The sequence below is a fragment of the Cupressus sempervirens genome, chromosome 9 (assembly GCF_028749045.1).
Source record: "Cupressus sempervirens isolate cs-2001-9-10 chromosome 9, ASM2874904v1, whole genome shotgun sequence".
NCBI lineage: Eukaryota > Viridiplantae > Streptophyta > Pinopsida > Cupressales > Cupressaceae > Cupressus > Cupressus sempervirens.
The window spans coordinates 535,898,905-535,949,571 of NC_143126.1; the positions used below are offsets into that span (position 1 = coordinate 535,898,905).

The 50,667-nt window shown below is 36.1% G+C and overlaps 1 pseudogene; it reads right to left on the reverse strand.

The window, feature by feature from the left end:
- Positions 1 to 569: 569 nt before the first annotated feature.
- Positions 570 to 35,119, reverse strand: LOC149539710 (glutathione S-transferase L3-like; annotated as a pseudogene).
- Positions 35,120 to 50,667: the final 15,548 nt, after the last annotated feature.

A 50,667-nucleotide genomic window follows, 5' to 3' on the forward strand; every position in this document is an offset into this window, starting at 1 on the left:
TTGGAAGATAGTTCATGGTAGCCTTCAATGTGTGACAAGCAAAGGTCAAATGAGTCAAGATGCTTTGAAAATGTGAATTGGGGCTTTATGAACTCAGAAATAATAGAGCTTTCAAAATCAAATAATATTTTACAAATGCAATATAGAAAAGGCAATTGGCACATCGAAAGTCAATCAAATGAATGGTTTAATAGAAGATAAAGAAAAAAAAAGAAAGGATTATGAAGACAATGGTTTAACATCAATTATGCATTGACAAAACGTATTCCTTCTTGTATTTGCTAATGACCAAGTGGAGATTTAAAGTAATATCAGTAAACACTAAGAAGGACATATAAATAATTTTAAGAGTAGGTAGATAGAAGTAGATAATAAGGTTGAAGAATATAATTACACTATCCAAGCCAAAATTCCCATGGAGCAAGCAATACCTAAAAGGCCATCCAAACATCAACAAACAACACCTATTTGGAATCTTGACCTCCTAGTATAAATTTGGAAATCACCATAAATTATGATACTAATATCAATACTTGCACCATTGATGTATCATGCATACAAAATACATTTTAGTCATCACAGATGAGAATTTGCTTGTAATTTTCAACAACTTGCTTTGGATCAAGTCTTCTTTTTGCATATGCATCAATTTTTTGCACTTCCTACAGTCAAATTAGCATATTATGACATAAAACAATTGTTTGTGAGAAATATTGCATGCGTTGTGATTTGCATTTGATTATATAGTACACTATTTTTAGAATTCTAACACAATTCATCATAAAGCTAGAAATGGATAAAGTAGAATTTATACTTGCCTAAATCCATTGCAACAATTTTGGCATGCCAATTGTGAAGTCATAGTTCTTAAGTCTAGAAAATGCAAAATAAAGTTTTCCAACCAAAGGAGCATATGCAAGGTCACCCTGCAAAATATTTTAGGTAGCATTTCCCTATTATCAAGGCAATAAACACAAAAGGATAATGGATCAAAAGTCATGAACAAAAAACTGTGTAGGCTTAGATGGTTTACATTGCTGAATTCATCCGAGAAGAATGGCCCGTCATCAAACTTCTCCATTGCATTTTCCAGATAATCCAAACTATGGTTTGCCATGATTGAGAAGGCCAAAAAAAAAGTAAATTCATCATGATCTGTCCAAGGTTAGAAATTCTGAGGCTTTTTTCTTTTCAAGAAACCTTGGATATCTTGAGCGGATAGTTTAAACATCACACACCAAGGTTTGACTCCTAAGCTAAAAGTATAAATAGTCAAAATTGACTTATTTTTCCAAGTTTAATTTCTTCCTTACTGCATGATGTTTAAGGATGACCTTAATTGAAGTTATCTATGTTTCAATAACCATTTTGCATACCAAGTGCTTTTGACGCCTCAGATTCTAACTTAGCATAGGCAGTGCACCTTGCTTTTGCAAAAGAGTATGTATAATTCAGTAGCTCATTTGCAGCCTCCTTTGCCATATCCTGTGTAGTTCTAATAGATTTAGCTATTTAAACAATATAGACATTAAAAGAAAAACATACAATTTTATAAATTGCTTATCAAACTAGTTAAGTCCAAGGTCTACCCCTTCCTTTGCTTCTTGTGAGCATGAAATATGGCCTCTCGGTCCACACATACTTCAATATGATCTTTGTTTGTGCCCTATCACACCGAAGTGAACATGAGGTTGTTCATTCAATGTGCATACACAAGGCTATCTATTGCCTTCTAACTAGATGGGCCAACTTGATGCTCTCAAACTTGAGAGTCCAATAACCATAGACCGTGCTTAGAATGAAGGATTTGAATGGAGGATGAATCACAATGCATTTACTCTAGATGAATATGCACGTTCATTCCAAATGAAGGTAAGAAATTAAGTGAGCATGTATGCAAGTATTCTAGAATTGAAAGCATGTAAATGCAAACTTAGTATGAAATCTAATGATACTCCAACAACAATTCACTACTTCTCTCCACTTCTTCCCAAATGATTCTTGCATTTATAGATTTTGGCAAGGCCCTAGGGTAGAGTTTGATTCAACCATGGTGAGGTTGAGGGTTGATTATTTTATTCATGGTGGAGATCCCACTAGAATAAATAATTTGAAGTGGAGATCCCACTTAGAATAAACAATCTAAAGTGGGGATCCCACTCAGAATAAATAATCTAAAGTGGATATCCCACTCAGAATTGTTTAAGAATATCCTTGGACCCCATAAAGAATAAAATATTCATTTATGGATAGGGGGTCCCTTATCAATATTAAATTGATTTCCATAATAATGACTCATTAAGGCTTATTTTGAAATTAATATTCATGTGTCACAATTGAATGGGTTCAAATTGATTTGACTTGTTTGATTTATTTGAACCTAATCCATTCCAGGATGTAATCCTGCATTTAAGGATGTGACCAATTTTGCATTATTACATTTTGCCCCTCTTTGAATCGATGTGCAAGCAACGCATTGATTCAAAGATAATTGTGGATTTGAAGCGTCGGGTGAGAATTGAGATTGATTTTAGATCTGAAGATACTGAGACCGATTGATGAGATTCTAGGGTTATCTCCAGAACGAAGCTTAGCCCTCCGGAGTCCAGATAGAACATCTAGATATCGTTCTGGTAAATCAAAGATTTGATTTACAGAACTGTTCTTAGAACGAGACTCAATCCTTAGGAAGTAGGGTTAGTATGCCCCGATACTTGTTTGGTTCAAAGATTGCCATGATTTGCAGAATTGTCCCTAGAACAAGGCTCAATCTTCAGGAATTAGGGTTAGGATGCCTCGATACCTATTTGATTGGCAATACTTGAATGAGATTTGCAGAATCGTCTGCAGAATGGAGCTTAATTTTCCAGAATTCAGATAGAACACCTAAATACTGGTTCGAACATAGATAACAATGTCATGTCGTAAGTCATAGGACTATCCCCAGAACAAGGCTTAGTCCTCAAGAGTCTAAGTAGAAAACTCAGATACTTGTGACAACGAATGTTATAAAATTGATTGAATAGATAGTGTATGATGCCAGATAGGGGAACGAAGCTGCCCCAAGTGTTGAGATGCCTCGAGTGGTCAGGACATTATGTTTATATTTGAAATCATACTTGAGATATTTGATAAGGATTCAATGATGATTGATGATATCATGAGCGATGTTATAATCATACTGCCCCCTTTCGGGAGCACAGTTGAAAGATGACACCTCAACAAGAAGGCAATTTAGATTGATTTGGAGGTCGTGGTTGACCATAGTTGACTAGAGTTGACTTTTTTTAGAAAATTAGGAAAAAGTTGAAGCAATGTTGTTTCGATGATACACCAAGATACTCATGGTGTGAGGAAATCGGATTGCGCAAGCGTGCGATTGTGTCGGTCCCAAAATTTTAAAGTGTAATTTTGAGCAATTTACGTGCGTTAGGTTTCAATTTTGGTCCCGATAATGGATTCAGGGCTATCAAATTTCCCAGGGCCCAAAAGGGTCATTTTCAAATCATTTGTGCATTTGACTTTTGTGAAAAGAGGAGCTCTGAGGAAGAAATCATGGTGGTCCCAGTGCATTCGCATAGATTTGAGCGTTCGAGGAATCACAGTCGACCGACAAACTACGGGCCTCCAATAAGTACTCAATTAACCACTATTTAATTTCAATTTTGACATATTTTAGTTAGAAATTTGTGAATTTTTAGCCACTTTTGGGCAATCGTTGTCGGGTTTCCATGAAAGCTTGTGCGAGAAAGTGCCACAAAAGCACTTTCTCACGTGGATCCCTATGTTTTCTCGCGTGAGGGTCACCCTAATCTCGTGCAAGAAAACCCTAACAAGGCTTTTTGCCGCGCGCAGAAGCATTTCCTCATGCAAGGAAAGTAATTTCTTGCGCGAGATTGTGAAATCTCGCACAGAATTTGGCAACAACAAAGGGCATTTTTGATATTTAGAATGAAAATTTCGCGTTTAATTTTGTCATCGAGTGTCTTTTTAGCATACTTTGTGATGTTTTAGATCGTAGCAATAGCAGTATGCATTGCATGTATATCGAGTACTGATCAGTTTTATGTTGATTGTGTGTACACGGGTGGTCTTCTAGGATATTTCTTTCAGATCACACTACCTGGCCATCGGGGCCTTGATCAAACAGTCAAATGCGACAGAGCTTACACACATTGGCACTCTTGGTCTTGCACATCTCTATGATATCCCCTCACTTGTGGTGAATCACAGATTATTGACGACCTTTGTTGAGCGTTTCCATTCAAAAACAAATACTTTTCATCTACCACTAGGAGAGATGACGATCACTCCGGAGGATATATATAGGATACTCCAGATTCCCTTCCATGGACCGAGGGTCAAGTATGAAACACAACTGTGTACGGGTATAGAGGCACTACGGGCCATATTTCAGGAGGATTTCATCATGGGGCGGGCCATCCCATGGGATGAGCTATTGCAGATTTTTGGTCCTACTCATAGATTGGCCACAATTCTCGCATTCTTCTTGAGCTACTATCTGATGCCAAACTGAGGGCAGCATGGGCTTGAGTGCGAGTGGGGTCAGATGTTGCAGAGGATGTTAGAGCACCCAACACGCTTTGAATGGGGTCAATGTATGCTGGCCCATATGTATCATGAGATGCATGAGATTGCTCACAAGGAGGTGAAGTCCATGGCTGCAGGAGTATATGTACTACAGGTATGGGCATGGGAGCACCTTTGCATCACCAGGTCCATATGCGAGGATATGAGACAACCACATGAGCCATATATTTGTAGGTATAGAGGATAGATGACCCAGACTGCTCTAGGTAAGATCGATCAGTAGTGTGGGCAGCTAGATGATCTTGTGGCAGTAGTATGGTGGCCCTGGAGAGAGACAGAGGCTTGGGACGATGCGAGAGTAGAGCTTGGATATATGTTTGCCTCTTGGCCACTGTTTGGCCATTCATTCCAGGTGATCAAGAGATTTCTGTTGACACGCGTGTGGTGGCAGTATGGCCAGCCACAGGATATATCTTAGGAGTACTGCACTTATGCTCGCTTTGCCTCAGAGGAGGCGAGGGGATGGTTTGTCAAATTGGACACTGGCCAATCAATGATCAAGATGCGAGCTCTTACCATTTTTTGATGGGATTACATGGCCGTAGTTGCAGATGGGGGTATGACCCCCACATATAGAGAGCACTTTGTGAGCCACCCCTTTCCTAGGTTTATAGATCCTGTGGGGATGGTAGTACCAATATAGCCAATACAGGGTCCAGTGCCACAACAACCATAGCAGCATGAGCTACAACAACAGACTACATAGGTCTTGATCCCTCCTTGACAGATGAGAGTGGGTCCCGGTGCTGGTATCAGTGGGGCCACACATAGGAGATCTCGTGGTGAGATGGGGTACCCCTAGCGTGAGTGGCAGTGATACATAGAGACCACCGGTTGAGGAGAAGGTAGCCTAGCAGGATAGGGGCGAGGAGGAGATGCCAAACTAGCCTGCGATAGATCCACAGGATGGAGACTTGTTGGCGTACACCTAGGATGCCCTTAGGAGGGCTAGGGAGCGAACTAGGATAGCGCAGTGACAACTGGCCGAGATGCAGATCTAGCTTTTGGTGAGAGATACACACCTAGCAGAACGAGATCGAGAGATTTGCTTTCTACGAGAGCAGCTGGAGTACCAACAGGATGAGGCTCGTCTCCAGTCATCCAGGGCTTCGTATTATTATGCCGCTTATGTTGCAACAGTTCCTGACCCATCAATATAGGTACCAAGATTCTTTGAATATGCGAGAGAGTCTGGTGGTGAACGCCCATCGGCGAGACCAAATATGCCACCTCCTCCTCCTCCTCCCAGAGGTGAGGGAGCGGGGGAGAGTTAGTTTGATTCCTTCTGCTTTTGTGCTGGCTATGTATCAGTTGGTGTGCCAACACCATTTTGGACCATTTTTGATCGACAATGCTCGAGTTGCGCACTTTTTTTGTATTGATGTATTCTTTTGATACTGATATATGTATATATATTATATGAGATTTTGTGTCGAGTATCATGTGCATGTGTTATACCATTGTCTCTGATGATTGTCTGTTTATGATCTAGATAGATGTGATTGATATCGTTTGCTTTGATGTATGATTTCATAGTATAGATATGCCATTAAGATATCTGACTAACATATGACACAAGTTTTCATGTGTTCTCCTTATGCAGGTAATTTAAGTAGATTTACCGAGATCGATTAAAGAACAAAAATCTTGTAATGCGAAGATGGGTTGTGCCATATTGAGACTCACTTGAGTTGAGAGATAGAAGTGAAGTTTTATTCCATGCTATATCAAAATGCAAAGCTAAAATGAAATGAAACCTAAGAGAAATGCAAGCTTTAGGATTGGTTATTGGACCTGTCATATTTTTTATCATCACAGAGCTTTGAGTTAGACCCATGCACGTCCTTCAACTTGCGCTGACATTGCAATCATGCAAATATGTATATGACATGTTTCTAGTTTGTCAGGATTAAATGTAAGCATTCGAGGCATAAGAAGCCATAATGACCAGAACATTTGTCCCTTTTAATGTAGCAAGTCAACATAAGCATCAAAGCATAAACGCTAGGATGACCAAAATATTTCTTACATGATAAACACACCAGACCGCAGGAGATCCCTCTCTTGCTAACTAGACAGTAGTATTTTGTCTGTAATGACCCTTTCGTTCGTGACCTAAGCCAGAAGTATGGTAAGCATGCTTGCAGTGACCCGTACGTTCACTTAATAGGACGAGCATCATGATTTTACTGTAGCACACAAAATTCACTCAAACAAGCAAGGAGAAGACACAACCGAATCAAAAGCATTCATATAAAAGGAGTCGAGGTATACACGACCATCCAACACAAGATAGAGGCTCTTACAGTAGACACCCATTTCATATGTATCCTTCGAATCATTGGGACTAAACCAACAAGCAACAAGCAAAGAAAAGATCATGCCCCTAGTCCTTTATACTCTAGTCCAAAAGAGACATCGTCGAGTTGCTTAGGAGGGAATGACAAAGCGAAAACCCACACAGAAAGAAAAGCTCAGCATTGCTCAAACAGTGTTATCATTTTTAGCTCAAATTTTTAGCGGATTGATATGATATGATGAAATCTCTTCAAGAAAAGGACAATAGTAGGTAGACACAGTTGTAGGAAAATTGGTGATTGAAGTCAGAGAGAGTAGGTGACAGTAGACAGACATAGCTAGAACAACTGGTGATTGACATGAAGAGGATCTTCATGGAGAAGAATCTTGATAGTAAACTAAGCAAGACTAGGTAGACACAGTTAGGACAACTAGTGACTGAAGCTTGAGGGATTCTTAATGAATCCCATAGTATTGCCCCCAAGACAGGGATGAACTCGATTCAAAGAAACTACGCATAGAGTATCTACTATAATTGAGAGTGTTGCTGATTCGTTATGGTCTAAACAGTGTCTCGAGTGGTGATCCGTTGAAGGGACAATGTAAGTTGAGAAGATCATGACTATTTAGGAAATTTTAGAGTTTTACGAATGTTTTTGTTTTTTTGAGAATATGCGAATGTTTTTGAGATTTTTAAAGTTTTACGAATGTTTTTGGAGTTTTTTAGAGGACTAGCTTATGTACAAGAAAGAACAACACAACAAAGCAACAAAGGCACAGAACACAAAGCACTGAAGGCAAGAAAAGTGACAAAGGAAATATTTTTTGTGCTACCAAGGTATCTAAGGCTAAGCTTGTATCGGGGTAGCCAATTTTTTTGGACATTTTGCAATTTTTAGGCTTTTTTTAGGACTTGTAAGTATGTATAGAGAGCTTTGGGAATCAAATCAGCTGTAGAACTGCTTCAGGTGGAGAGTGTTGATGGGCTCCTTGAGCATCTCTCCTTTGGCTATAGATAGTTGGTAAGCACCAAACCCAAACACCGTAGTAATTATGTATGGACCAAGCCAGTTAGGTTTGAACTTCTCTTTTTGTACTTGTTGTTGTTGATTCTTAGGATTTTCTCTCAAAACGAGATCACCCATTTGGAAGTCACGTGGCTTAACTTTCTTACTGTAGCTTCTAGACATACGCTGTTGATAAGCCTGAAGATGATCACATGCCACTTGCCGACATTCATCTAACAATTCTAGCTCTTGAAGATGAGATATTCGATAGTCATCGTCAGTGATGAGGCCCCTCATGGATATTCTTAGAATGGGGATCTCAAGCTTAATGGGAAGCACAACATCCACTCCGTATACCAAAGCAAAGGGCGTTGTACCTGTTGGAGTTCTGATACTTGTTCTTTAGGCCCATAAAGATGGATTGATCTAAAGGTGCTAGTCCCTTCTAGATTTTCTAACTGTGTGATGCAAGATTTTAAGGATCGCCTTGTTGGATGCCTTCGCTTGGCCATTACCCTGGGGGTAATAAATAGAGGACCAATGTTGCGTGATTTTAAATTTTTTACAGAATGCCTTAAGATCCTAATTTTAAAAATGCCCTCCATTTTTAATGATGATGGAGGAAGGCACACCATACCTACATATAATGTAATTCATAATGAAGAGGGATACAATTTTTCCATTTGCTATAGAAAGAGGGACTGCCTCCACCCACTTAGTGAAGTAGTCTGTAGCTGTAATGATAAATTTATGTCTATTGGAAGACGACGGATGAATTTGACTTACAAGATCAAAAGCCCATTGTTGAAATGGCCACAGTGTGATAGATGGAATGAGCTCTTTGGCTGGAGCATGAATCAAATTCCCATGGAGTTGGCATTGTTTACAAGACTTGGCGTATTGGATTGCATCTTTCTCCATTTCTGGCCAATCGTAACTAGCTCTAACAAGTTTATGCGCTAGTGTTAGGCCACTTGGGTGGTTCCCACAAATACCTACGTGTACATCTATTAATGCATGTTTTGACTCATCGGATTCTAGACACCTAAGGAGTGTTCCATCGAGACCTCTCCTAGACAAGTCATTAGCAATGATGACATACCGTGAAGCTTTACGGATTAGGTGACATTTTTCATTCTAGGTTGGATTATTTAGAACTATTTGGTCATGAAGGTAGGAGAAGATATGAGAGTAGCGAGATGAATCATGTCCTATGATAGAAAAAATCATTTGGGAATTAGGTGAATCATAGGCTGGGTAGGATAACGTTTCCACCAAGTACTCGTGTCTAAAATCATTTTCAAGCATCTGGAGCATTGAAGCAAGGGTAGCCATTGCATCAACAGCCTTATTACCTGCCCGAGAAACTTGCTCAAAAGTGACATGCGCAAAATATATCTTCAAATCATCCACCATCCTTTTGTATGGTACTAACTTTTCATCTTTGGTCTGATAAACATGATTAACTTGATTGATTACCAACTGTGAGTTGCCAAAGATTTTGAGGTGATCTACCTGCCATTCAAAAATGATTTTCATTCCATTGATTAAGGCTTCATATTTAGCAATATTATTCATACAAGGGAATAAAATCTTTTATACCTTCGGTATAGAGTATCTTTGTGTTGTCAGAAACAAGATCCCTGCACCAGATCCTTGTTGTATGAAAGAATTTCAAAGAACATCACCCAAGTGTGATGTATTAATGATAAGATTGACTCGTCAGGAAAGTCAATGCCCAGTGGAAGAAGACTTTGCATTAGTGCTTCCGCTAGTTGATCAACAATTGCCTGCCCTTTAATAGCTTTTTGTTCAACATATTGAATGTCAAATTCGCTCAGGATCATGACCCATTTAGCTAAACTTCCTGTGAGAGTAGCCTTATTGAGTAAATACTTCAACAGATCAATTTTTGCTATTAGTCGTGTAGTATGGGAAAGTATATAGTGTCACAACTTCTGGGAAGAAAACACCATTGCTAGGCAAGCTTTCTCAATCGTGTTGTAGTTTATTTCATACAAGATCAACACTCGACTGAGATAGTAAATAGCTTGTTCCTTATTATTGTTATCTTCTTGAGCCAACAAAATACCCAGAGAAGAGTCCATCACATTTATATATAGGATAAAAGGCTTCCCATAAATAGGAGGCATCAACACCAATGGATTAGCAAAATACTATTTTATTTGTGTAAAGCTCTTATCATAATCGACATTCTAGTCATATTTTACACCTTTATGCAAAGTTTTATTAAAAGGTTGTGTTTTCACAGCTAGTTGTGAGATGAAGTGGTGAATAGACTGAAGTTTCCCTATAAGCCTCTTATTTGGCTGATGTTACAAGGTGGAGGCATATCTATAATAGCTTGAACTTTCTCTGGATCCAACTTAATTCCCTTTGTAGATATAATGTAGCCAAGCAACTTCCTTGATGTGACACCAAAAGCACATTTCTTCGGATTCAATCTGAGACTAAATTTCTCCATACGATCTAGGATAGGCCCCAAATCTTTGAGGTGAGTGGTTATTTGTGCACTTTTGACTAAGATGTCATCAACATAGTCCTCCATTGTTTTATGCATCATGTCGTGGAAGATTGTAGTTACTACTTGTTGATATGTTACGCCTACATTTTTAAGACCAGATGGCATCGCATTCCAGAAAAAGGTACCCTAAGCACAGGTGAAAGCAGTTTTCTCTAATCTTTTGGTGCTATTTTTATTTGATTATATCTAGAGAAACCATCCACGAGTGAGTACATTTGATATCCTGCTATCATATCCACTATCATGTCAATGTTGGGGAGTGGAAAATCATCTTTTGGGCATGCCAAGTTGAGATCTTTGAAATCCGTACAAACTCAAATGGATTTATCATGCTTGGGAATTGGTACTATGTTTGAGATCCATTCAACATAGTCAATGGCATGAATGAAACCATCTCTTAGAAGCTTTTCTAATTCAACTTTAACTAGTAATGCCACATGTGGATGCATTTTCCTGAGCTTTTGTTTGACCAATTTTACCCCTAGTGCAATGGACAAATGATGCATCACTACATTAGGATCTAAACCTGGCATATCAGAGTAAGACCATGCAAAGTTTATCTTCTCTTCTTGGAAAAAGGCTACAAATTCTTCTTTTTCTTTTGTATACAAGGACTGTGCAAGATGAATAATCTGAGGATGCTCTTCCGTTCCAAGATTGACAGGCTGTGTTGGTTCTATCAACACTGGTGATCTTTCCTGAAAGTGACTTGGAAGCACATCAAATATCTCATCCTTAGGTGCCTCAGAGAGGTTTTTACCCTTGGATACGTCTATTTTATTTACTATTTTTGGTTCCGATATTGCCACAATGTGGCTTTCACCATCAAAACGTCTTTTATTTTTTCTTTTAATTTTTTGACTAAGATATTTGATGTCAGCTTCAGTCACATTGACACTTTTTTCATTGGTGGAAGATGTTATTGATTTGACGATGTTTAGGTAGCAAGCAAGAGCATAGTCATTCTAGAATACGAGGACTTAATTAGGTGTAGATTGGGAGTTCCAATCGATTAGCTCGGGCTGTGTGAGTGAAATAGAAGTGACAGGTTCGATGGTGTTCATACTATAGTCATCAAATGTGTGGACAAGTAATTCGAGGCCTCGAGTGACTTCATCCAAAGGTGTGTTTGAAACCCTTTGAGTTCCAACCTCATTAATCGAAGACTCAACAATACTAGAAGGACATGACTCATCAGACTCAACCCTAGATTGTTCACTTGCTTTGAGTTGGTTTTCATATGTGTGTACTTGATCTATATCTTTGTTAGAAGTTGCTTCTGAGAGAGAATCAAACTCATACTCATGGGAGTCTGTGATACTTTGGTAAGTATCATTAGTATCAGCGGAGCTATCACCATTAACCTCAGTCGTACTAACATGATGGACAACATCATTTGGCTCTACGAATAGTGCAACAAGGTCTAGTGGAATAGGATGAAGGAAAGTATCCCCATCATCAGAGCTCTTAATTTCATCATTTGACTCAGACAAAGACTCATGTTCGGATGAAGGGTCAGTTGCTCTAAGAAACTTGTTGACCCCGAGATGAAAGGGGATTTTCTTGAATCAAAAACCTATTGTGTTAGTAGGTCTCCTAAACTTTTCTTCAATAGGATCAATAAGACCATTATTATTTCGACCTATAGGAACTTTTCCTTTGTAACCAAGGCGCTTGATCATCTTAAGATCTGGTCCATATCTTTTTGGTATTATGTCATGACCTTGATCTGTGAGATCAGCTGGGATTTTATCCTTGTATTGAAGCTTTGACGAAAGACCCATTGAACTTAGTTTTAGGTGCAAATACAAAGGGTTTCCTTGTCTCGGATGGTCTCCCATAATGATGAGGAGATTCTAGAAGAGAAGCTAAGGATAGGACCGGCTCTATGTTGTACTCTCCCATCCCTGCTTCAGTGAGTTTGAGAGTCTTCTCCATTTCTTAGAATTTAATGACCGGGTTATCTGTAGACTTTCCATTGGTAGGCACAAGACTGTCAATAGATTTTAACATGTTTTAGGTGTAACTAGGAGTAGCGGGTATAGTAACTTCAGACCCTTGGAATGGGAATTTTATGCACTGATGGTACGTTGAGGGTACTACTTGTATTTCGTGAATCCATAGTCATCCTAAAAAGATGTTATATGCTAAAGGGATGTTGAGGATCTGACATGTAACATTTCTTTCTACAGGACCTGCCTGTAAAGGCAACACCACAAGAGCTATGGATTTGTGTTCTACCTCATCATAAGCTTTAATCGTTATTTTGCGATGAGGGTCAATGGATTCTTCTGCATAACCTAATTGTTTATGCAAGGAAGTAGAACAAATATTGAGACTAGCTTTGTTGTCTATTAGCACCCTTCAAACACGCTTTTGATATATCATCACTTCAATGTATAATGGTTGATTATGAGGATGACTCAAAGAGTTATCGTCTTCTTCTGAAAAAGATATGTAGTGAGATGAAGTCAAATGATCCACCATGGACTGAAACCTGTCAAGATCAAGATCTTGAGGTACACTTGCCTCATTGAGGGCTTTGTCAAGAATCTGCCTATGAGCAGGCGAGATTTTCAGCAGTTCAAAGATCGATATTTGCACATTTGTTCGTTGCAATTGTTTGAGTATGCTATAACTGACAGTTGTGGAGGGTGTCGTAGTTTCTGTGTTTCTACCATATGGACTAGTAGTAGCATTTTCTTCATTTTTTTTTACTTTGAAAGTGGAAGGTGTAGGGCCTTTGAGAACCAACTTAGCTTGCGAGTATGTGATTGCATTGATACACAGTTGAAATGGTTCTTGAGTAAATGCCACACCTTTTAGGACAAATGGAGTCTTAGGTTTGGCACTATCTTGTTTTCCTTTAATTGTGATGATGTCACAATATTCGAATGCCAGAGGTTCAACCATGTGGACAACATCTTCATCAGTGTATGTGTAATTAACCTTGTTGTCACCTTTCTATTTAGAGCTTTCTCCTTTATCATAAGGTGGAAAAGGTTCTTTAAAAGCTTTGTGATCAGAATTCTTCTTGTGCCCATCCACAACTAGGTCACCATCGTCAATGAGATCTTGAATCTTATGACGTAGGTTAATACAGTTACTAGTTTTATGTCCTCTGTTCTGATGGTAGTCACAATAGGCATCCTCTTTCCACCATGTAGGCTGAAGTTGTGGATCATAAGGACGTGGAAACTCCAAAGAAGTAATAATTTTGTGTTTGAGTAATGTGTTATAAACCACGTCAAGTGGTTCACCTAGAGTTGTGAATTCTTGAGGGGCTCGAGAGACCCAAGAGTTGTTTTTCGCTTTGTATCCAACTATCTTATTACTCGTAGTCGCTTGTTCAGAAGCTTTAGAGGCTTTCAAGTTATCCATGAAGTTAAGTGCAATTTTAGATGGTTTGGGAGTGATATTGTCCACCACCCTATCATGTACTACCTCTCAATTTTTATGGACAAATTTAGACTTGTCCTTGTTTAGCATCCTTTTGGAGAGTGAGTTCTCCCTTTTTAATCATGAATTCCTCAATGCATATGGCTTGTGTGATCATGTTTTCAAAGGTTTGTGGGCCCTGAAGTTTTATCTTATACTAGAAATCCAGCAAGAGATTATCCATGAAGATGTTTTCAGTCTTAGGGATTTTGTGTGACTATTTAGTATATAGTTGCCGCCATCTTTGAAGGAATGATAGAAAAGATTCTCCATATCTTTGTTTGAGGTTGCACAAGTCTCTTATGTTAATGGGATGTTGTATGTTATGTGAGTATTGTTGAATGAACATGTTTACAATCTCATCAAAAGTTTTGATTCTCGTAGGCAATCTCGAAAACCATTCCATGGCTTGACCACCTAGACTCTATGGGAACAAACACATAAGGTATGTTTGGTCGTGCATGAACTCCATTGATAGAGTGCCAAACTCTCTCAAGTGATCTTGAGGATTAGATGTCCCTAAGTATTTTTCATGTTTAGGTAGCTCAAATCCTCTAGGAAAAGGAGACATATGTAAATCCTTGTCAAAAGGAAAAGGACAAATACTATTGAGCGTGGATTGTTTAGCCGGTTTGTTTTTATCTTGCAACACTTGAGCTAATTGTTCTTGCATGATTAGGAGTTGTTTTTGCAATATTGAGGTCTCAGTTTCTTCCTCTTGAGTGATAATCATTTCAACATTGTAATGTCGAGGGAGTTTTGCTCCTTCTTGAGTGATTTTGAGAAAGTATTTCTCTTTCTCTTCTTGGAGCAAGATATCCATCATTTTTTGGAAATTTTTGTCTTTACGACATCATTCTATCACTTCTGGGGGTATCTCTTCATTATCCCCATCATCATTTGTATATGTGTAAGGATGAAAAGTACTTTCATTTTGTTGAGAATCTTCTTGGTTCATTCTCGAACTATTTTTGCATGTTTCTCTATCTTGATCCAGCATTGTAGGGATGAGGATATGTTCAATATGTGTAGGTTGCATAAACGTTTCAAACAATTGTTCATATGGTATGTCTATAGGTATCTCATTAGCATTTAGATCTTCTTGGAATAGAGGATTCCTAATCTATTGCAAGTTTATGTTAAATGTTTTTTGAGCAATAGGTGAATTGTTAGGAGAACTAGATTGTGAGGATCTTTCCCTGCACTCATTCTGAATGTGACTTCTATCACGGGTCTGACCTCTACCTCTACCTTATCTCAGTCTATGAGGAGGAAACACGTCCACTTCTAGTCACAATATTTATAGACAAGGACTAATGACAAAGTTTGATCAATGATCACACTAGGATGTCGTCTCAAAGTAAGTGAAGTATAGTAATCATGTTGTGAGCCTACGTACAAGTAGTCAAAGAAACAACTAGAACAACCAATAGTTTTTGACTATCGTGACCCAAGGTACAAAAAATGCTAGAAAGAAAGATAGGATGATGAGTGACAAGACTAATTCGTGTGTAGATCATAAATGACAAGCTAAGAAAGAAGTCTAAGTTTCGAGAGCGTTGCAACTCAGAGAAATGGCATAATGCATCTAGCAAAAGATCAAACTTAGGTTGAATTCAAACAAGGAACTCAGAATAGCTCATTGTTTCAGGAAAAATCCAACAGTTTCATACAAGAAAAGGACATAGAGGTGAGAAAACGTAGAAAGCCAAGCGAGGAGACACCTCTAAGAGAGCAATTTGATAGCTTGAAGGCAAAAGTTCGTGCAAGGATTCATGTAGAGCCACGCGAGAAAGTGTAGAACAAGGCACAAGGATTTAGAACAACATTTTTCATGGAGTTTTCTTGCACGAGGATTTTGGTAGAGTCGTGTGAGGAAGTGCATAACTGATACACATGGCAATTTTTTGACAAATTTGACCATAGAGGTCACTTTTTCATGCGAGGATTCTCCACGAACCACGCGAGGAAGTGCTAGTAATGGTACAAGAAAGTGCTAGAAAGGCATTTTCTCATGTGAGATTTTGTAGAAAAGGAGGCAAAATTTTGACCAAAATGGCAGTTTTGGACTTCTTGAAGAGATTTTGATGATTCAGACAATTTTCTAGATAGATTTATGATAGTGTTTGACAGTTTTGAACTAGATTTGAACATTGTTTTCAAGCTTTTAGATAGTATGCAACGTTGTAAGCAGATAGGGAATGTTCATACAATGGACACATAGAGTAGTCGAAAATAGTCCAACTAAGGACAAAGCAACTTGGAAGGATGAGGGGAGTCTTGACCTTTTAGTCTGAATGTTTTGGACAAGTTTAAGACTTGATAACAAACACTCTCTATCCCTATAACCGAAAATGGCTTAGTGACCAAAACCCTTTCCCATGCTAAGTATCTTACAAAACTGACATGTTGAGGGATGAGTGAACCTCAAGTTCAAAGAAACCCCATTCATGTTTGTATAATTGTGGAGTACAAATGGTGAGTGTAATTTCTTCAGGCGATCCGGGTAATCCACTTAGATCGATTCGTGTACAAGGATTATGACACTTTCAGAGGTGAATCGAGTAGCAACTATTGAGAAAGTGTTTAATAGGCTTCCATTCACATTAATCCTCAGTGGCTTTGTGAACAAAGTTGAGGCAAGCATCCCACACCAGCATTTGTATGTGCACACACTTGAGTAGCAAGACTGGTAGTGGCGCCACTTAGTGCAACATATAGAACCTCTTCTTGATATGATATATCAGAATGAAGAAGAGGAAATTAACATGGATTTGGAGTCTTTTTCTCAACAAAGCTTCTTTATTATAGTGAGGTGAAATCATCGGCGAAAGGTGTTTGCTCACTTGGGTTGTTCCCAGAGGTTGGATCGCTCCGACAGGCCCTCTAAAGGATGACTCAGACTGGAGGTTAGATTCAAGGGTCAAAGTTTCTAATTTTCCCGAAAGGGAAAAGAGCATACTACTCGCATCTCTTCACTCAAAGCACATAGAACATGTTCATCACCGAGCTAGCTTATCAATCCCAACTTGTCCGTTAAGACTTGTTTAGGAGAACAACTACCTTTCTTGCCTCCCTCGGGTACTGTCTTTCAGAGGCTTCTAGGTTTTTGATTTACTGTTGGGCATCACTTCCAAGTAGTAGAGATGATACTCCCCTATTCCCCTATCTTTCACCCTACAAATTTCACAAGCCCTATTTAGACTATGTTTTGAAAGCATTAAAAAGACACAATGTTTTCTTGAATTTTCTTTGGCATGCGTCCTGCAATCAAATCGTTAGCATTTTCCACATCAATGTCTTCATCAAGCATCCTACAATCAAAGTGTTAGAATCATCATTTCAAGTTCATCATAAAAATGTCGTGTAAACCACTGTTACGTTGCATCACAAGTTAGGAATCATAAAATAAATGCTACAAAATAGAGATTAGATCACAAAAATCACGAAGTTAGAACAAGAAATACAAATTTTAGAAAATTGGTTCCAGAACTCGTGTGAGGATTCTCTGCATCTCGCACAAAGATTCTCTTTGTGCCACACAAGGAAGTGCTAATCCTATGTGAACATATAAGATCTTGTGTGAGAAAGTACACAGAAGCGCACGAGAAAGTGCATTGAAGGGTGCAAGGACCTAATTCTTTGCGTGGGTCACCCTATTTCTTCACGCAGGCCAGTGAGTTTCTTCACACGAGAATCCACTACTGTGCACGACATCAAGCTAGAAAAACATGAAAATTTTGATGAGAGAGGCTAGAAACATTGATGTTTCTTGAGCACCACAATGGGCGCCAGAAATGTGAGCGTGAAATACGGCCTCTCAATCCACACACACTTTAATATGATCTTTGTTTGTGCGCTATCACACTGAAGTGAACATGAGGTTGTTCATTCGATGTGCATAAACAAGGTGATATATTGCCTTCTAACTAGATGAGACAACTTGATGCTCTCAAACTCAAGAGTCCAATAACCATAGATTGTGCTTAGAACGAAGGATTTGAATGGAGGATGAATCACAATGCATTTACTCTAGATGAATATGCATGTTCATTCCAAATGAAGGTAAGCAAATAAGTGAGCATGTATGCAAGTATTCTAGAATTGAAAGCATGTAAATGCAAACTTAGTATGAAATCTAATGATACTCCAACAACATTTCACTACTTCTCTCCCCTTCTTCCCAAATGAGTCTTACATTTATAGATTTTGGCAAGGCACTGGGGTAGAGTTTGATTCAACCATGGTGAGGTTGGGGTTTGTAATAACCCTCCTCAAATCTGCCCTCAAAAGTGCTGATGAAAGCTCAAGGAATTTCATCAAACAATTCACATGCAAGGGACGTATGACTGATATAGTATTTCAGCTAGCTCCAAATGACCTTTTTACAATTTGCATCAATGAAAATCTTGTGCTAGAAGACTAAAATGGACTACAAAAATGACCTAACATGAGTGTGCTACTAATTTTGACAATATTCAGTGCATATATATGATCTAAGCATGAGAAATGAACACCTACAACCAACTGGTGTTTTTAGAAACAGTTGGTATGCAAACTAACTAGTCGATAAATAATCATATTAAATTGCTTAAATGACACCAGCAACTATTATCTTCTTAATTGCAATGAAAATTACAATGCTCATGAAATATGGCCAAGACTTTGGAATTTACATGGATTAAAAAATGATAATGCTGGTATAATGCACACTTATAGCTGAAAGCTTATAACACCCTAAAAACAATACTAACAAAAGAACCTGGTTGTAGATGGCTGAAACAATTTCCTTCTATGCTGCCCCTTCTGCTTTGCTCTTTTTGAACTACTTTTTTGGCCTGCTTTTTTGTACCCATTTTTTTAGCCTGCTTTTTCAGTTATGCTTTTTGAACTGCTTTTACGAATTCCTTTTTTCGCCTGCTTTTTCGGTTTCACTTTTTTCGGGCTGCTTTTTCGTATCTGCTTTTTTCAGACTGCTACCATGTTGAATCTCAAGACCATATCTTTCAATGGCGTCAAGATTTCCAGCTTGAAGGGATTTAGTCCTTCAAACTATTGAGATATAATCTCCAGAAAATTCTCCAATTTCTTTGATATTTCCAAGCATGAATAAATGAGAGCTATCCTCTTCCTTTTAATCCCTTCCTCACTTGCTCCACGCTTCCATCTTGCCAATGTGGGATAATACATGACTTTTAATATTACTTCTTTTTTTCTTTTTACAAAGTCCATGTATTTACTCAAAAGGGGGACTCTTGATTTTTATAAAGTGACTTTATGAAACATTATAATATTTAATTTAAATAGTCACTTTACCGTTGTAACTTCAAACATTAAAATAATATACCAAATAAACTCGAAATCCCACATATAATAGCTCATTAGAAAGAGCCTAACAAAACACATCTCATCCTGTCACTAAAAATTGAAGGCACTGCATCCCCCTATTGGCTTACTAAAAATAGTAAGTCTTCCTGTCAACCCAAAAAATGAACTCCGTTTGGCCTGTAATTAAATTTGACTAGAGGCCAAATAAGCTCAGGATCCCTTTTGAAGTCCTGGTTAGCCCTCAGGACCATACAAGAATGGGCTAACGACAACATACCTCCAAACTGGCTAAGTGGGGGACATTACAGTTTGCCCCTCTTGAAATTGCTTGTCCCCAAGCAATCTCAATTCAAGATGCTGAATAATCTCCTCTAGCTCCCATGTCGTATCCTCAACTGGTAGGTTCCTCCACTTTACTAGGTACTCCCTGATAGTCCGCCTGCGAAGCACCCTCTCCCTGGAGTCAAGTATAGCCTCAAGAATCAAGATAAGTTTTTCCTCATCATCGAGAGGTGGCAATACTACTGAAGGCACTAGATTATGCCCCGATGCCTTCTTAAGGCGTGACACATGGAACACGTTATGTACTTTACTATCTGCAGGCAACTCCAACTCATAAGCTACCTCACCCACTCTCCTGATTACTTTGAATGGTCCATAGTAGCGTGGTTTCAATTTTCTGCTCCACTCCTCTTGAGAGAGGACTGTCTATATGACTATAACATGAGGTACACCATGTCTCCTACCTCGAAAGATCTCTCAACCCTGTGCTAATTAGCATATTGCTTCTACTGATTTTGTGCCCTTTGCAAATTTTCCTTCAAGGATCGCATAATGTCCTGACACTCCTGCAATATATCCTTGGCCTTAGGCACCCTACTATCCCCACATAACAAATCCAAAAAATTAGGAGCATCATACCCGTACAGTGCCATGAAAGGGGACATTTGAATAGACATATGGAAAGAGGTATTATATCAGTACTCCCCTAGATGCATCCACTTCACCCAAGCCTTTTGCTCTCCTGCAATGTAGTTTCAAAGGTACCCCTCAACCCATTTATTCACTATCTCTGTCTGCCCATCAGTTTGGGGGTGGTAACTGGTACTCGAAGTTAGCTCTGTTCCACACAACCTGAACAACTCCTGCCAAAAGTGGCTCATAAACCTACTATCCCTGTCACTGACTATGTTCCGTGGCATCCCATGTAATCTAAATACCTCTCGAAAGAATAGCTCTGCTGTCTGTACTGCTGAATATGTGGACGAAATCGCAAAAAAATGTGCAAATTTTGTCAATCTTTCTACCACAACAAAAATACAATCCCGACCCTATACCTTGGGGAGGCCTGTAATAAAATCCATGGAAATGCTATCCCACTTCTTCTCTGGTATGGGTAAGGGCTATAGTAAACCACCTGGAAAGGAATGTTCCTGTTTGTTCTGCTGACATACTGGGCACTCCCTGACAAACTGAAGCACCTCTGTTTTGAGTCCTTTCCAAGTGAAGCGCTCTCTCACCTGCCGATATGTCTTAAAGAATCTAGGATGTCCTGCCAATGGTGAATCATGAAATGCCCTCAAAATCTTCTGCTTCATAGCAGACTCGAGTACTAAATAAATCCTTTCCTTGTAGATGATCAAATCATTTACAACAGTGTATCGACTATCCTGAATAGTTCTTTCAATAACACTAGATGCCCAACTATCCTTGGCATACTCTACCAAGATCAACTCTCTCCAATCGTCCATGACTATTCCAACAACAAGCAAATGAGGCCTTCTAGATAAAGCATCTGCGACGATATTTTTCTTCCCTTTGATATAAATTATGTCAAAATCATAAGCCTGTAACTTACTCACCCATTTCTATTGCCTTTCATTGAGGTCCTTCTGTCCAAGGAAATGTTTCAAGCTATTATGATATGTTTTTACTGTGAATCGGGTCCCTGCTAAGTATTGCCTGAACTTAGCTAGCGCGTGCATGATTGCTAGCATTTCTTTATCATAGATGCTGTAAGTTCTCTCAACACCTCATAATTTCTTGGTCTCATATGCGATGGGATGTTTGTCCTGCATGAGGATAGCTCCTACGCCCTCTCCTGAGGCATCACACTGCAGCTCAAAAGGCCTGGTGAAATTTGGAATGGCTAAAATAGGGCATGTACTCATCAGCTCCTTGAACCTGTCAAAACAATCTCGAGCCTTCTGTGACCACTTGAAACTGTCTCTCCATGTCAAATCTTAAGTGGTGCTGCTATCTGTGAAAATCCCTTCACAAATCTGTGGTAGAACCTGCAAAGCCCAAGAAATCCCTTAAGTTGCGAAATGTTCCTCGATGGTGGCCAATCCAGAATGGCCCTAATATTGTCTGGGTCAACTCGAACACTTCCTGCACTAATAATATGCCCTAGATAGAGCAACTCTGTCATCCCAAACTCGCATTTACTCATCTTGGCATATAATGACTCCCTCTCTAGAATGTTGAGCACTGCATCAATATGCTTCAAATGTTCCTCCCAAGTACGACTGCATATCAGTATATCATAAAAAAAAATCAACACAAACTTCCTCAACTGATCTCTGAATACTCTATTCATACAAGACTGGAAAGTGGCGTGGGCATTAGTCAACCCAAAGGGCATGACTAAAAACTCAAAATGTCCATAGTGGCATCTAAAAGCTGTCTTCTCCACATCCACCTCTCTAACCCATATTTGGTGGTAGCCGGATCTCAAATCAATCTTAGAGAAGTAGCAGGCACCGTGCAATTCATCAATAAGCTCATCAATGCGCGAAATAGGGTATCGGTTCTTGATTGTCTTCTTGTTTAGTTCCCTATAATCAATGCACATCCTCATTGTACCATCCTTCTTCTTCATCAATACTACTGAAGAAGCGAAAGGACTCTTGCTTGGTCGTATGTGCCCCATGTCAATCAACTCCTTGATTGCCTTTTCTGTTTCATCTTTATATCTCTTTGGATGGCGGTAGGGTGTGATGATGACTGGCTTAGCCCCTTCCTCTAACTCAATAACATGCTCAATTCCCCTATCCGGGGGTCTCTGTGGAGGTATCTCACCAAACACCTTAGTATGTTTGGTTATTATTTTTTGTACATCAAGGGGATACTCCTGTTTATGTTGCTCTGTCACCTTAGGCATTACTCTGAACTCTGCTGTCCACTGCACCTGGTTGTGTCTGAAGAAACTCTGCATCCGCTTGAGTGACAACATTTGTAGTCTCCCATCTGAGAAACCTCTAAGTACTATCTTCTTACCATTTTCCTCAAACCTCATTTCCATTTTCTAGAGGTTAAATGTAAACTCTTCCAGAGATTTCATCCAATTCATCCCAAGCACCATATCTTGATCACCAATGTTGACAACAAAGAAATCTCCCACCATGTCATAATCTCCGAAACGAAGCTGCAAGTTGGATATTTTTTTGGTACAGTCAATTTTGAAGCCGTCGGCAACCATCACCTTAAATCCCCTATGCTCTTCTGTATGTAGCCCTCTATGTCTCACAAACTTTTCATCAATGAAGTTATGTGTTGCCCCTGTATCAATGAGTGCCACAAATCTTTGTCCATCCAAAGTTTCCCTAACTCTGAAAGTGATGGCCTCCTGTATACTGAACAATTGAGCTATCGTGCTATCACTGTGTGCTTCCTCATGTGAAGAATTATCATCTCCATCTGATTCTGATGATTGCTTTGAATCTCCATCCACTGACTCTTCGACTGAAAAGTACTCCATCTGCTTGGCTTTTTCTTCCAATGGACACTTATGTGAAAAATCCCAAGGCTCCCTGCAATGAAACCAAATCTTCTTCTTCCTAAGATCATTAAGTGTCTCATTGTCCAACCTCTTACTTTCCTCCTTAGGTGGTTGACCCTCTCTACGAAAAGGTTTACTGTCCTTATCTTTCCTCGAAGGGAAACTCTTTGCCTGGAATTTATTTTTAGAAGATGAAGAGGAATCCATGTCATGAGCTTTCTTAATGGCTTCCTAAAAAGTGGGAGGGTTGAGAGCTTTAATCCACCCTCTTGTAACGCCCCGCCAAGGGATCCAAAAGAATTAACCTAGAGTTTCACTAAGTTTGCTAAACATTTTTTTTTTTAAAAGTAAGAATGTATAACATACACATCAAACACATAGTAGCGGAAGCAATAACATGTAATCATCAACAAACATACATCACAAGTTACATTCCTTAAGGATCCCAAGACGTTGAGTCACATTTAATTTTAATTAAATTCTAAGTCTAACAACTACCACATCCACATGAAAGAATACTAAGAAAGTCCAATGTCCATAATATACATTTGTTCCGAATGCCTCTTGGCAATTTAATTCGGAATGCTCAATCATCCACTATACATGTCACAGGGTATGAAAGGCTTTAAAGAATATACATATGTAAAGATAAAGATACATCATCCTCAAATCCATGATGCAAAGTACAGTAAAATAAATGAAACTAATAACATACCTGATACATCCATACATCCATAATGATAAAACATCTATCATAAAATCTAACCATCCATCATAATAATCCAAGAACATAGTGAAGGTAAATGCCAACCAAGAAAGCTCCAGCCACGGTGACCACGAACGGATCTCAATGGTAAGAGTAAAATGCACTACCACCCGACCGCGTGGAACCTAAATGGTCCACTCCCACCGCGCTGAGGAGATAGTCTCAAGTCCCAAACAAGGTATTAAACACAAAACACAAGTACTCTCTAAGTCTGGGAAATCCTAAAAGTATACTAACTCAAAGGTTCCAACATAGAAAGACATCTAGACCCAAAGGCACCACAAAGACACGTAGGAAACCTGCTATGCAAGTGGGAAAGTGTCATCACAAAAGTCACGTAGAAGTTACCCGAGCAATCCCTTAGGAATCCCGGGTCCCTTGTGATTCCTGCGGCCACTAGTATCCTCTCGTACTGATGAGGCATACTGCGGAATGCAAGGTCATAACCAAGCGTTCTCTCTACCCCATCCTAGCCTGTACTAGCACTCATGGCATGGGAGAGAACATACAATTATCTTATTAGGTTCATTTAAGTCAGTATTTAGGTGAGATGTTTTCACTTGTTAAAACAACTTACAATGGGTTACTCCAGGCAGCCTCTTAGGGCCCCGATCCCCATTGCAAGCCACTTCCCGACACTACACATAGATAACCTACCCTAGGCTGATGAAATCACAAATCAAAGAATCATAATAAAATCACCTCAGTCCTATACAAGCAACTGAAAAATATCATAAAAGATAAGCCACAAAAATTACATCAGTTCCTCATGAGCAACAGGTAAGCATCAAATAATAATCATATGATCACAACAGTTCTCTATCAGCAACTGAAGGCATCAATGATAAATCACAATACTGATCAAAGATTCCAAAATGGTCAAGTCAACACATGACATCATCAAGAACATAACAAACACTTCAATCCTCTCAAGCGACCGAAAAGCAATCCAAGTATAACTGATCGAGACTAAAAAATGGTTAAGTCAGGTATCTTATATACATACACTTCAGCTTCACACCAGGAAACTAGAAGCAATAACAAACAAGAAATACAATCATGTCATAGAGCACTCCATCACACTACCATGGTTGGGTTAAGAAAGATCGAGACCAAATCATCATAACATCACATTCACAACCCCGAGCCTCTGGTAACAACCTAAACTGGTCAATACTAGAACAAACCCCAAAACCTCAAAACATAGACAACAAAATAATCTTATAGAAAACAAGTCATCACATAGTTGGATCTGAACGATAATATACTGTTGAGTTAAGGTAAGATTTAAGTTCAGTTTAACATCTATTTCAAGTAACTAAGTTTTCGCAACTACCCCCTTACAATTAACCCATTTCTATAATAACCTCCATTAAATCAATAATCTAAATCTACAATTTAATCAAATAATATCTATTAATAATAACTTTAATTCAACTGATTCTAATTAAGTTAATAATTAAATTTTAAATGATATCAATAATATTTAATTAATTATTAATATATATTAATAAAATTTATTAACAATATGAATAATTAATTATTTTAATTCATTATAAACTAACTTTAATAGCATTACTAATTTATTTCTAGAAATTAAATACAATTTATTAATAATACTATTTTTAATAAATTGTATTAATTATAATCTATTTTTAATAAATAAATAAAAAAATTAAAAAATCATATTACAGCAAAAAAAACTAACCCCTAAAAGTCTTTTAAAAAAAAAAAGTATTATATAACAAAAAAAATGTTTTAGGCCCGCCGGCCAATGTTTTAGGCCCGTTGGCCGGCAGACTTCAGTCTGCCGCAGCAAGGTACTGCTGCGTCAGCAGTACCTGCTGCCACAACAGTACTGCTGTCGCAGCAGTACCTGCTGCCACAGCAGTACTGCTGTCGCAGCAGTACTGCTGTCGCAGCAGTACTTGCTGCGACGCGACATCAAAGGAAGGGGCGGTGGGGGGGTGATGGCCCCGCCTCCCTAAACAATTAATTAATTAATTTTTTTTTTTTTTTTTAAAATTTAGACTTTACAATATATATATATATATATTTGCTTAAACGATTTTGTTTTTATATATAAAAATTTTTGCTTAAAGATTAATATTAAATAAATTAAATAAAATTATATATAATAATAATAATAATAATAATAATAATAATAATAATAATAATAATAATAATAATAATTTTTTAAACATTAACAATTGCAATCTAATAGAGAAAATAATTCCAACCCTACGAATTTTCTTTTTAATCTCAAAACTCTCCCCAATTCAATTCTCTCTTTTCTCTATTTTAATACAATCCTAAATCCTGATTTAATTTTGTTGAAGGATGTTCTTGAACAATTTTTCAATCTAGATTTACAAATGAAATCGAATAGCAAAAGATCCAGAATGAAGAAATGATACATTCAAGAAGACAAGATTCTTACAATCACGAAGTAGACAGAACATATTAAATTTCTTAAATCATTTAGGGGTCAAAATACCAGACCCTACCTGAACCTGATGCTAATACGCAATCCCCAAAATCTGTAAGAGAACTCGCTCCTCTTCAATAACTTTCTTCTGAAAATCTTTCCTAGAATTCTCCTTTTGAAATTTGCTTCCAAAAACTCTCTCCAAAATTCCTGTCTCCAAAATTCACGGTCCAAATTCGTGTCCCCCAAAAATGAACCCCCAAAGTTGTGATAAGGAGTCTTCTCCTCAAATCGGGGCACTAATTGTGCGTTCACCCGAGAAGACTCTTTGCTCAACTGAGTTAACTCCAAAATTATCTTTTATTAATCTTTGCTTTATCTTTTTAATGCATATTAAATGAATCATTAAATAACTTTATTTAATATTCCACTTGACTTCTATTTTTAATCTTTATTACTTTTAATCCCATGCGCACTTTATGAGATTAAAATAATATTATAATTTCCTCTTATTTTATCTTTTTAATTAATTTCTTTATTTTCAACACATGCTCGCATCATGCAATCTTACAACTTTTAATAATTAATATATTTTCACTTTTTACTTTATTTTAGAACTTAATTGATAAAATATTTAATTAACTTAAATAACAATAATATTTAGCATTTATTTAAAAATGAACTCTAAATATATTATTATTAAATTAAATAAATATTATAATGTTCTAAATTATCCTTAAACTTTTATCTCCAAATTTAATTCTTTTTATTTAGTTAATTTTTCAATTAATTAAATATAATCAAATATTAAAATATCATAATAATCTTCTATTAAATTAAATCATTAATTAATCGTTTTAATTAATTTCTTTTATATTTAAACTCATGCTTAGATCATGCGATCTAGAAACCTTTAATAATTTAATATCTTTCCCACTTTTAATTTATTTAAGAAACTTTAATTGATAAAATATTTATTAATTCAATTAATAATAATATTTAGCATTTATTTAAAAATGAACTCTAAATATATATTATTATTAAATTAAATAAATATTATCACATTCTAAAATTATACTTAAAATTTTTATTTCCAAATTTAATTCTTTTTATTTAATTAATTTCTCAATTAATTAAATATAATTAAATATTAAAATATCATAATAATTTTATATTAAATTAAATCATTAATTAATCCTTTTAATTAAACTTAATTAATAGAAAATACATCAAGGACTCATAAAGAAACATACGAAAACCCATCATAGAAAAATACATACTAAATCAAACAAAAAGGGTTATAATCACGAAATAACATCATTTGATGCATTCAGAGGGTACTTAACTCAGATACTTGCCCTAATTATCAATTAGGACAATTGGCTAAAGGGTTTAGGAATTGGACTTAAGAGTTTATCTCCCCTCTCTTACCATTGAGATAATGCGATAGGGTACGCTCATCCTAGCAATTCAGGGAAGTCGATACCCGGTACCTGCAACCTGCATAAAATCCACGCATGTACAGACACAATATTTTAAGCTAAACAGACAATGGCAGGAAGTGGTGCATCGTGTAGATCCCGACTAGCAGGTGACTACGACTCCCTTCCTTAACCACATCAGAAACACCATACATAAAGAAAACAAACACGCACACCATACACATGCAGTATGGGGTAAGTATCCATAAGAAAGCACATGTGAGAATAAACCATCTAACTAATCATCATCGATTATTGAAAACATTGAATAATCATCATGCATGCATGAAATATAGAGTACCAAGTCATCTCATCATATAATAAATTGAGTGTAAAACAACATCTGATAATCTGAAAGTAATGCTACTAAACATCAAGTATAAAACTGGCCTAAAAGAGTTTGGCAATTAAAACAAAATGTGAACTAGGGGTAGGCACTACACCTCTCAACGGATCAGCTAACCCATCCATAAATAGAACCAGTATCCTCTGTTCAGATACATCTGTCACTAACACTGCAAGTTTCTAAAATTTTGAAATGTATGTTTCCAATGATCCCCATTGTTTAAGTTGAGCTAACTCCTTGAAATGTAGTTCTGGATGCTTCCTATCAAAATGTTCAATCAGTCTCTTCGTAAACTCCACATATGAGGTAATGTGTGCATGACCCATAGTGACCATACCATGATGCCACCACTCGTGTGCTAACCCATCCAGATGAATTGCTGCATTATTAATAGCTTCTTCCTCAGGCATAGGGTTCAATTGAAAGTATGTATCAAGCTTTTGAACCCAAGCTCTTGCTGTAGACTTCCCCGGGCCATCATAATATGGTAACTGGAGTTTCCCTACTTTCTTCCATAGCTCATATCTCTAGTTCTTGTCATGCCCACATGGCATATGTTTCATTCGCACATCCATTTACTCCCTAAAGGTAATTGCAGCAGTAAAATCTGGACCTCCGGCTTCCCAATCTCTTCTCAACTGGTCCTGTATATCAGTGATCTAGGGCTCTGGTACGGGTTGCTCTGGGGCTCTAGGAGGAAATGTGGGAATCATGGGCCTTGAACTCACGGTCCTAGCTTGCTGGGGTACATGATCAAAATTGTTCCCAACTTGTTCACCTCCATTATGTGTCCCATCCTGATTGTTCCCATTCTGATTGTTACCATTTTGATTATTACCATTTTGATTATTTCCTCCACCCATGTTAGCATTCAATCCCATTTGACGAGCCATCATCTAGATCATAAGCTCCATTCTCTGATTTTGTTCCTGTGCCCTCTGTTCTGCTAATCGCTATCCCTGTGCCAAGGTCTCTAATAACTGTAAGAATCTTTCCTCTCTAGGATCTCGAGCATTCCTGTCTCCCATATTGCCGCCTTGATCAAAGAATATCTCATCTGTGTCTGCATGACTGGATTCTATGTCCACCTGCACGGATGAACTAGATTGTTTGCTCTGCAGGTTTGAAATCCTATTTTGTCTTGCTCTAGTATTGCGGAAATTATAAGGCCTCTGTCACATGCTCAAACATAAATGCTCTGATTTTAGTGTTTTGACATTTCATCAAACACTTTCCCCTCTATCTGGTTGTTCCAAATTCCCTATAAGACGTCCACAGGATGGTAGGACTTATAGCTCTGATACCATTGTAATAACCCTCCTCAAATCTGCCCTCAAAAATGTTGATGAAAGCTCAAGGAATTTCATCAAACAATTCACATGCAAGGGACGTATGACTGATATAGTATCTCAGCTAGCTCCAAATGACCTTTTTACAATTTGCATCAATGAAAATGTTGTGCTAGAAGACTACAATGGACTACACAAATGACCTAACATGAGTGTGCTACTAATTTTGACAATATTCAATGCATATATATGATCTAAGCATGAGAAATGAACACCTACAGCCAACTGGCATTTTTACAAATAGTTGGTATGCAAACTAACTAGCCGATAAATAATGATATTAAATTGCTTAAATGACACCAACAACTATTATCTTTTTAATTGCAATGAAAATTACAATGCTCATGAAATATGGCCAAGACTTTGGCATTTACATGGATTACAAAATGATAATGCTGGTATAATGCACACTTACAGCTGAAAGCTTATAACACCCTAAAAACAATACTAACAAAAGAACCTGGTTGTAGATGGCTGAAATAATTTCCTTCTATGCTGCCCCTTCTGCTTTGCTTTTTTTGAACTACTTTTTCGGCCTACTTTTTCGTACCTATTTTTTCAGCCTGCTTTTTCAGTTTCACTTTTTGAACTACTTTTACAGATTTCTTTTTCGATTCCGCTTTTTTTCGGGCTGCTTTTTCGTATTTTCTTTTTTCAGACTGCTACCATGTTGAATCTCAAGACCATATCTTTCAATGGCATCAAGATTTCCAGCTTGAAGGGATTTCATCCTTCAAACTATTGAGATATAATCTCCAGAAAATTCTCCAATTTCTTTGATATTTCCAAGCATGAATAAATGAGAGCTATCCTCTTCCTTTTAATCCCTTCCTCACTTGCTCCACGCTTCCGTCTTGCCAATGTGAGATAATACATGACTTTTAATATTACTTCTTTTTTTCTTTTTACAAAGTCCATGTATGTACTCAAAAGGGGGACTCTTGATTTTTATAAAGTGACTTTATGAAACATTATAATATTTAATTTAAATAGTCACTTTACCGTTGTAACTTCAAACATTAAAATAATATACCAAATAAACTCGAAATCCCACATATAATAGCTCATTAGAAAGAGCCCAACAAAACGCATCTCATCCTGTCACTGAAAATTGAAGGCACTGCATCCCCCTATTGGCTTACTAAAAATAGTAAGTCTTCCTGACAACCCAACAAACAAACTCCGTTTGGCTTGTAATTAAATTTGACTAGGCCAAATAACCTCAGGATCCCTTTTGAAGTCCTGGTTAGCCCTTGGGACCATACAAGAATGGGCTAATGACAACATACCTCCAAACTGGCTAAGTGGGGGACATTACATGGTTTGATTATTTTATTCATGGTGGAGATCCCACTAGAATGAATAATTTAAAGTGGAGATCCCACTCAGAATAAACAATCTAAAGTGGAGATCCCACTCAGAATAAACTATCTGAAGTGGGTATCCCACTTAGAATAAAAAATTTGAAGTGAAGATCCCACTCAGAATTGTTTAAGAATATCCTTAGACCCCATAAAGAATAAATATTCATTTATGGATAGGGGTTCCCTTACCAATATTAAATTGATTTCCATAATAATGACTCATTAATGCTTATTCTGAAATTAATATTCATGTGTCACAATTGAATGGGTTCAAATTGATTTGACTTGTTTGATTTATTTGAACCTATTCCATCCTAAGATGTAATCTCGCATTTAAGGATGTGACCAATTTTTCATTATTACACTTCCCAACAAGTAAAACACTTTTAATGCTAGTATTGTCATTGATTAACTAGTATTAACAAGCTAGAAAAGCATAGACAGTTTGATATAGTGATGCAACTTATTAAATGTAATAATCATATAACAGTAATGATAAAGGAAGCTTAAGAAGTCCATATGAATGATCAGAAATAAAATGTCTCCACTAGTTTCAGTAATTTGACTATTGTTAGATCATTAAAAAAACACTGACCACATAGCCATTTTGAAATGCTTATATGGATTGTAACATGAAACATTAGTAAAGGAAAAAAATTATCAGTTTAAAGGCATTATATACCATGGGAATGATTTTAGGCCCTCCAAAATTGTTCTCTAGATATTCCAGCAGATCCAAACTCTCTTCTATGACTTTGCCATTGTGTTCAAGAGAAGGAACCTGAAAAAATAGGCATATATATACATCTTATAATTTTCTTTTTTTCTTTTTTGCATGTAGCATTCCTACACAAACTGACAACCAATATTTATGGATTGCTCCAAATATGTTTAAACCTCTTATTTAAAGAATTTCACATAAGTTGAATACCTTGTTAAGAGGGTAAACCTTTTCCTTGTACCATGTGGGTTTGTCTTTCAAATCTATTGGAACTATCTCAATATCACTTAGACCCTGCATTGTATTTTACTTATTGTTAATGACAAGGAAATCTTCATAGGGACTAAAAATCTCTACCTTATATAAAACCATGTGTAGAGAAACAAGACAAGCCAAATGAAAAGTAAACCACCTTGTAGTTTCTAGCAGCCCAAACACATTGAGAAAGGGGGTAGGTCAAGCTAATGTACAATTTGGAAAACCCAATTCATTTCACTAGCAACAAACTAAATTGTAAACAAAATTGCAATTCCAATAGAATTGATAAAATATATCAAGATTGATCATACCTTGTGGTTCCATCAAACAAAGGGGGAGGCTTAGATTTAGAATTCAAAACAGGGTGATTGAATATCTGCAATGCAATTCAGAGACCATATGTATTGAATGAACATCTACACATGTAAATTTTGGACATTATCAAAATGAATGTTTTTTTATAAGTGGGAAAGATCATTTATACTAATATTGCTACCATTTTTGTTGGAAAATTACTAGTAAACTAAATTTCCTACAAACACAAACCCCAAACTCTTACTTTGCCTCTGAGAAAATCAAAACACAATCTTCTAAATTTCCTCACAATTGAAACAACCTTGTAAATATAGTTTCTGGCACTTGTTGAATGCAATGGGTTCTTGTAGAGGTAGTTATATACGACAAATATGGTGGTGAAAGAGAGCAGATGAATGCACTTACGTAGCATAGTTAAAAAAAGGAGTAATATATATCTACTCCTCAAAATGCTGAGGTCACTCGTGACATTGCACATTATCAAGGTACATTGCTCAATTGAATCAAATTTGACATATTGAAGTTAGTTGGAAAAGAATTTGTTGATTTTTAGAGTTGCTTTGAATTATATAGCGAATATGTCTATTGAAATCTTATCTTCCGTAGAAAAGGGGGCTTACAAGTAGAAAGACAATACAATTTTTTTTAGCATCCTCTAAAATAAACTACCAAGACTATGGTCCACATTCAAGTTTGATGCACTCCAAACAATAGAAACCAAGGTCCCAAGCATGGAAGACCCAACCTTATGATAATGTAACAATTTTTAAATGGGGAATGTTATGAGATAGAGTTCACTTGAAAACAATGGAAACTCTGTATATGAGGGAATGGTATGAGAGGAGTGCGCTTGGAAATAATGGAAACTGTGTATATCAACCCAATGTAAAGGAAAAATAATACTTCTATGTATATATCTGACAAATGGTTATATATTACTAGTATCCATTATTTAAAGAAACATGTTGAACTTTCCATATCTATATTACTCTTTTTTGTGATTTTATTTACACACATATCAAAGAGAGCTTACCAGGCATGCCTGAAATTAAATGTGATGAGATAACTCTAAAACAATATTGTAAATATTTTTTATCATTACAAGAATTATCAATTTTACACAACAAGTGGCCTAATTGAGAAAAAATACACTAAAATTGAGTTCAGCATTTAAAGTTTAAACACTTAACAAAATAATCATTGATTACTGATACTTGTATTCATCCAACAAAAGCAAGGACTATAAAAAGAGATAGTTGCCTTCAACAATATTATCTAAAATGAGGAAAAAGAGGTAAATAATGTTCCAATTTCACTCTCTTCTCTCTCTTCTCTCGTAAAGGGAACAAGGAAGTCATTTTATTATAATGATCTGTAAAATGCCAAACCTTCAAAAGGAAAGTTTACCTTGTGTAAAAACCATACAAGTGATAAGTTAAAATAATTTAATAAAGGAAAGAATGGACAGAGTGAATTTGAAATCTTCAAAACTAAAAAAATAAAAATGAATCTTTTCAAAAATAGAGAAAAAATATATTAAATATAAAATATTCTATTCAATAATGTACACATTTGAATCTATAAGTAATATTTTGTTTAATGTTCTTCAAATGTTCCAGATAATAAAAAGAACATGGAAACAAATGGCGCAACACAAATCTTCATTTGAAAACAACCATATAGTAGTAGGGTTATTCAGGTTGTTAATATCCACATTGGGTTTTATTTACTTATAATAGTAGACTACTCAGCACGCTCATACCCTACAATATAAAGAAAGAATATTAAATTCCCAGACCATATCAAACTAAATTACAAAGAAGAATAGAAGTAAACTCGCTGAGGTGAGAAAGTACCACCCATAGCTAATGTGAATAATGAAAACATGAAAAATAGGGATATGGGCAAAGATTGATTAGTGATTTTGTTTTGAAGATTTGCAAAAAAAATTTCTATCTTTCTCAGCCCTTTCCAATGATAATCTTAAACATTGGACTAGACAAAAACCTGAATGTTTGACACTTTCTAAGGTGGGGATAAATAAAACTACTACTTGTTCTTGAAGTTGTTGCTAATGAGCACATTTTGAAATGCATCAATCCGTTCAAAATTCTTAGTTGTTAAAAACTCTACAAAATTCCTCAAAAATTCAATTATGATGAAATGGGGATACAATTATTCTACACTAAATCAGAAATCAAATATGGATACTCTATTCTTTTTTATGGATAACAGGACCCTAGATTGGTTATTATTTGTTAAAGTTAATTATTATTGTTATATGTTAAGCTCCATTCAAACTAGAGACCACATTTTCAAGTAATGGTTCACCATCCACTAGATCTTAGAACTAGGTCATTAAACTGATCATTTCCCAATACTACCAAAAAACACTAGTCCAACACATATTGAGTTTTAAGGCATTGTATCTTTACAAAATCTTATTTTTTAACAACTAAAGAGAAATATCTTAGAAGATCTTTCTAACAATTTGTCATTTCTTCAATAAACTTTTAACTCATACATAAAGATAAACTGTATCATATACACAATGAGATTTGCACTCAAATGTCAAGATTATGATTGCCTAGTATACTGGGTAATTTCTCAAAGTTATTATTTTGATATTTGTATCAAACAAATTAAGAGATTTGAAGAGAAATATTGTGCACAATAGACTAAAAAGGATTTTTCCTGTAAATCATTGCTTCAATAGTTGAGCATTGGCTATGAAATTTGAATGTTTTTGCTCACATTTTTAAAAATAGAGTAGGTGAAAAATGCCATGTAATTGAGTAGCAAATAGCCAATCTTAACTAAAAAGAAAGCAAGAAAATCCAAACCCTCCCAAGAACCAATTTCTTTTTAACTTAACAAAAGAATGACAAACACACAAGAAAGGTAAGACCAACCTTAGGATCATCCTCCTCCTCTTGCAATAGCTGATTCAAAACACCAATGTACTCGCTGTAATGCCTAGATTGAAACAAATTGGTAGCATTCCTTGGTAGGTTTGCACTGGCCAATAAATTACTATCATCTTCAGGTGAGCCTTCTCTATGCACGAGCTCCAAGCTTTCCATCACGAGATGAAACAAACACCGAGTAGGCAATATCAAAATTTGGGGGAAAAAACCAAAAACCATTCGAACCCTCCACCTCCACAAGAACCCTTCCAATACTTTCTTCTTTTCCCTTAATCTTTTGTTATCTTTTTTCCCCTTTCCTTAATGGTTGTGATTTCAGTAGCTAGAAAAAATTTAGCCACTTCAGATTATTTGGAGTAAATCATCTCCACAACTTATAGAGAAGTTGGCTCTAGGTATTTAGCAGGAGAGATTTGTGATTCCAATAGCCATAGGCTTCGCTCTATTGTGTAAGTTTTTAAAAAATGTTTCCATCTTATTGTAATCTAGAAACAACGTTGGTTTTTTTCTAGCAAGTATGGATAATGGAAATCTGAAAAACCTTACCACATAAGGTGTTGCCCAAGCATGAAAGAGAAAAGGGAGTAACAAGCAAGAAAGTGACCAAACCACTTTGTATTTGTCATGCCCAAAATACAGGGGCAAAAACAAATGTATTTTTTTTAAAATAATAATTAAATCCACTAAGTTGATAAGTTTAACTCATTTAAGACATAGGTACATTGCAAGGCAACAACAGGTTTTCCTATCAATACCTTGACATTTCGTTTAGGTTTAAAAATCAATGTGTAGGACTAGATTAAAATTTCATTATCAATTTGATTCGACATTTGTTTTGTTATTACATTAACAATATATTTAAAATTATTCAAATAACGATTTAAAAATAAAGATAAATCGAACTCCTTCAAAACACTGAAAACCCAAAGGACTAACTAAATAATATAGTCATCAAATGATCGAATGACTAAGCTTTATTTGACGTAACCATATTAATCAAGTTTAAAGCCTACTTAAAGTTTAATTTAATTAATCTCATTAATTCTACAAATCCAATAAATTAACTAACATTCATTTTAACAAAAAAAAAAGACTAATAACGAAATTAACTTATCTCAACATAATCTAACATTTCATTATTGTAACTAATATCAACTATAATAACTAATATACAAAAACATAATAATTTATTTAAAAAAAAAAAAAAAAAAAAAACTAAAACTAACTTAAACTATACTAACTTCATTTTACTAACAATGAAAATAAAATTCTAATATTAAACTTACTCATATTTAAAAACATTAAAACAACTAAAATTTAGTATTAAAATATGCTAATAACTATTATTATTACTAACATTAAAATAAAAACAATTAACAACATTACTAAATAACATAGATTTTTAAAAAATATATTAATTAACTTTACTACTTATTAAAAAAACCACATAATAAAAAAACAAACTAATAAAACAAAAGTAATAACTAATCATCATATTTTAAAAACTTAAAAAAAAAAAAACATACTAATTTTAAAATAAATCCTAACTTAAAACTAAATTAAACTAAACTACCCACCCCACGTACCCTAACTTCCTACCCATCCTACTCCCCACCATCCCACATCACACCCCCTTTAACTCCATGCGCTTTCGAGGGCCTGTGCTGACTCCAACCGCCCACATGGGCGCTGTACCTCACACTGCCCCCTCCTTCCATAGACTTAGCGCTTTAATGTGCCACCCCTCTTTTAAACACACATCCCCCACTTGGTTTAACCGCCCTTCCCTTTTTTAGAAAAAAATAAGACATTGACTTGACTCCTTCTAGTAGGTGCTCAGTCACAAAGTTTTGGGAACACGTGCAGGCCAGCGGCCAATGAAAATAAAGGTAGGTGAGGTCAGACCCATAAGTGTGCTGCAGTAATCTAGGGTAGTTATTTCAAAAGTTTAGTGGGTAGCATAAATCAAAATAGATTTACTTTAATTATAGATTTTAAAAAAAAAAATTTCTCTTATTTTGAATTAATTAATAAGTTTAAAGGATATCTATATAATGTATATAATATTTTATAGAGAATCTTTCAGAGCATATTCTCTGTTCAAAGGGGGATTTTCTTTTTTCCCTCATACAAAATCCATAGGGTATTTTTGTTCTTTGGGGGTATTTTTTTTGCCAAGCCTTTTTTTTTCTAAGTGTTTTTTTTTTTAATGCAAATTTTTCTTTTAGATTTTATTTTTGACAAGGGATATATCTTTTTTTTTTCTAAATGGGTTTGTAACCTAGAGTTCAATAGTTTGTTTTCACAATAATGTAAGATTAATTTTATCTCCTAATAAGCACAAAATTGAATTGAAGTTCCAACCATATCAAATTTTTTCTTAACATAATTGAACTTAAAATTGCATAAATTGCATAAATTGCATAAATTGCATGTCACCATTTTATCTATTTTTCAATACACACATGCATAAACTGAAATACTATAAGACTCAAATGTAAGAATATTACTCAATCTCTTTTTCTATTAAACCACCTGATTCAAAGGCTTTGCCGAGAAAGAACTAGTAAGAAAATTTGACATCATTGCCACTTCAACAATAAGTTTAAATGTAACACTTTTACATAGGATTTCAATTCCGAGGAGAAATCTCCCAACATAACTGAAATCTATTAACCATTTTGAATTTCCTTCTAGGCCCTTAACAAGGGATCCATTACGAATTCTGCAATACATCACGGTGATCGTGGAGAGAACGAAAACTGACCAGGAGACAACGAATCATAACATGAAAATAAAATCAAACATTCACTCCCATCCTGGTTTGCACAACAGGTTTGACATTGAACCAGACTAGGGAGAAGGTGGATTTTTCCAACAAGAGACATCAAACACAACACCATAATAGGTGCCCTTTCGGGGTTATAAACTCAAGAACTTCCATTCTTCCATTCTTACATTTCAAAACCCATACGTGGTTTGTGCTGAAGAGTAGGGGCCCATAACACCCTACCCTCTCTCCCTCTTCTCATCCTGAGAAGAGACTCTACACTGTTGGAGTCCAACTAAAGACCTTTCTCCGTACATGGCCACTTCTACCCTATCCAAGGGTGAGTAATGCCAATACAACCCATACAATCCCTTCAAAAATCAAAGCAAAAATTCAAAGAAAAACCATTCAAGAAAACCTATTTCAATCCCTCCCAAACATACTCAACACACACACGAATATACATATGCAATAAAAATAAAACATGAAGCACAAAATGAACAAAATGAGGGGAGTATTCCTACTTTCAAAATTGGGTTATGGCAATTGAACAAGTTTGAGATGAGCATTCCCTTCCTTCTCCATCTCCTTCAATTTTGATTTTCACTCTAAAACTAGAGGTTGGGTGAACACTCAAACCCTCTCAAAATTGCCTCTAAATAAGATCTTAAACTCAACCACTCTAAAAAGCAATAACTTCCCCACTTGCCAAAAATTTCTAGTCTTCTAACTCAACTAGACATACGCTAACCTCAAGGTGGAGTTAAAGTCATGATGAAATCATTCAATTTTCGCAATAAAACAAAAATGGAGTTTTTGAGTGACCATAAAAGTCAACAAAAGGGGCTATGGGGGTGGAAAATGCCTCCAACCCATACCCATACCCCTTGGGTACTTAGATTTTATGATTTTTGGCCTTTAGGATTAGTTAGGGACCTATCAAAAGTTAGAACATTTTAGGACTTACTAATAACCTTCAAAAAATAGATTACTCACTAATCTTGATTAAGGTAATTAACCTCGATTACTAATTGATTAGCAAAAGGTCACTAACCTAGTCTGACTTGGATCTTTAGGTTACTCAGTTAACCCTAACTATCATGCTGGAATGCATATACAATTCACGAGTGTCAAGCGACACTAAAAAATTATTGTTACAAAATATTAACATTTACTGATTACATAATGATACGTTCATTCAAATCATAATACAAATAAAATACGAACAATAGCGTTTGGATCTTTTGTTAGATTCAACCCTGGTTTCCACAATCGGTACATAGGGTTTAGTTCTATTTCTCCTTTAGATTTTTCGGCTTAAATATCCTGCACACTTATTGCACACATTAGTAGCTCAAGAAAATCACATGCATGTATGTATATAACATATCAAGGAAATCATATACATTAAAACATCCATCTTTCAAATAACCAATTGTTTATCTCATTCTATTCATATTCTCAATCATTAAAATTGCATAATCAAATTGTTAATTCTGCATTTACTTACTTCATTAGTATACATATTCATAAAGTATTAAATGACGTAATCAAATGTCTAAAAGTAAAACATCACACAACATGAAATAACATAATATGTTCAGTGTATTCGATAGTGTCTCGACATATCGAGTCATGAGTATCAAAATAATAAAGTATCAACTATGCTATGATGGGTTGAGGAGAGGCCTCACAGTATCCTAACATAAAATAATATTCTAGACACTTTCTTGTGGGGAACAATGTCATCTATTCACAACATGCAAACAACACGTCAGTGGAAGGAAAAAAACATATGTTTAAAACATAAATATCTTTTTCTTCATGCAAACCATCTATTAACATAATAATACAAAAACATAGCTGTCAACTCTAAGAAGTGACCATTGTTCTCGTTCAATTGAATGCCACTAGATCTCAAGAAAATGACAGTTTATTTTAGCTCAAATTTTGTGAAAAAATAAATAAAAAGACTACCAATAAAATGGATGGCAGGCAATAGAAAAATAGAAAATAAAATCAATTTACAAATATGACATCATATTTATTCTTAAATTCTTTCAAAACTATAGTTTTCTACATTTTTTTTTGAAGAGCACACTGTTTTTAAAAAGCCAACTAATACTCAAAAGTGCATTGAAAACTATTGTCTCCTACCTTACAGAAGGGACTAACAATGTATGTAATGTGAAGGTGCAAATAGCACATAAGGACAATGCTATTTAGTAAATTAAAATGAATTGAACTATAGATAGTTTTTAAAAGGGCAGTTACTTAAGACTTTGTAGTTGGTATTTGTACTTAGAAAAATAAATGGACATATGTTATGAAAATTTTATCTATTTTTCCAAGCAAGTATTAATTATTTAATTATATATTATATGCTTATAATTAGTATTACTTTAGTATCATCCCTCTAGGATTAATTCTATTGGCTAGCATATATATATATATCATTTATTTTGTTTTTCACCAAAATTCTCAAGGGTGACATGTGAAAGACTCATCACCATTCACGAGGCAGGTACACATGTGAAGTTAGTATAAAGTATAAATTCAAATTGATAATGTCTAAAGTATGTCGTTGTTTTCGGGAAAGACAAAATTTTATATATAAGAATATTAATGGGTAGCACAAGGTACAAATTTATATAGGCTTGTAATAAAATTTAAATATAATAATGCATGTAATGTGAAGGTGCAAATAACACATAAAGATAATGTTATTTAGTGAATTAAAATGAATTGAACTATAGATAGTTTTTAAAACGGTGGTTACTTACTTAGGAATTTTTCATTGGTATTTGTATTTGAAATATAAATGGAAATACTTTATGATTCTTTTTCCAAGATATCGTGATTGAAATTTACAGTGATTATATATTTTTTCAACTAATTGCATAATAAATAATTTAAAATTAAACTTTTAAATGCTGCAAGAATAAAAATATTATATTTTAAAAAATAATTTAGTTATGCTAAATTTTTGTTTAGTTTTTTTGAAATTCATAAGATTGCATATGGATTTTTGGTTCAGCTTGAGTAATCTATGAAGAAAACAACAATTTCAAGTGTACTTGGTAACTTAAACATACCTTTTGTGCCTCCTTTTCTAACGCTTGTGTATGAAATTGAAATCTCATGTTTTCAATTTTTTTTAGTCTAAATTCTCTATAACAATTTCTAGTCTAAATGTATTCCCTTCTCTACCCCTTGTTAACTAGTTTTCCATAGGTTCATAAAATAATCAAAAGTTGGTTCCAATTGCTACACCTTGTTTAAAATTATATTTGCAATGTATTTTTATTATTAAGAATCTTATGAAGTTTATTTTAATAGTTTTGTTAAATCATATTTTCTCTCTTTGGACTCTTCTCTTCTCTTCTGCCATGGGTCGGGTCTGTCGGCTGTGGCTCCCCATAAAACACGGGCTAGACTATGGTTACAGACTAGTCTCTGTGCATCAGTGTATGTTGTCAGGTCCGACAAAGATTGAGGGAAGAATTGTTTATTTATTTATTTGTCTTTATTCCTGTTACTAGAGAACCCATTGATAGTGTATGTTTGACTGGTGATTGTGAGAGGTGCCACCAATTACATTGTAGGATGCAGACCAAGTGTTTGACAAAATGCCTCCACAAGTAGTATATCCATAGTATCCTGGAACTACTGGTTAACCCTGTACATTATCCTCTACATCCTCTACGACCTCTATTCTCTGATCATTGTGCATCACACTCTATTTGAGAACACATTTGGCATATTGGAGAAGGACCACGACACATGTATCACTCAACTATTTGACATAATGACTCCTCCACCCGATCCAATTCCATGGTAGCAAATTGTAGACCGTCTTGAAATAATTGAGAAAGACAATGTAACATTGAAAGATACAATGTTCACTATATCTAACCTCTCTCACAAATTAATAGAATGGGTTCTTACATTGGAATCTTAGGTTAAATTAGACCTACAACTTAAAGACACGGTCGAGTCTCTCTCAGCATCAATCCTAGAACTTAAGCAATTGTTAGCCTCTAATACAATTGTCATTGATAATCTCTCAGCAACTTTCAACACTACAACCACAAACCTCATAACTATTAAGGAGAGAGAGACTAAAATTGTTGATAAACTTTCATCACTCATATTTGAAATTGAACACAAGGTAAAAACTTGGGCTTCCTTGTGTAACACTACTACTGCAACACCTGTCTCAGGTGTTGAGAAGCTGGTCCAAGGGAAGATAGACAAGGAGTGGACGAGACGTGCTCAGGAACTAAACTTGCGAGTATGTGGTCTCCCTTCTACTTTTGAACCTCTTGTTGCTAGACATTCTTTCCTTGTAGACTGGCTTGGCATTTTAGATATTTCACTAGACATATGTTGGCTAGGCCCAGATGGCACCCTCTTTCTCCGATTTCACTCCCTCTCACATAGGCTATGGGCCCTTAGAGAAGAGAAGATGCTATTCTCTCTTCCTACCAAAACTTATTTGGATGAAGATCTCACTAAATCACAAGTGGAAAAGCTGAAACACTCGAGGGGCTTAGTCACTGAGGCTAGGAATAATGGGAAGTGGGTTGTGATTTGGAATCTCAAGGTAGTTATCCGTGATTCCCCCCAGTGGTTGGGCGTTGAGAGAAATCGACAAGATCAAATGATGTGCATACCAACAGTCTGACAAGAGTGGGTCCTCCTATGACTCTATTCTTGTTAACTGTTAGAATGACAATGGCTCACTATGGTCCCTACCCAGCCTATTTCAGGACACAATTGGCTTAGCAAACATCCTTATCATCATGAAGACTATGAGAGTTTGAATTTTCCCCTTTTGAGGTTTGCAGGCTATCTATGGTTATTCGTATGCAAAGAGGAGGTTCATAGTTCTGGTGGGGTTTGGGGTTCTAGAGGCATGGATTTTCTAATCAGGGATGATCTTTTCGAGGCTACCTCGATCATCTATACTGATGTTCATACTAGGTTCCTTTAGATTTGGATCAGACATACTAGTCACACTAGACATTTTCAGAGAGATATCTTCATCGTTGCTTGCTACTTCCTGCCTTCCTCTTCTTAGTATGCTATTTATAGTGTAGAGGACGAAGACCCTTTCTCAAAATTAAAAGAGTGCATTTCCATGTTTTTGGATAGGAGTGACATTATTTTAGGAGACTTTAATGCACAGAGTAGAGACTTGTAGACACCTTTACATGACCGTGGTTCAGACTATTCTTGCACTTTGGAGGTTGATCTGGCTAGCCTTGGGCTCCGATGCACCTTCGAAGACAGTGATGGGCTTCTATCTAGTTATGGGTGCCACGTCCTCCAAATGTGTGAGTCCTCCAACATGGTGATTCTAAACAACTTCTCATGTTGCCCTATTTTTGAGCTCTTTACTCACTGGCCACACTCTAGTGGTGTGAGCGTTGTGGACTACACTCTTGGTTTAGCCTCGTACATTCAATTGGTTCACCACTTCTCCATGTCTCACCTTCCCTTGGCTAATCATTCTCTCCTCAGCCTTTCACTTAGCTTCTCCCCCTGCCCTCAGCTTCAGCTCCCCATCGCTTCCCCTTCCCCACCCCTTTACTACCCTTGCGTGCTCCCCTGCCCACTCTCACTTCCTCGAGAGTGACCCTACCCTCTTCACCTTCCATCTCACACAAATTCTTCCCCTTGATAACTTCTCTCAGATCGACCAAGTTATCGTTATGTTTGACTTGTTGATAATTACGATATGGGAGTCCTCTCTCCTTTCCATCCCCCATTGTCCTTTTCGTTGCTCCAATCGGTGTAATACATGCCTTATGAACCAATGGTTCAAGGATGACTATAATTCTTATCATCACCACTTGCATTTGACCTTTGAGACTTTCTTCACTACTTTCACCAACCTTGATCCTACTTACTGCTATTTTATTCACTCTAAGAAACAATTGTTCATTAACTCCCAATGCCGCTCCTTGTGTGCCACACTTTCTCAAGATCCCAAGCTATTTTGGCACATTTTATTCCCTCATCCCACCACCCCACTTTCCTCCCTCAATTTCATCTCCTTCACCAACCATGCCTCCACTTTGTATGACATCCCAAGTGAAACCCTCCTTCACCTCACCCACCTCCCCATTGCCACCATCTCTTTACCACCTCCAACATTCTTAAGGCCATCAGATACATGAGATGCAATAGACGACCGACAAGGAGGGTTTTTAGGCAGAGCTCCTCAAGCTCGGTGCCTCGATGTTGTGCTCCTTTCTTCTCACACTCTTTAATAGAGTAATTTGCACTGGCTTCTTGGACTCCTGGTCAAGACATGTTATCTACTCGATCGACAAGGCTTGGTTGACTTTAGACCCCAACAACTACATGACTATCATGATTGGACACACCTTTGCCAAGCTCTATGCCACAATACTGAGCACTACTCTTACTAGAGAGCTTAACAGGAGAAATTGTAGGGCTAGAGGCCAGGCAAGGTTCCGTGTAGGTTACCAAACCTTGCACCACATCATCACCTTGTGGGATATTATTGAGGAGGCCTGACATCACTTTGCGAAATTCTACTATTGTTTCATATACTTTTGTAAGGCCTTTGATACCATCCTGTGAGGGGCTCTTTTCCAACAGCTTAGAGACATTGGGATTTTAGAGATCTTATTGATTACTATTATGAGGTTATATGAGAAAATTGTGGGTAGATTCAAGATCCTTGAGGGTTTCTTAGCTCCTATCTAGAGAACTATTGGGGTGAAATAGGAATGCCCTCTTTCCCCCACACTATTTGGCATTTATATTGATGAGCTCAAGACCTTCCTTCGAGAATATTTGCTCCCAAGTGATGTTGATGATGTGGTTCTTTTAGCATCTTCTCCTGAGAGTCTTCAGAGGCTCCTTGACAACCTAGGATCCTTCTGTGACTTATGATAGTTGAATATGAACTTGAGTAAGACTTGGGCTATGGTATTCAACCGTCTAAAGAGCTCTGATCTGCACTTTTATTTTTAGGGATAGAGATTGAGATCACCTTTTCTTACACATATCTCGGTGTCAAGTTTTTGAGACATCGCTTTAGTATGAGACCACCCATCCAATCCATAGTTAACAAGGGGATGTGCTCCCTTGCTATGCTAGAGACACAATGCTTCAGACACCACTTTCAGGACATAATGTCCAAGTTGTCCCTTCTGGACTCCTTGGTTAGACTAATAGTACTTTCTGGTTCAATGGTTTGGGGACTATCTCTTCTTGAATCTAACTAGGCATCTATTGAGTGTGTTCAAACTTTTCTTCTCAGATCCATTATTAAATGTCATAAATTCATCCCCCATGACATTATTTTGGCAAAATTCAGAGCTCATCCTTTCAGACTTAGTGTCATTTTTGATCTGGTTTGGTTTCTTCATTGTCTTCATGGCTTTGCAGACTTAGCGGTTGGTCATCACCGATATTATTACTTGGCCTATTGCTCCTCTATTGTCATTGCTGCCTTAGATCCCTCCCCTAGAGGTCAATTCTGGTATGCTAAGGTGACCTCTTTGTTGAGCTCTATTGGGATTAATATTGATCACCTCCCTCCCTTCCAGTTTTTATTGGATGATCTTGCCCATCTCCTCCCATCACCACATGAGTTGAATGGGCATGTTAGGACATATATTTATAGATAGTACATCACCATGACCTAGAGTAACTTGGCTGGGGGGTTATGTCCTATGATGGCCTTTTATGCTGAGCACTTCTTGGTTATCACTAATGGGGTTATTACATGACCTAGCTAATTATCACAGCGTTGGTGCCATGCCTTACACATCTCCCTTGGATCTTTCAAAGTTGGCTTCCACTAGTTACAAATACAAACTAGTCATCATATGAGTAGAGAGGACTAGATTTGTCATTTATGCTCCTTATTTGAGACCGAGACAGAGACACATTTCATCTTCTGCTGCCCATCATACTATGAGATCAAAGGAAGGTTCTACTAACTATTTAGAGGGTGTAGTTCCATGACAAATTTCTTCATGTATATAGATCAGAGATGCATAGTGCTCTATCTTAGGGAAGTGATGCAGTCCAGGACACAAATTTGCAGCACTTGACCTCCCAGAAGGTCATGGATCAGCCCCTCATCACCATCTTCTTCTTCTCCTTTGGTCTCTGATGAGGGGGGTAAAGAAGACCTCTAGCATCAACAAGACCCTCGTGGCTAGCCACTCTTGATCTGTGAGATCTTGGAGTAGGTTTTCTACTCTCACTCCTCAACTACACTACTCTAGCAAGTCACAGTGGTAGACCATAGGTCCTTCATGCTCATATTCATCTCATTTTGTGTTGGGGTTCTTTTAGTGGAAGAAGGATCCCTAGTTCTTGCCTCCTTGTTGGCCCCTTTGGTGTTTTATTTATTTTGATCTCACTTGCTCTTTCCTAGACACCATTTGGTGTCTTGTAGTCCGCTATGTCCTTTCTTGTATGCTTTCAGTCCCTTAGACCCTTGGTGATCTTTTGTTGGACATTAATAGATTTATCTTATCTTATATCCTAAATTAACATACATGTAAAATTGGAGTGTGCATGTAAAATGGGCATGAGTTAGGTTTGATCATACATGGTAGATTCACATCATATATTGGAGTGGAAGGGAAAAGGGTGAACAAATATTTATAGTTCTTTACTACATTTATAAGGTGAGAATATGTTTTTTCTAGGCTATGCAAAATAAGTCTTGTATAGTGAAGGCTCAAGATCTTGCCATGGCATATAATTGTTCCATAATACTCAACCCAACAGCTTTTGGAGGATATGAATGGCAACTATAAATGAAAATAGAAAGATGGCTCTTAGTCCTCTTCAAACTCCTTGGTGTAAGGTATTATATTGAAGGCCTCGAGTCTATCAGAGATAGGATGAAGGAACATACATTTTTTTGTGAAATTGGCCATTTCACTAAGTAAGATTGTAGATTGTTGGACAAATGGAGTAATGATATTAAGGTGAGATCTCTTATGAATGGATCATTCAAGATTGAAAGTTCATGCAATAATAAAAAAGATAGGAATTCTAAAGAGTGGGCATCTTGTGATGAAGGATGTGGGCTTCTTTGTGAAAATAATTATACTCAAACTTGCACCTTCACCCTAAAAATGGGGAATAGTCAAATTTGGGCAAGTCTAAAAAGCATGTATTATTTTTAACTACACTAAATGTTGACATGTCATGAATTAACACAAACATTTGACAATTTTGTCACATTTTATAGTTATTGATTATGGTTCCTACTAATTATTAGTAAAACACAATAAAAAAATGCACGAACACCAATTTACATAGAATATCCAAAGTGGAAAAAAACCATAAAAAGAATCTTGACCACTATATGAAACAATTGATTACAAAGTTTTAGGTAAAAAGACAAGGAGCTCATAGTCCTTGATGTTTTAAGTACACTACCAAGGAAATCACTATTCCAAAAAGAATGTGCAAAATAAATACAAATCTTCATGATGCTACTTAGATAACACATTATCTTGTAGCAGACACAAAAATAATATGAAAAGTTGTAGGATTTCATAATCAACTTCTCTAATTTTTTTGTTTGTTTCAATGATTTTTACTTTTGTTCTTGCTTTTTTTGCATTACTCAGTCTTTATATTCAATCCACACATACTTTGCAATAACCTCCCATATTCTCTCACCTTCTTTATCCATTTATACAAATATACATAGTGATCATCCATCAAAAACATCAAGGTTGGCCTTGAGATAAATAGACAAAATTAGTACATGGTAGACCATTATGAGTGTTGGCTAAAAAAGTTGTACACGACTGACTACAACTTACAAAATTGTGATTTTAGGCAACATTTCATGAGATTTCTCTTTCCTCTTAACAATAGGGGAGGCTCCCTTATTACTAAAGGTGGCTTTAATGGGAACTTAACTGAAATTACAAAAATGATGGTTCTCTTGATCAATTCCTCTTTTTCCAAGAATGATTTTGCATACAACTCTTAAATTTTCAACTTAAAAAAAAATGCCTTATTGCTATAGTAATACCAATGACTCTGGAATTGACATAAGAACAACACTAGGTGCAACATTTTAATTTTAATATTTTGTGAAACAAATATAGGAACACAAAGCCTCCTGCATTTGTCTTGAATAAATACTCAAGCAAAATAACTAGTAAGGCACACGTCCTTTACTAGATCCTCTCAAATTCAGTGAAAACACTTATGATTGAAGCCCAATGTTTTCAAATCTAAGTGATTACAACCACTACTATCTATTAAAATTTCTCCTCCTGCAGCACAAAGTCTTCAAAAGTTCACATTGGCTCTGAATGTAATAGGTAGCTCAAAGTCAACACAATTTAATTCAAATCCCACTTGATCAAAGCTCCAAAACTCATAATCAAAATTCAAAAAATGTTCTCGCATAACACCTTGAATCAACACAAAGTTTGAAAGCAAGTTGTTTTTTCTATCGATAGCAATTTAGAAGTACATCCAAGCACAAAGTCTTATACTGCACATATAAATTGGCAAAATTTTTTCGCTTTGACAAAAGATTATTATTTATATTGAGCTCCCTCCATTATATAGGATAATAGGAGAGAGAAAGATGGAGGAAAGAGGGAAAAGTCTCAACCACGTTGGCTTATTCTCTAACAAACTAATTAATGCAATTGCAACTTAGTTACATGCTACAACTTTGCATATGATCCTATCACATGCAATTACGTTCCATTTCTCCATAACATGTAATATTACAAATAATAGTCAAAGTGCCTTACAAGACACAAATTTTATTACATCAAGATTGTTTGGTCTTCATGCTACATGACACTTGATGTTTTATGATTGTTGTGCTCAGATTTGGTGGAAGCATCTTGAACTAGAATATGAATATGCATCCTTGATTATTACATTGAGTGTTCATTGACCTTTTCATAGCTTGAAAGCACTCTATGTTTATAATTATTCTTTCACCTCCTTGTAGGCTCCATTATTTAATCATGCTTGTTTCATGTCCTTTCTTTTTTGCATGCATAAAACTGACTCTTTAAATGGGGGAAAAAATCAGAAACAAGGTTGTTTTGGTAACATCACATATGGAATGTAAATGGAAACTTTTGGGATAGTGAATGGGTAAATGTGTTTAAGTGCAAAATATGTGCTCATATGGTGAAAAAACCCCCAAAATAGGGTTTTGGTAGTCAAAAGCACATGTGAACATTAAGCTTTCAGTTATGCAAATGAAGGATAAATGAGTAGCAATTGGGTAACACATGTGAGGCATAATTGATGATATTTTATCTGCCAAGCATGTGGAAAATACTTCAACCATATGGTATCCATATGAAGGTTTATGAAATGCATGATGGTGGGAATTATTCTTGAATTCTCATGAGAAAAAATGATGAACTTTTCTTTCCCTAGAAGAGGAGTTTACCCTGATTGCATATGCAAGTAAATGAAACCTTGTACATGCAACTTAAAGAAGTAGACATAATCAAAAGGAGCAACATCTATACAAAAACATGCAAATCTGAAAATAAAAATGTCAAGACTTCTATACTCAACATAACAAATATATAAAACAAAAACCTTAAGAAAAATAACAAGGAATGAAACATTTTTCTCAAGAGGCAAGAGAGGAAGTCTTTTTTTTAAACACTTGCAAAAAATCCGAAAAAGCAATCAAAGAGATTTTTTGAATTTAGAAAGATTGCAAGATGAAGTGTTTAATATAATTTTAATCATGATTCAATCCCTGTAAGAAATGACTCCAAATTCGTAGCTTGCCAAGTGTAAGAAGTTAGAGCAAAAAATTGCATAATTTTAGCAATTGTTTTGACCAAGCAACGTGCAACGTGCAAAGAATTTAGAAAATGACATCCAAAGCACATCAAGTGATAAAAAAAACTTGAGTTAAGATAGGAAGGATTGGAAACACTTTGAAACTTACCTTGATCCAAATACTTGTTGATTTGATGGTGCAAATTGCTCGAAAGTAAGGCATTTTTTAGTTAAAATGTGCCCTAGATGGGTTGAGAATTAAGAAAACACTCAACAAAGTCCCTTTTGAGTAGCCCAATGTTTTATTTGGGAGATTTTAGGGGAAAATGACCTATAGATCATTTAAAAAAGACCAAGAAATGCTTAAGATATGAGCATTTGAAGGCTGGAAAACCCATTCTTGAAGAAAAATGCCCCCAAAAGTGAAGTTTTGAGAGCCAAAAAAATGTATTTTTGGTCTAAAAATCAGCACATTGAGGTGTTTGATCAAATAGCCTCATATTATGAAGTAAAACACACTTTTTGGTTTTATTTATATGTTTTAAGAACATATACAATAGCTGAAAAAATTGCCACCATGAGCTTTTGATTAATAACTAAGTACAAAAAACACTTTTGGGAGGCATTTACCTATTTTAAATATATGTAATTGAGCCCAAAATTGCAACTTTGGTTTGAGTGAGGATTTAAGTCATTAAAAACGTATTTTTAAGAGCCATTTACATGTTGGGATGATATGCAAATGGGTTAAAATTTTCCACATACATAAGCAATTGGGTCCAAAATCACCACTTATGTCTAAGTTAAGTGAAAATTCACTTTAGACATGCATTTACATGTTATAAAAACATGCTATTTGATTTTAAAAGTCCATTTTGTGGTAATTTTAAAAGATTTATATGTAATGGGTTAGATTTGCCACACATTGATTTAATAAGTTTTAAATATGCAAATGCATATTAAAAACCCACTTAACATATTTCAATTTTTTATTGCATTAAAAAGGTCCATTTAAATTAATGCTGAGACTTATATTTTATTGGAAGTGGGTTTTCACATAGTGGTTTGCATGTTCATATATGCAATGCATAATAAAAACCCTACTTTTAAGCATTCAAGTTGTCTTATATAATTA